The 72,089-nt window shown below is 26.2% G+C and overlaps 1 protein-coding gene across 3 annotated transcripts; it reads left to right on the top strand.

The window, feature by feature from the left end:
- The first annotated feature begins 15,328 nt into the window (after positions 1 to 15,328).
- On the top strand, positions 15,329 to 57,114 carry LOC135922372 (neuropeptide receptor npr-1-like). 3 transcript variants are annotated; one of them, XM_065456756.1, is made up of 2 exons: positions 15,329 to 15,469; positions 54,726 to 57,114. In XM_065456756.1, the coding sequence occupies exon 2, from the start codon at positions 54,845 to 54,847 to the stop codon at positions 57,014 to 57,016; it is 2,172 nt and encodes a 723-aa protein (XP_065312828.1). In that variant the 5' UTR covers positions 15,329 to 15,469; positions 54,726 to 54,844; the 3' UTR covers positions 57,017 to 57,114. The 3 variants fall into 3 exon arrangements, with proteins under 3 accessions (XP_065312828.1, XP_065312829.1, XP_065312830.1); XM_065456757.1 differs by lacking the exon at positions 15,329 to 15,469 and having other exon boundaries at positions 54,831 to 54,964; positions 55,008 to 57,114; XM_065456758.1 differs by lacking the exon at positions 15,329 to 15,469 and having other exon boundaries at positions 54,852 to 54,957; positions 55,008 to 57,114.
- The last annotated feature ends 14,975 nt before the right edge of the window (positions 57,115 to 72,089 follow it).

The following is a 72,089-nucleotide window of genomic DNA, read 5'->3' as shown; positions in this document are numbered from 1 at the left end:
AGCGCAGAGCATTTTGAACTCAAGGAAATTAGAGCTAATATTTTATATGTTATTGTTGAGTCAAAAGCAGAGCTATACGTGTTTAATATTTGTTCCCCCTCGACTTGCAGCAAGCAAGCTCATCGTCAAAACATTAATAAAAGATCAGTAGAAGAGTATTTTATAACAAATGTCCCCTCTCTTAGATGTATTTATAACCCAAATAAATGAATGGTTTTTAATTCATCATGCAACACTTACAAATCTGCATATATTACTTCCACAAAAGCCTTCCCAACCATTTTCAGATAATGATAGAAAAAAATGAATATTTGTAAGATTTTTATCATGAAGATGTTAAAGTATCTTATGATACCTGGTCTGCAAGTCTCTGAAAAACAAACATAAGAAGTGCAACTTCTGAAAGGTTTGAATCTTTTGAATATTCATAGATATTTAACGCCGCAAGGATGACATAATTGAAAAATTAGCACAATCCCAACGAAGATTGGATTTTGCATTGTATATATATAATATACAAAATACAATTATTATAAGAAACTTTTTGTATATTAATTTATATTTCCAAAATTTAAATTTTTTATACTTAATATATAAATTTTAAAGGTTCAAAAAATTCAAATTTCTATTTTGGGTCATTTAAGTGATTTATATGGTGGTTATATTCACTTTATATTTTATAATTCACGCCATTTATATCCGTTTAATATTTTTTAATTCACATTTATTTTATAGTTTTTTATATGCCGGTTTATATATATTCACATTAATTTAAAATTGTGTATCTAATAAATTTATGCTTAATATTTTTAAATAACAATAACATTTCTTAAAAAATCTTATTATCCCCCCCCAGGCCAAATTCCTGCGTACGCGCCTGCATATAATTAAGATTCTAATTTATAAAATATTATCATAAATGGATGAGTCTGATAAATTGAGAAGCGAATATCATTTAAATAATGTATAAAGGTTTTTGAATATTTATATCAAGTAATATTAACTTTAGCTCTTTATTCGGGTATTCTACTGTTACATTTCATGGTAAAAATATTAAATTGGATATTTTAATATCAACTCATTTAACTCAAAAACTATTCTAGATCATGTCTTGAATTATAATTCGTGATCAAAATTAAAAAGTTTGCCTAAATATATCTATTGAAATATATGGGAGAAAGGGGGTAAGTGCCAGTAAAAAGCCCTCCTCCCCCCCCCCTTCCAATATTGGGTCACTATTATATTTGTAAAATCATATTTTAAAATATAATTTAAAAAATTCATTTTATATTTGTAAAAATCTTTATTAATAATAATTTACTATGTTAAGCGGTGCATCTGTATATTCAAATAAACAAGAAAACAGTTTAAAAATTATAATTAGATATTATAAAAGTCAAAAGATGGCGGGATTCATTTTATTATTTGGACCCAATTAATATAGAGAATTTTAAAAAATATTTGGTCCTTAAGCAGTTCTAAGTTCTAATAAATCTATGATTTGCCTGAACAAAAGAATTGGATAGAGATGAACATATCTGGAGAATCAAGCCTAATTAACAGGCGAATCCTTTATAAATTCACATTTATTTTTCCATAATTGTTATAATTTGAAATTATAATTAAAATTAAAATTGAATGATACGATTTTATGATTTATATTTATTTTTAATTAATTCAATTATATTTTTGTTATAAAAATAATTTATAGTATTTTTTAAAACATATAGTATGTTTTTAAATTTTTTTAATAATAAATCAATATTTTAAGAAATAGGGGATTACAAATAAACATTGGGTAATAATAGAGTATAGTAAGAATATATTAATTAATATTTTTATATTAAATTTATAGATGAAGTCTATTTGTATTAATTAATAGTATTAATAATCAATAAAAGAGTTTTTGTAATTAACTTAGAATTTTTCAATAAATAATGATCCATTTATGAAAATAAATTTATTTTGGATATATTTCTATCAATATGAAAGACGCCCAGATCAGATATACCAAGACCAACTATGTTTTTAAATGTAAGAAATCACAAAGGTTATGTCAAAATAATAATAATAAAATAGCCAATTTATTTTATTGGTTTTGGTTAAGATAATAATTTTAGTAACTTTACTATCAACTAAAATATGACATGAAGTGACAAAAATGTTTGAATGATTCAGTTTAAAATTAATAGCCCTTACCAGGATCTATCCCCAGTGGAGTGTTTTACAAAGAACCCCCCACCCCCCAGGTAGGGGAGACAGGGGTTATATGTCAGGTATTTTGCTCTTTTGCGATAAAATTTTATTGTTATTTTATAAAGTTAAACTAATGAATAAAAAAACCAGGAGCTTTCTATGTTTTATACTGTTGGAGCTATTTAGGAGTAAGATAATGGAGAATTTTTTATTATTATTTATACCCTGGCTAAGGTTGCAACCTTCGGGATAACAAATGTCAAATTTAATCCATAAAACACAAATTTCAATTTTATTGTTTTAAATAATAAAAAAAAATCAAGAGTATTTACCAAAAATTAGTCAGCATAATAAAGATGCAAATAAGATAGATAATTCCTGGCACAAATAGGATATTTCCATTCAAGACGATTATCATTATATTATCTCATTACATCCCAACAAATTTTAATCCCCCACCCCCCTCTCTCAAAAAGAAGTTATTTTTTACCTACCCTTTAAATATTTTTAGAAATATATCAAAACCATCAAAATTAGCTCACTCTTATTTTATTTCACTACTTTGGACTAAGCATAATTGATAGCCTAGACATTGTAAAATATGATATATAAATTTCATAAAATAAAGATGAACTTTACCTAGCAAAAAACACTAGTAGGTGGGAAAAAGCTAAAAAAAATTGTTTTTGATAAATAACTTTTAAATATGTCACTCCCGCTACTTAAGGAAGATATGGTATATAGTATGAATAGAAATACTTTTGACTAAATTTGAAACAATTATAACTAAAGAGTTATAGCTGTTTGCCTATTCACCCCACTTGCCGTATGGCCCTGGTTTCCATTACTCTTAGTGCGCAATAAATGCAAATCCAGGGAAAGGCATTTTTAACAAAGCCTATAAATCATAACATAGATCAAAGAAGAAAGACCAAAATTAAATAATCATTATCCTTTTTCTTTTTCTTTGAAGAGGATAGATTATTTTTCATAAATTTTAAATAATATCGCTTATCTACAATAGTTTCTTTTAAGATAGGCTGGTTTATATGAAGATCAAATTTTAGGCTATTCGACCCATATATGGTGTTGGACATAATTTGTTCTCAGTTTAAAAACTTTATAGAAAAATATGAATCTAAAAAATAATAATTAAGCATTTATATAAAATATGAAATACAATTAAAAAAGTTATTATAAAATATAGATAACATTTAAAGACACTATTATTTAATAGCGAGTTTATGCCAATTCTTAGATTTCTAATATATGAATATTTCCATTTTCTTCTGTCGGTTTAAAACACTACATCACTTTCTCTATTTATAATAAACTAGCTAATAACCCGTCAAGAATGACGGGGTTGAGGGGAAATTAGTTATTTTGTGTATATGGTACTATGCTCTTTATATTAAAATTTAGGAGAAAAAGAGGTAAAATTGTTGCAATGTAACCCGTGAGCATTAAATATATTAGAAATATCAAAATTTAAATTTGTGATAGGAATGATATTGGGTAAAATTAAAATAGAGATTCTTCAAAATTTTTGAATTTTAAATATGGGCTTGACATTGGCCTCAAAATTTTTTTTTGCAGACATAGCCAGGCCTGATCAAAAAACCAAGTTCCATGCAACTTTCATAAAATTTTGCCATTTATTTCTATTGTAATTAAATAACAATGTCTTACATTTAATTTTATATTCCATTTATGTCTATTGTAATTTAATAACAATATCTTAAATTTAATTTTATATTTAGAATAAAAATTTTGGCTCTAACTTTATGGCCCCATTGAAGTTTTGGCCTTCCTCTTTTACGTTTACCCATCGCTTCCAAATTCTCAACCTTATTTCCTATGTAGTTCATAGGCCTTCTCATTGTATGCCTATACCGCCTAAGTCTGTTTACCATTATCTTAGTCTTAATGGGCACTACCTTTAAACTTCCTAGTATTCTTGTACTTCGCACCTTATCCTTTCTTGTTACCCCAGCAATCATCCTCAGCATTCTCATCTCCATAGTTTGTAGACTTCTCTCGTCTGATTCTTTGGTTGGGGATGTTTCTGATAGAATAGTTGGTTTTACTATGAAATAAATTTTTCCCTTCAATTTGTGTGGAATTCTTTTGTCAAAGAGCGCTCCAGATAAAGATCTCCCCTTTAACCACCCTTGATTAATTTTACTTTTTATCTCTTTCTCTATTGTACCGTTTGTTTGTATAGTGTATCCCAAATATTTGCAGCTTTCAATTGCCGATATCTGCTATTCATATATATCAATGCTCTCTGTTTCATCTCCTCCTATCACCATATACTCCTTTTCTCTATTTACTTTTAGTCCGTCTTTTCTATGATATTTATTCAGCTCACTAATCTTTCTCTCATTTCATCCTTGGATTCGGCAAGTATCACAATATCATCTGTAGATATCATATTCCGCGGGACTGTTTGTGGTATAGACTGTGTTAATACATCTATTACTGTTATGAAGAGAAGTGGGCTGAGAGCCGACCCTTGATGAACCCCCTCGGCTATTGTGAAGCCTGAAGTACCAGTTGTGCTAAGGACCATTGTTGTATGGTCCATATACATATTCTGTATTATTCTTATATATTTTTCGGAACCTTTTTGTGGCGTAGCGCCCACCAGATAAGTTTACTTGGAATTCTATCTAAGTCCTTTTCTAGATCGAGAAAGATCATGTGTAGCTTTTTGTTTTTTTCCCTGTATTTTTCCCTCATTTGCCTAATTGCGTGGATAGCTTCAGTTGTTGATCTTCCAGGCATAAAGCCAAACTGAGTCTCTCCTATTTCGATTATGTCTCTTAACTTTTTTCTATTATTTTTTCGTAGAGTTTAAGACAGTGTGACATTAGTTTTATTCTTTTGTAATTTTGGCAATTATCTGGATCCCCTTTATTTTTGAAGATAGGAACTAGATAGATCTACCTCCATTTTTGGATCTCTCTATTTCCCAGTATTTTATTGAGATTTGTGAGGAGATGTATTCCTTCATCTCCTAATGCTTTAAGGCTTTGTATTGGAATATCATCTGGATTTTCATATGTTTGAGGCATGTGATATTTATATAAAATCTATTAATAAAATATATTTAGTACCATACACACAAACTAAATAATTACCCTTCAACACCGTCAGCTAGTTATGGTAATAAACGGCAAAATTTTAAAAATATCAGCTATTAATTATTATATATATAATTAATATTTTAAATTTAATTATATTCAAGTTGGTGCATGCAAACATACGACTTTGAAACGGGAGGTTTGGGGTTCGACTCTCGTAGAGAGCAAAAAAAATAGCATTACACTATATAGTCTCCTTAAATTTTAAATACATAAGATACGAAAACGATCATGTTTTGATTATGGAGATTATATATATTAGATGAGTTTAGTTGGAGTAAATATTCTGTGTATATCTGTTTACTAAATAAAATTAGTATATCATATAATTTTACCTGGCGGCAATTATATTGGCGCTGAAAAATATAAATAGAATACTTTAAGAAGAAATTTTAAATTAAAGATTAAATTAAATATTATCTTTATCTCCTAATTTTAATTATATTTAATTTATAGTATTTACCAAGGCCCCATAAACATTTTTCCTTGAATAAAATGAAAAATATAATCAGGCCTATGAAAACGAGGAGAGAGTGGCGTGGACCGCTAAGAGCTGACAATTTTAGGGGCAGCTATATTTTGAAAGTGAATTGTAATTTTAAAAAGTTATCAATATTACATACAATATGTTGTTGATATGGTAATTCAGTTATTTATCACAAATTAATTTTATTTTAGAAGTTTATGCCTTCATCTAGTGACAATATTTAGTTGCAATATGTTTTCTCTGTTAAAATCATTTCCAAATTTGTAAAATCTAATTTTTCTGTGAATTTCGCACAATTTTATCATTAACTTTTAAATATAAATTAGAACTGAATCAAAAGTTTATGGCATATTTGTCTAGAATTTATAAAGTAAGTATTCTACACATGTTGGGTTGGAATCAGGGTTGCCAGGTCAACCATATATTAGTAACCGCCACAATCTTTTTTAAAAAGTTGAAATCTACCGCACTCAGCTCAGCTAAAACCTTTCCATCATATTTTTTGTAATTATGGAAATGTATACCTTAAAATGAGCCCAAAGGACTGTAAATGACATTTTTAGTATGATCTGCAAAAGAGATCTGGCTATATATATTTCCAATTTCTTGTATATATAAATGTCCTGTCCCGTTTAAAAAATATTTGCGTAATACTTCTAATTGAAGGATGATTTATCAAAAATAGTAAATCAAATGGCATTAAAGATTTTCGATTTTGCGAAACGCACTAATTTGACCACAAAATTATTTGATATAAGAATGATCTAGAAAATTGATTAAAAAAGCTAGAGCGATACCTTTTCTACGTCATCCTTATCAGACGTCTGCCAATTACGAAATTTTTAGTTAGTTGGGAATTTAGTTAATACCGGGCCCGCCCCAATCCTATTTTTATTTATTTTTTTTTACTAAAGTTTTCCACCCCAGATTTTAAATATTTTTTTTAAATACAAGGCCTATACCAAAATATATGTTGTAGAACATTAAAATTAACAACTATTTATAATCATAAGGAGTGGTTAAATTAAAAGCACTATACTTTCTGGATTTTCACTTCTATGAAATATACACAAAAATATTTTTTGCATGGGTCGGTTCGGCATGTTTATTCTTTTGAGGCCAGACTAAAAATAAATTTTTAGATATTTCTCGACCAGGCCGGGCATTGCAGATATCTTATTCTTGTACCATTTCTGTGATATAATGCTATGCCCCTAGATCCTTAAAGAAGGCTAGGGCATGAGTGTCCATTCGTGCCATTCAATCTATGTGATTTAACAAAGGAAAATTATATAATTAACTCCTTCTTACTTCTCTTCGCTAATTTTTATTTTTAGAAGTTTTGCCACTTTTATAGGTTAAGGATTATTTTTTTTATTCGAAGAAATATGAAAATGATTGGTGAGATAATCATTAGGTTAGTTTTTTTTTACATAAATTTTATTAGAGATCTTTAAGATCACTTTTTGCAAAGCTTTGGCAAATAATCGTTTTGATTTTTCATTGTTTTTAATATAAATATGCTTTTTTTCTAAAAAATTTGAATCATGGTCATCATTTTTAAAAATTAGAAACATTAGCTTATTTTTCTTTCAAATCGTTATCGTTTATGATGATATATTGTAATTGGGGGGAGGGGGGTATTGATATTTACAAAAACAGTCAAATTTCCGAAGGGGAGAGATTTTACCCTGACCCCCCCCCCCCCCACCAGCTATTCTGTGCTTTTACTTTTGCTTTTTTTGTAATTGAAATTATATAACTAATCCAAGGAAATATCACAAATGCGCAAAATATATATCTCAAAGATTTTTTTTTTAAAAAAAATATAAATTGGATGCTAATAAAATATAATCAAATTATATTTTTTAAATAATATTAAAAATATCTTAATGATTGATAATAAATAAAGGATAAAGTCCATAAAATGAATATAATGAAAAATATCATTTTTTTTGAAAATTTTCAATATTTTATTTATTAAGAATTTTGGTAACTCACACTTAGTGTTGTTAAAAAGTCGAGTTCACCCGACTCCGACTCAGAGTCTGAAGTCGTTAGTCGTGAACTCGAGTCGTGAACTCAAGTCGACTCAAGTCGTGAACTCAAGTCGACTCAGGTTGTGAACTCAAGCCGACTCAAGTCGTGAACTCCAGTCAACTCGAGTCATGCACTCAAGTCGATTTGAGTCGAGAACATGAGTTTTCCATTTGAGTCGTGAACTTAAGTCGACTAGAGGACGAATATTTCGAATAGGTATAACGTTATTTTTAAAATTTTGTGAAATTTTTTAAAGCAAATGGGTAAAATATATATTATAACATGTTAAATTAAAATTTCAATGGAGATCTACCATAGATCAGTGACAATTATCATTTTTTATTTTTTATTTAATTTTTTTGAACTTACAGGGTAAAATAATAAATTGTAAACATGTTAAATTAAAATTTCAGTGAATATGTACCATAGATAAGTGACATATCTAATTCTCAACTCCCTTTTGAAATTATTTTAATATATAGATTTTGAAATTATCACATTACTCATTTCCATTATTTTTAAATAAGGTTAATATGATCTAGTTGGGAAACACTTAAACCTCTGGGCAGATGATAATAGTATCATATATGTTAAATTTTTTGAGCCAACCGGAATGGAGTTGAACTAGGAAGATGCATCAATATAAACATGATATTTTTGGGAACAACAAATTTAAAAATATTTTTTCTTTAATCTTTTAATTTAATTTTAGATCTTAGAAACTACTATTTGGATATATCTAGTACGCCCCCCCCCTGATTATACTATTCATACAAAAAATCTATTTATATTGTTATTATCTAAATCAGTCATATATATGAATTTTTATTTATTAAAATTTCAATGTAAACAATAACTTTATAATGAAATAGGTTATAGACTCTTTGCAAAACTGCTTGAAATTTTCGCTAACAAAGGCAGGTCCTCCATCAGATACAATGGTATCCGGCAATCCGAACCTGGCCATTAATGCCCTCAATTTCCTTACAACAATTTTAGTGGAATATCCATGTACCTCCTCGTACTCTATCCATTTCGAATACGAATCTACTACTAAAAAATACGACCTTTTATCTAAATCGAAAAAATCAACATGTAAGCGTTCCCACGGTTTTCTCGACCTGGGCCATATCTGAGGGGTTTTATTATAAAACAATTATTTTATTCATTTTTTTTATTTTATATAACATTATTAATTCCTGATTTTTTATTTCAAATATAATAAACAAGTGAAATTAAAAATAAAAGGAAAAAACAAGAAAGTTAAACTTAAAATTAAAAATTACAAATTTTTTTTTTTATATATAATGTAAAATAAAAAAAATAAGATGCAGAATTATTTAAATCAAATAATTCTTGCTGCTCCTTGCACCCAGATCTCAGTTGAGAGAGCATTTAGTGCATTAGCACTAACTGTAACCTCTCTAAGGACAAGATTAGACAAAGATATACTTGATGATATTTTAATTATAAAGCTTAATCGTACATTGTTAAATAATGTGATATTTTAAATCAATATTTTCGACACATTTTGACCCCGCCCTATCATCCCAGCTCAAATGGTCAAGCTGAGAGGATGGTAGCAATTGTTAAGAATTGGATAAGAAAGGCCGGCAATCAGGGAAATGGGGTGTATTTGGTCCAGTTGTATTACCTCAATTCTAGGAATAAGGAGGGAGTGACACCTGCTGAATTGTTTTTGAAAAATATATCTGGATTAATCTCGAATAAATGAATTCTTTATGCAATATTTCGTATGATGAAACAAAATACATATGAGAACATTTTTGAGAATAATTATTTCAATACATAAAAAGTTACGAAAGAAGGGGTACTCAGAGTCCCTAGCTTTTTAACCTATGACCCTCCTACTTCAGATTTTGATGTGCAAAACAAATTTCTATTAACTAACCTGTGATTGGTTAAAAGATAAAACTTTTAGTTGAACAACCTTATAATCTAATATACAGTATATTTATATGTTATGTGACATATTATTGGGTCGAGAGAGATCCCGAAGTAAATAAAAAATTTAATATTGCAAAGAAAAAATGTTGCGAATTTCAGTTGGAATGATTATAAAACTAAACTTTTTCACATTCATTTCCCTTTTTAATTATGTTTATACTACATCTTTTACCCTTTTTTTTCTCCCCAGCATGTAAAACATCGGTATATGATTTCCACTGGTATATTAAATACGGTCACATTACGTTTTCATACCGGGCCACTTATTAATTTAAGCATAGAGGAGACTGGGGTTAGTCTAACCGATTTTTGCCAAATTGGCTATAGCTCCTGGTTTTTTTTAGATAATAAAAAAAATAATATATAATTGGATAGCAAAAACTATATTCTATAAAGATACCTTATAAAAAAATTTAAAAATATAATCTTATTTTTTAATTTTATTTTTTGTAAAAGTGAAAATTTTGTCCAACAAGCCCAATAGCGGGATGAGGCAAACTACTTCATGGGGCTTCCTAGACCATTGATTTTTAGGCCATAATAAAATGGAATGCATTTTTATTTATTAATAATGATACTTATAGAATAATTTTATTTTTATTGTTCAAAATATCATAATACTTATAAATTGAAGCTAATTTTATATAAAAATTGAAACTTAATTTGGGTTAATTTAATAAACATTTTGGACATAAATAAATAAGTATCTTAAGGAGAGATTATGATTTCTTAGCATAAATTCTAAATACCAATCATAGAACAGCCATGAAATCACCTTTTCATGGAAATTTTTTTCATTATTAACTGCCATAATTCACGTTTATGGTTTAGCAAGCCCCGATAGCTCTAAATTGACAGAAACAATATCTAGATATAATAAATACTCATAAAACTTTTCCAAATTATATAAGAGTGTTTAAACTTTGCCATAAAATTTAATTTACAATAAATGATTAAATATTTTAATAAAAATTAAAATTCTGTCATGTAAGAATCTTTTGAAAATTTCATCAAAATTTTATTTCTTGAATAAAATTTTTAATAATTAAATATTTTAAAAGATTTTTTGTTTATAGATGTAAAATAATAAAAACTATATTAAGATAAAATTTTAACCTTCTGATGTATTTAATTTTAAAATGGCATTAAATTCTTTGCCAAGCCCCGGGGTTTATCTAACCCCAGTCTCCCCTACTATCCTCGACATATTACTGATTTTAAGATATTACATTTACTATTATATTGATGGTGATATTCATATTTTTATTAAATGCAATGAAGAAAATGGAAATTAATCATTTAACTCCCTTTATCATAATAACTTAATTAAAACTGAATTTTGTGTAAATGTTTAAAAAAGGCTCGATATCGTCCCTATAAAAACTTTTATTAACAAACGGAGGATGCCATCTCCTCAGTGAGAGTCTAGTAAAAAAGCCCCCATCCTTGCACAGGTTTCATAAAACTCCTGCAATTTTAATCTTCCTTAAATCTCCCGCAATTTAAAATTTGTCCCACATTAAATTTTTTAACTGGTTGTTTTATGTATATGTTTTAGAAAATATATTATAAAATATGCTTTTACTTAAATATTTTAAAAATTTTGTATGCTACATAGTTTGAACCAGATTTAAAAAATTCCAACCGAAGCGGTGTTATTATTTTTACTAATCTAACCTGAACCAACCCGTTATTTTTATCATACCTCGTCCTAGCTTGACTAAATTAGTTACGAATTCAATGTTCGTTTGTCCAAACATACCAAATTATATTTCAATGTTAATTATGCAAGTTAAAAAGAACTACCTTTTATATCCCCCTATTGTTTTAATAACATATGATTCTTGGACATATACATTTTTTAACATAAATAATGAAATTCGTTTACTAAATTTTTAACTAATTTAGTTGAACAAGGACGAGGTGTCAGAAACCTGAAATAGATTGATATTTGATATGGTTTAGAATCAAATACTTCAATAGCATACGTTTACTTTAGAAACCTTATTTTCTGAGAAAAATTAAAACGCCTTTTTACCAATTTTGAAAAGGGTTTATTTTTAAAGTCAAATAAAAATTTTACTGAAAAAATAAATATTATATTGTGGTATTTATTTTTCAGTGCAAGTAAACATTACACAGTGACCTTTTTTGGTGCAAATAGATATTTAATTGTGATATATTCTCTTCAATGCGTTTATTTCTTTCTTAACCTATGTTATCGCTACCAATTAAAAATATGCAAAATCGTACATTTATTTTTGCAACTATAAACAATATAAACAGACGTGAGTACCATAGAAATATTAGCTATTTTTTACGCGCACTAATAAAAAATAGAATTGTTTTACAAAATGCGCGGTGAAGACATAGCCTTAAATTGCATATTCGTTAATTTTTTAAATCGTAAAAATTATTTCATAATAAAAATGATGAGTTATATAGATAATTTATAAAATAAATTGCAATGTAACTAGTTACTTCTAAAATATAACTGCGACCAGCTACTAGTTACTTTTCTAACAAGTAATAAGTATTATATATACAATATTAACCTCTTCTATATATTATAATGAATATACTAACAAAACCAACTTAATGTCTTTACTTTTTTAAAACGACGATGACTATAAATATATATAGATAATCCAATTATAATAATTGGTCAATAATAATTTAATTTTTTTGATATCTCACGTAGTATAATGTTTGTACATTTTTAAGAAAATCCATTACAAAAAATTCTTCATTTTTATAAGATAATTTATATAATTATGTAATGAATGTAATCATTACAACATTCTTATCTTTTTGACTATCTCTAAGAAGATAGTAAATTATTTTATTTTTTTTAGTTAACTAGACTTTAAGATTTTTAGAATCAAACATATAATATATATATAGAAAATAAGACGAAATGCTCAATGTTTATAGCAAGAAATGTTAATTAAATTATAGATTGGATAAAAAATGTGCCCCAATCGGACATCCTTCAAGGGTTCAAATTAGACAGGATTTATATTTATTATTATATCTATTTTAATAAGAAAGATAATGCATAATAACAAAATAATTTTTGTTTACTGACAAAACCTTAATTACTGATATTAAATATTTTTATTAATTAATTCTACCCGCCCCCTCTTCCTCCCCCTCCCCCTCCCCGAAGCTTATGTTTTGTAATATTATATTTTATCGAATTATTCCAATAATAATTTTTTTTTCAAATTATTATTTTGACTAAACACACTAGATAGATTTTCTACTTTAAGTATAATCCATTTAATAAAATAATTTTTATTGATACTCAAACTTTTCAAAAAATTTCCTTCAATATCAAAAAATAAAATTTTTTGAAAACTTAAATTAAGATAAATAATAATATTTTTTTCTTGAAAATTTATTTGAGATTCCTACAATGCTAGCTTTTTTTATGGATTAATCAAAAATCACGCTAAATTTTCTATATGCATTATAAAAGAATGGAATGTAGTGGAGTTCTTTCAAGGTAACATAATGCGATTTTTTGTTTATAAACGAATCATATTCGCGTGAATTTAAAAAAGAAAGAAAGTTTATCATATAAGTTATAACTTTTCCCTCATCATATTCATTAAAGGTTATCAATTTCCTTTTTAGCATTTTAAATATTATTAATATATTTTTTGAGGATTATCGTTTATATATACTTATATTTTACGTTATTTTTTTCAAAAAAAATGCGTGTCTAAAATGAAAATCAAGTTTTAATTGATTTATATTTTTTATACATTATTTTGTAATTTATTAATTAAATAGAATTTAATTAGCTTTAAAATAATAAATACAATTAAAATCCATGTAACAAGTATAGTCGTTAAGCAAACAAATCCTATAGAGGATCAGATCACAATAAAACACTTATCAATTTTGAAATTGAAAATTTAAATCATGTGTATTTCCTTAGATGATACAAATTATATCTAATCATAAAATACTAGACATTTAGAAAAGGCTATTTGTAGGAGTATAAGTACAAAAGGAAAGCTAAAATTTCTCGATAAATCAAAATCCAAGGAAAGAAGTTCTCTAATAATGGCTATATTCCTATTTAGAATAAAATATCCTTCTTTCTCCAATCCATTAAGAGTTTTCTTATCTATTCATTTTTTTTGCAATTACAAAAGGTAGAAAATTATTAGTTTCAAAAATAAGAATCTAAACAAATTTAAAATGTTATATCCGCTTTGATTTTTTTGAAATAATAGGACGGCTCTTATTATATTTTGAAACCAAAAATTTGAAGATTTATCAGCTTCGAAAAATAGAAGATGCCAAGTCTTCAGTATCTATTATAATCTTCACTTCCATTCGAAATAAGGGTATTACAAATTTTTCTAAAAATATTCCTGATTTAAAGCTGCCAGATAACATCTGGATACAAAATGAAACTCTAAGAACTTGAATAAACAAGGAGGATGTATAGCAATGAACGCAATGATGAACGGTTGAAGATCCAATTAATCTCTATATTTTTAAAGCATTTCGTCCTACCAAATTATAAATAATTTTAAAAATATTGATGATATAATTTGTAATAGTGAGTAGTCTAATAAACCTTGAAATATTACAAAATAATAGTAACTCCAACCAAGGAATCAATTAATATGTATCTATGAGATTCTTTGATGCTATGATATGCACACAACCAAAATTGGGCATGGTTATTTAGAATATATAACAAGTTAAAAAGTTCTTTGTTATTGATTCATTTTTCTATAAAGTCTAAAATAAAAAATAGTATAGTATAATAAAGGAACGAAAACTTTTTAAAAAAATCAAAGATTATCAATTTAAAGCATTCATCAGACAAAGACTAATTATAGGAACTAATAAAAGCATGTATAATATGAAAAACTCATTAAGGGGGTCCCCGAAGGTCCTCAAATGGCTTCACCCCCATAAAAATGAGGCCGCTAGAAAACATTTGCCCACGAGGCCGCCGCAAATCCAGTCCGCTCCTGCCTGAACATGTATGGGGACTTAAAAAAATAGTAATAGCTGCCGAATATTAGAATATATTTTTATTCGTAGGAATGGTTTGCATGGAGACCTGCTGCATCATTGTAACGTCAATGTACTAAGGACAGATTTTTAAATTCAAAATGATATTAATTCTAGATAATTTTGATTTACTTATTTTTTGGCCCAATCGAATTTATTATTATTTTATAGGTTGGAGCCCGGTCTGTTTCGAAATTTCTTTATTTATTCTTCGGTTCAGTCCTGCCTTGAGCCTATTTGTAAAATTTTACTCTATATTACAATTTAACAATATTCAATTTCTTTTAGGTGGAATCCGTGAATTATAATTTTTTTAAAAGTATAAATATTGGGCTGTAAAGGAAGATTATGAAAGTTTGCATATTCCGTCCATAGGCCAAAATCACTTCTATGAAAACTCTCAAAAATAATAATACTAGTTTATTATCATCAAATTTAGAATATGAATCAATAATCGTATTGTCATTCATGATCGTGATCAGAGTTGACTGGTGAAAATTTTCAAATTGCAGGGGAAATTTTTCAAGGGGAATAATCTCTTATGCGGACTAAAGGCCTGCAAATGTAAATTATTCAGCCGGATGAAGAAGTAATTGTTACTTTATTATACTTTATAAAACCAATATCATTTTATTCGTGCTTCCAAATTTATATGTTCTTTTGCCCTTTATTTCAATTTTTTATATAATATTGTTTTATTTTATTTTATATTTGATATGTTAATTTTAATATTAATTTTATTTCTATATACATCTTTAATTTAAAAATAAATGACATTTGTATTAAAAAAAAAAAAGAAAAAAAAAATTGGTACGTCATTTTGTAATGTTAAAAAACGTAAAATAGTTTTCTATGCTTTATTTATTATAGAAAAATAAATTCTTTGATCTGATTTTATATTATCTAAAGAAATTATATAGTGAGACCATATTTTATAAAATAAGATTAAAGAATTTTAAGCTAAAAATACAGGTATGTGAACTCAAACCAACCCCGACCATTATTAAAAGTTAAGAGTTTAAGGTATCAAAGTAAATTAAAAATTTATTGATAATAAATATAAAAAAAATTCATGAAAAATAAAAAATGAGATTTTTTCTTAGCATTTTCTTCTCTAGGTAAAATTTTATTTATATATAAATAATAATATAATAAAAATACCTTGCTTATCTGTTTTTATAAATTTTATGATTATGACAAAAACATGCAATCAGGGAAGTAAAATAAATTCCAATTTTTCTAATTAATTTAATTTTAACTAAAATATGAACAATTAATATATAGATATTTTTCAAACTTAATTTAAGTCAAGCGTAAAACGTGCCAGTTCTTGCTTGTAATAGATATTGTCAGATTTGTGTAGAAATCTCTGTAACGATTGTTAGATTGAATATTTAAAATTAATTTTTAAATTTTTTATGCTCTTCAAACCCTTACCTTAACCCGAACCTTGGAAAACTTTTTTATTTTTTTATCTCCGAACCCTTTTTTTGAAGGGTTCACATCCCTGAAAAAAATATCGCCTATTTTATAAAAAAATAAGTAAACAATGACATTAAATGGCTTTCACTATTTGAATATAGACAAAGCAATCAGATTCTTTGTCCAAATTTATGTTTGATTCCAGCATACTGGAGGAGAAAAAGTAAGGTAGTAGACATAATTAGAAATATACTATAAATTTGTCTTATTATTAGAATAAAAAATATATTCGCATGATTGGCATGGTGGAGAAGAGAAATTATAACAATCCAAACTTAAGAAAATTAGACAAAAAATTATTTTCCATACCGGTTTATTCAGAAAGTAGTGTGCTAAATTTTTGAACTGCTGGCTGCATTTCAGAACAAAGAAGAACATGTCTAATGCTAAATAAACATAATAAACTAGTTTCACTAATTGCTAAATATTTAAATATAATGCATAGAATTATACATAGAGGATAAAAAAAAACATTTTTTATTTGAAGATATATTTTCTAATTCCATTTATATTTATTTTTTCACAACCACTAATGGAGAAGTGGTTAAAACCCATAAAAACATTTTATTCATGTTTTTATATTTTATGATATCAGAAAAATTGTGAATTGATATATTTGTATATTAATTAATTTTATCAATCAATTTATCTAACTGATATTTAAAAAAAATTATTAAATTAAAATCTGTTATAATAATAGCTTCCCATTTTTATTATATGTTTTTTATTATGGGATTATATTATAAGAATATACTAAGATTTAATTTAATTTTGGAATAGTGTAAAATAACCTGTTTTCGCTTCTATTCTTCCTATGAAAAAGTGTATCATCATGTATTATAATATGGATTGTTAGATCCTGATTTTTTTTAGCTATCATTACCGTTTTTAATTATGAATATAAATCAATACGAAAATGCAAATAATAAATATATTGATTTTTATTTTGTAATTATAAACTAATTTATAAAAAAAAAAATCTCTGTGAAAAAGATATATTCATTACAGTATTGTTGTTGAAAAGCCCGATTCGAGTCGACGGCATGATTAAAACCAAAATAACATTATGTAAGCCTATAGATTTTACTCATAGCTGGCAGAAATGCTTGGTCCATTTGCCAAATCTCGATGCTTACATTATATTATTTTAGCTAAAATCTTAAAGTTTTGAAAAATGGACCCAAATCGGGCTTTTTAACAACACTACATTACATGTGCATTCAGGGGCGGACTGGCGATACTACGGCCTCGTGGGCATTTTTTATAGCGGCCTCATTTATACGAGACTTCGCCCCCATACCCCCATTTTGCGGGCCTTCGTTGCGCTTTTGCCCGGTCTTCGACCGGGTTTCCTTAAATGGCTTCTTTGATTAACATGATTTTTATTACTTCTTATTTTTTGAAAATAAGTTCAAACGATTTACATTTTTAGTAAAAAAAAGAATAGGATAATCATATATTTTATTTTTAAAAAATGCACATCTAAATTCATATTCATTACCTATATCTAATATATATAATCTTCATAATCAAAACACGATCGTTTTCGTATCTCCCTTATGTATTTAAAATTTAAGGAGACTACATAATGTAATGTTAATTTTTTGCTATCTACGAGAGTCGAATTACAAGCCTCCCGTTCAAAGGCGTCAAAATGCTTTACGCATGCACCAACTTGAATATAATTATATTTTAATAGCTGATATTTTTAAAATTTTGCCGTTTATTACCATAACTAGCTGACGGTGTTGAAGGGTAATTATTTAGTTTGTGTGAATGGTACTAAATTAATTTTATTAATATATTTTATAAAAATATTAAAATTTAGCAGAAAAAGAGGTAAAATTGTTGCAATACAGTGAGCATTAAGAGTATTAGAAATATCAAAATTTAAATTTGTGATGGAAATCAGATTGGATAAAATTTAAAATAGAGATGCTTGAAGATTTTTGAATTTTAAATATGGGTTAGACATAATTTTTTTTTGCAGACATAGCTAAACCTGATCAAAAAACCAAGGCGTATTTTTAAATGAATTATGACTTTTACATATTTTATTTCAGTTCTTAACTACCAAAATTATTATGGTCTTTGGCGGGCTTGATGAAATTTTCTCAACATGATTATGAGCATGAACCTGCTGGGAATTTTTTTATATTAGATATTAGGCATCAGTGGCGTATCCAGGATTTTCTTATGGGGGGGGGGGATTTTTTGAACATAATTCGTTATGAAATTTAACACTCAATATACATTACAATTGTGCCAGTTTTTCCAGGCCTTTTCAGAAATACCATTACTATTTTCATCAAGGATGCAAATATTGCACATTCAAGATAAGCTCTCAACTCGCAGAAAGCCGTTCCGACAAGCTGTTTCAAGCGACGTTATTGATATATTATGCAATAAAATATAGTAAACGACATTACAATTCTCAAGGAATATGATATTCAAATCATAGAGATATCATTAAAAATAAATAAATGATAAGAGAAAATAATGTGAACATAATAATATTTTTTTTCTAATCGGCTTCTATTTTGATATTTTCCTCTGATCGGCCTCAAAAATCCACATTTTCTCGAGGCCTCGTGGGCAAAATGCCCACCTGGTCTTATAACCAGTCCGCCCCTATGCGCATTAATTAACAGTTATAGTAATTTATTTAGTTATTGAGATTTTGGTCCTCTTTATCTAGCCCATTCAATTTTGAGTGAATAATATCGATATCGAACTACTTTTTAACTAGAAATTATTTTTTCTAACCATCTAAAGGTTTAGGTTCGATAAAGTTAGGATAAGTTCTTCCTTTTTTTAAAATTTTTTGGTAAATATAAAGAAATTTATAAAACCAACAAACCTAATGACACAATTGCAATAATATGTATAAAAAACATGGCTGTGAACCCTCCTTCTAAAACAGGGGCTCGGGTTCGGGTTCAGTTGAAGATATCTGAACCAACTTCGGTTTAGGTGGTTCAGGGAGAAAAGTTCAGAATTTTTTAAAAATTTACATAGAATAGATACACTAATATTTAAAAGCACCTAATGAAGGAATATTTTATTATCGTAATTATAATATTAAATCATAGGCGGGTCCAGGATTTTGCTGGGGGGGGGGGCACTATTAGGTAGGTTTTTCCCCCATAAGTTTTATTGAAGATCTTTAGATTTACTTATTGCAGGCCTTGGTTTATAAAAATAATTTCCGGTTTTCACTTTTATAAAAATGTTTTTTTTTCTAAAAATTTTGAACTCTAGTCGTTATTTTAAAAAGTTATTAACTTTTACTAATTTTTCTTTCCTTTATAGTGATATATTGTTTATTGGGAAGGAATGGGAGGGGAGGGGGTGTGAGGGAGATTTTTTTATTAGCTTAAGACGATATTTACGAGAAAAGGCATATTTGTATATTTATATATATGATCTCCATAATCAAAACATGATCGTTTTCGTATCTTCCTAATTTATTTAAAATTTAAGGAGATTATATAGTGTAATGTTATTTTTTTGCTCTCTGCGAGATTCGATCCACAAACCTCCCGTTTCAAAGGCGTATGTCTTAAGCATGCACCAACTGAACATAATTAAATTTAAAATATTAAATTTATATATACTAGTTGATGACCCATCAAGAATGACGAGAATAATAAAATCTTGAATAATTATATGAATTTTTTTTAAATACATTTTTTTATATAAAATAAATGACAAATTTTAGTGATTATTTTATTCATTTTATTAAATTTAGCGTAATATATATGAAATTGTAATAAAAAATGTAGTGTGGATATTGATAAATTGGTATTGTATGTCATTTCCAGAGTTCAAATATTGTTGTTGAGATAAAATTTTTATACTGGCATATTTTGGGGTGGTAATATGAGATAAATGTATTGGCTAAATATAATTTTAATTTATTTGTTAAATCTAAATTATATTAAGTATTTAGGAATAGTGAGGGAGGTTAATTTTCTGGCATGAGAAGATATTGATAAATAGGTATTTTATACTTTTTCAGAGCTCCCATTTGAGATAAAAAAAAATTTACTACCATATTTTGGGGTGGTAAATAATTTGAATTTATTTGTTAAATCTAAATTGTAATATAAAAATTAATAAATTTTAATTTGATTGAATATAAATACTTACGCTTAATTTTCAATTGGCTGCTATTTTAAATTTAATAATATTCATTCTTATCATAATTTGAAGTGAGGTTAGTATTCTTTTTAAACACAATAAGATCTAAATTATATAAATTAATCGAAAAATATGTTAATAGCAAATTAATAACATATACAAGAAAGATTATTTTACAAAATTTAATATAGAAGATGGCTGAGTGGGAAGAACGTTTGCCTTTAAAACGTTAAGTCATGGGTCCCGTGATGTACAAAAAATTTTCTTAAAATTTAACATTATGCGAAAACGTTCATTTCTTGATTACGGTGATTATATATATAGATTATATTACAAAATTTAATATAGAAGGTGGCTGAGTGGGGACAACGTTTGCCTAAACGTTATGTCATGGGTTCGATTCCCGTGATTTACAAAAAATTTTCTTAAAATTTAACATTAGAGATATAGTCTCCATCGATTTATTTAACCATAAGAAGATAGGAAAGTTGATAGAAAAAATATAAATTAACATTAAGATGATTGGAAAAATAAAAATTAACATTAAGATGATTGGAAAAATAAAAATTAACATTAAGATTATACGAAAACGTTCATTTCTTGATTACGGTGAATATATATATAGATTAATTAATAGCTGATATTTTTAAAATTTTGCCGTTTATTACCATACTAGCTGACGGGGTTGAAGGGTAATTATTTAGTTTGTGTGTATTGTACTAAATATACTTTATTAATATTAATATAAATATTAAAATTTAGGAGAAAATGAGGTAAAATTGTTGCAATGTATACCGTGAGCATGTATTAGAAATATCAAAATTTGAATTTGTGATGGAAATCATATTGGATAAAATTTAAAATAGAGATGCCTTAAGATTTTTGAATTTTAAATATGGGTTATACATTGGCCTGAAAATTTTTTTTTACAGACATAGCCAGGCCTGATCAAAAAACCAAGTCCCATTCAACTGTCATAAAATTTTGCCATTTATTTTTATTGTAATTTAATAAAAATGTCTTAAATTTAATTTTATATTTAGAATAAAATTTAGATTTGTGATAGAAATCATATTGGGTAAAATATAAAATAGAAATGCTTGAAAATTTTTTAATTTTAAATATGGGCTTGACATTGGCCTCAAAATTTGTTTTTGCAGAAATCGCCAGGCCTGATTAAAAAACCCATGCAACTTTCATATTCTGATTTTATTTTTAAATGAATTATGACTTTTATATATTTTATTTCAGTTCTCAACAAACAAAATTATTATGATCTTTGACGGGCTTGAGAAAATTTTCCCATATGGTTTTCAGAGATTTACCTTCCAGGCTTTGGAAAAAATTAAAAAATTATTATGGGTCGGTAAGGTTGAGAAAAAAATTTCAGGCCAATGTCTGGTCCATATTTAAAATTAAAATATTTTCAAACATATCTATTTTAAATTTTACCCAATATGATTTCAATCACAAATTTAAATTTTATTATAAATATAAAATTAAATTTAAGATATTGTTATTAAATTACAATAGAAATAAATGGAATATAAAATTAAATTTAAGACATTGTTATTAAATTACAATAAAAATAAATGACAAAATTTTATGAAAGTTGCATGGGACTTCGTTTTTTGATCAGGCCTGGCTATGTCTGCAAAAAAAATTTTCAGGCCAATGTCTACCCCATATTTAAAATTAAAAAATTTCCAAGAATCTCAATTTTAAATTTTATTCAATTTGATTTGACATTATTATTAAATTACAATAGAAATAAATGGCAAAATTTTGGGAAAGTTGCATGGGACGTGGTTTTTTGATCAGGCCTAACTGTGTCTGCAAGACAAAATTTTGAGGCCAATGTCAAGCCCATATTTAAAATTCAAAAATTTTGATGAATCTCTATTTTTAATTTTACCCAATATGATTCCTATCACAAATTTAAATTTTGATATTTCTAATACCCTTAATGCTCACGAATAGTTTTAATTTATCAGGATGGAATGCTTCATTTACCTAGTGACCACTTTATTGTGAAAACTTTCAAATTCCAATATAAACTTAAATCCATGGTCTAAAACAATTTTTGACCATTCTTTAAAGGTTCAATCTTTATATTTCTTTGCGAAATAATATCGTTTCTTCTTTTGGTTAGCAATTAATAGAGATTTTTTTAGCCTATCATTAAACTAAAAGGTATACAGTTACGGTATAAAAATTAATATCCCTTCATAAAATTTATAGCTTAACGAATAAATCATTCTGTTGCAGGTAGAGATAGACAAAGTCTTTTTTGTAGTTTCTCTCAATTTTTGAGTTAAATGAACAAGATTCGATCCGCGATTCTCTAGTATTTCGTTGCAAACTGTGTTTATCCCTTAATGTTGTCACCTTTGGACGCCCTCAGTTAATTTACTAATATTGTCTCTTATTGTTTCACTGCTTAGATAAAGTTTCGGCTATGCCTGAATTATTCATTCCTTCTTCATGTAAATCAAGAATTTTTTCTTGGGTAATTGGTTAATTGGAATTCCATCGTATTTAAAATTAATTTAAAATCAAAAAGAAATGTGGAAAACTAAAATTAACCTTGTTTTTGCAGTTGTTCGAAAGCAGACGATCCTAACTTCATTAACATTAGTTATGACCATTTGAAACAGTGACTAAAATACGAGATTCAAAAACAGCTTTATTTTTAAATTAAAAAAATTTTCTATGAATTGTCATAATTACGAAATTATTAAACCAAAATAAATTATTAAATCATCATTGAAATCTTGAGACTACCCTTTATGAAATTATTTGGGTCAAAATATAACTACATACACAATTTTTCTTGCAAAGATTGGTAAAAGAGACAAAATTTAAAACCGGCGTTATTTTTGGTTTTGGGTAATAGATCATTTTATAGATCTTCTTATGTCTTTTTGAAGATTTTGCTATATTTATTACTTCTATCTTTTTTTAACTTTAAAATTAAGATAACCAAGGAAATTGAGAATACTCAACCCGAGATTTGTCCGAATTTGAAACATTAACTTAAGAGACAAATTAAATTGATTTTTTTTCGAAGAAAAATAAACTTTAAATTATAAGGTTAAAAAAAAATTTTTTATTTATATTTTTAGAATCTCTCTTTTTCAAATCGATATCTTTTTCTTATAAAAGTTATATATTCCTATTTTTTTTAATTTATGAAATTTGATAATTTTATTTGTTACCATCGAAGCAGTTTTAGTTTTAGTAAAAAGTTTAATTAACACAGATGATGCCCTCTTAACAATTCAGATCCTAATTGTGCTATCAAATTACTTTAAGTTGATTTTTTTACTCTCAGCAACACTTAAAATATTTACTACAATAGAACTTTATTATTAAATTTACTTTTTTCTCGTCTATGACTTGTATTAAGCTTGCCTAATTTAAAAATTTTATTATTATAACTCATTTTTCTTTAAAATTGATTTCATATGGATTCAATTACTAACTAATTAAGCACCAAATATTGCCATTTTAATCGTCTGGATTATTTTAGAGCTATAGATATAGATAGATTATTTCTGAAAAAATTAATATTAAGAAATATATAATCAGATATTTTAAAACTCTTTTAAGTAAATTGCCCGGGTTTCCATATTAGTAAAATAATTTCTTTATTTATAATTAGATATTGAGATAAAAGATACGTTATAAATTCTATGAGCAAAACATCGACTAAATTAGTATTACACATAAGTTCTTGAGAATCGATAGTTGAACTAATTTTTTGTAATGAGTATTAGAGCCTAGGCTCGGGCCTAGACAATTTAAAATATATCGAGCGTGGCGGGCTAAAATTTTTATAAATAAATCTAGCCAGGCCAGCTCGGGCTTGAAGTATAACATAGGAAATAATGTTTTCTCTTGTTTTATAGTAATAAAATGAAAATTAAGATTTCCTATATAATAAGGACATCTTAGAGATTTTTAATTCATTTAATTTCATAAAAATGCTTTTATTTTATATTATTTTATTAGATATTTAGAGCCCGGGCGTTAAAATTAAAAATTCGGCTAGGGATCGGGAAAATAGATAAAAATAATGGGCTGGGATAGGCATTAAAAATTAATAGAATTTCGATTCGGGTTAGGGCAGAAATTTTTTTAATTTATATGCCTCTAACGAGTATACTATTTTTTAACGTTATATTACCTCAATCTTTATCAGAGACCTGCAATTAAAAAAAAATTTAAGAATTATGAAAAACATTCGAGGTATCTTTTAGTCTTTCGCGGTACGCGTTATAACATTCTTTTTTTACATTTTTAATTAAAATATTAATGTTGCCAAATTTGTACCTTTAGTGTTGTTAAACCGCTCGATTTGAACCGATTTTTAAAATCGGCTAACTCAATATTTTGTCCTGGAAAATATAGTTCAGGCATCATGATTTTGCTAATAGATGTTCAAACCTTTGTGTCATCTATGAGAAAAATCATCAGGCTACCGTAATCATTTTTTGGCTAAAATATTGAGTTAGCCGTTTTTAAAAATCGGCTTAAATCGCATTTAACAATACTATATACCTTCATCCATATTATATATCACCCGAGGACTTGTTATCACTTAAAACTGCCATATAATTTACTAGTCAACCCATATAATAATTCGTAATCTTAGACACTAGTGGCTTCAGGTGTTCTAATAAATATAGTTTAAAAAAATATAAAAATTTTCCAGGTTAAAAATGGCTAAAACACGACATAACCTGCCATAAGCATTCACATTTAATTAAAACTTAATTTTAAGATACTAAATTACCATAAATATAAAATTAAGATTACTTTATCATTATTGAATGATATTTATTGTGAGTACCTTTTATCAAAAAATTATAAATAAAATTGTAAAAAATTAAAAAACTACTTTTGAGGTGTTAAAATTCAAATTTGCATTTAAAACTTTACGTGAGCATATTTTGCGAAACATTTTTAGAACCATTGAAGCATCTTATTAAACTATATTTATGGTTTAAATTTCAAAAAATCATTTGATAAGGAAATATCTGCCTCGGGTCAACATTATTCTTGGTCTTTTATATTAAATTAAGCCAATCCGAAAACGAATTGAAAAATAAATTATTCATATCTGATTCTTTTGAACGAACTGAAGAATTTAATATTCGTAATTATATTAATTGAATAATAATTATATATATTATTATTAGTATGATTACTAATATTAAATGCTCGATTCGTTCAAAATACGAATAATTCCGCATTCGATTCATTTTCGTTTTTGAATAGGCATACTTTGAATATATATTTCAATTAAAAATTTCAACTAAAAGCATATAAAAAAATTGGAAAAAATAAATAAGAAATTAGGAAATAATTTTATTTTTATTTGTTCTTTACTTCTTATTGATAAATTAAATCAAATTTAAAATTCATATATAAAATATATTATATACAAAGATTATAGTTTTTTTTACAAACTGTAACATATTATTTTTATTTGTGACAATTTTTACATTTAATTTGGATAGTATCAAATGAAAGATTTTTTAGTCGGTTCTTCTATCATATTAAATATATTACATATTAAATATTTTTAGTGCGTCTCTGTATTGCAAAATAACGGCTTTGTAAAAAGGATTCTTCATCTTCTAATAATTAAATCTAACCATTTTTTCCCCTTTCATTATTATCAAAATATTTTTTAAAGCATTTTTAAATTCTCAACAAATTTATGATAAAATAAAATTAATATTCACAATTTTTTAAGGTTTACATGTGGATAAAAATATTGGTTTTTGCTTCAATTTCGGTTCTTAAAAATAATAATATGCGTTCGGTTTGAATCTTTAAACCCGGGTTTGAACTTTTTCGCATTAAAACTTATATATTTTTTTAAAATTTTATCACTATTCCCTAAAAAATAATATATATACGATTGAAATATTTTTAAGATTCTCTTCTGTCAAATTATATCTTATCTTAAAGAGAAAGTATAAATTCTATTGTTGAGAAATCTTCTGTACGTTTGGGTACCTGCTACTATAAATTATCAATATACAAAAATATCCAAGAATACTGATAAACATATCAATCAATTTTGAGCGATAATAATTTTTAAATGAGTTATAGTATCAAAAAATATAAACTAGATCATACACCTTTAAAAGTGTGGTTTAAGTTAGGTGACAAACCTTTTGACGTTTCAAGTTCGGGTACAAGTTCTGTAAATAATATCGAATAGTTTAGGTTTAACGATTCGGTGTAGGCTCGACTTGGAATTTCCTGCATATTTTTCACAGCAATAAGAAATATTTAGATCCCAAGATATTAAAAAAAACTAAAAATCTTAAAACAAATTCATAAATTTTTAAAGATTTACAAGAATTATCACATATCAAATAATTTTTTAAAAAAATAATAAACTTAAAATAAGGTTTTACCAACCATGGCTAATCTATTATTCATATCATTAGTTGTGTTGTGTGAAATGTAAAAACCGCTCGATTTCTGAAAAGTAGTTATTTCTAGATAAATATTTGTGTATAAAATTGAAACGATATCTTCTCGAGATCAATCACTATTATTCTGTTGAGCATCTAATTCTGTTTTACATATCAAAAGGTTGAAACATAAGAATATCATAAAATAAGCGAAATAATGGAATAGGATAGATCTCGATTAAAATCTTTAGGGTATCTGACTGAACGTTCGCATGGTATAGTAAAATGAAAATTCAAATTTTAACGCATTTGATATTTTTTTCTTTTTGCTGATAAAATTTTATCTTGGGCGTAGACCTCAATTCCTATTTCTACTACATCTACTATATTTCCTGATCTCAAACGTCATCCCCTTTACCTCTTTTGTCCATTTTTTTAAAAAATAGTCTCTTTTTTTTATAAATATCGCAATGCTTAAACCAAAATTTTTTTTATTCAAAATCCTCTAAATATGTCTTAGACTTCTATTTTATTCAAATGAAAAAGATACCCAATCCCAAAAATGGTCCATTATTTTTGGAATATTGGGATCTGGGTTAAAACATTAATTAACTTAAAAATGCTCTATTTTATTATTTCAATTTTTCTAAAATTATTCTTAGGAGTTTTTTAAGAATATCTTAATTTTCTGAAATATATTAGCACCAAATTCAAAATGATAAAATATTAAATGTATATAATCGGCTTATGAATCACTATAAAATAAATGTCTCGAAATAGAACTTTATGAAAAATATAAAATTTTTTAAGCATTTAATGTGATATATAAATTTTAATTATATTTTAAAGAATTAAATGTTGGGAATTTAGAGGTTTGGACATCTATTAGCGAAATCTCGAGGTTTATGCATTATTTTTCTGGCAAAAATATTGAGTTAACCGTCTTTAAAGTTCAAATCGAGCTATCTAATAACACTAATTCTCAGGTTTGTTTTAGAAAATATTTTCATTGGTATAAGTAATAATGAGAGTTACCAAAATATTTAATAATTTTTATATATATTAGGAAAATAGTCTTTAATATGTTTGAAATTATACGTGACATCTATAGCATTTTTTTGGAACATTATCAACGATATTAGCCTTTCATAAAGCATCATGAGATACTTTAACATCCTCGCAATAAAAACTACCAAATATTTTTTTTTCTCTATCAAGATTTTAAAAGATTCAGAAGGATTCTGCGGTAATATATATATTTGCAGGTTTGTAAGTGAAAGTATCCAAGAGGGAGATAAATAGATTTATTTTATATTATTCTTCGACTGATTCTAAATTAATATTGGAACGATGGGCTAGCCTTGCTGAGAGTTGAGGTAGACCATATATTAAATTCAAAGGAGCTCTGCTTCGACTCAACAATGACATATAATTTATTAAATTCGTCATCTACATTTGCCCTAATTTCATTAAGTTCTGATATTATACTTTCAGCTAATCTCATGGTCATCGATGTCATTTTTTGAAATATTTTACTTTAGTTTTGAAAAAGTTACAAATGATTTAGTGGGAAATTATAAAAATAACGCTAAGGAAAACTTGAAATCTATATTAATTCATAGAATAAATTAGTAACCTATTTATTTTTGCTGTGTATATAATAAATAGAAGTGAATTGGATGGTATATATAATAAGAGGTAGGAATCAGTAATTTCTTTTAAAAATATTTTACCCAGCAACTTATTTTTTTGCCTTTTGAAGGGGGATTTGTCATCCTGCCCTCCTCCGGGAATAGGCACCTTTCATAAAATAATTACTTATCTATGATGTCGATGTTTTTCTTAATTTAATTTTTGATTAGGGAAAGATCGGGGTTGTAGTCAGCCCTAATATACATCTCAATAAAAGAACGTTCTATATCTTATTTAGCTCCTTATTATTGCTTCTATAATAGGATTAAAACAAAAAATATGTAACTTTTAACAATTTCATTTTTTCTGAAATTATTTTTGAAAGAGGACGAACCATACACGGAGCTGTTGCGAGAACTAAAAATTTGATTATTTTTGCTATAAAAATTCTATGATTTTTGCATATAAAAATTATATCTTATTTATGAAATAGATATTTTATGAATAATATCAAAATATTTTAAATCATAATTCTGGTGATATAATAAATCTTAAAATGGTATGTTAATGGATCGTATCAACCTTTGAAGGCCCAAGCCCTGATTTTTATTGAAATAATATAAGCCTTTCCAACAACTATTTTAACTCAAATTAATTGATTTTTTTTAAAAGGAGTTTCTTTCATGTAAGAATAACGAAGTTATTGGAGGGTATAAAATCTTTATTATATTAATTAAAATTTTTGAAAAATTTTACTGTTCTAAAAGTTAGCATTGCAAAGTTAAATTATATTATGCATTAAAACAAAATTCGTGTTGTACAATATTTTTTTTAAAAGGATAGCCACATGCAAAAATAAATAATTGTACGCTTTTTATTTAATACCTTCCGAATTAATACTAGAAAAAAGAGTTCAAAGCTCCCTATGACACTGGACTAATTATATCCTGCTCCTAAAAAAAATTTGATTTATTTTCTAATATATTTGTTTCTAAATTAGTATTTAATTTCCTATTTTTAATAAAAAATTAATTATATAAAAGATAAGTCTCTCCCATGTTTAAACATAAACTAGTCCTATCCAACACACAGTAACAAGTAACTTAATTAGGTTAATAACTACAAATTGTCACATAATTTAAAACTTATCTGTAAAAAGTATGGTATTGATTCTGCATTTTTTTTTGATTAATTCGTGGTCCTTTTTAAAAAAAATTAAAATATCGCTGTAGTAATCTCTAATTAGAAATTATTTTATAATGAAAGATTGATTATAATTTTTTTTATACCAGAGAGGAATATGAAACTAAATTGGGATAACAAAAATTTAATATGTCTCATTCTTTCATATCTAGTTCACATGATTTTCTCTTCTCATTAAGTTATTAAGCAAAATTCTGATTAGGTTTGGGTTTAAACCATCCACATTTCTTTTAAATTACATGTTTTCTATAGGTGAATAGTTTAAATAGAAAGAACCAAGTTCCGTAGAGACACCAGTAAAGGGAGAGGGAAGATGATTTTTATTTTGTCAAATTTTATCCTTCGATTTCAATGACGATCTTGCATTATCCCCCCCCCCCGGTGTAAAAGTGTTTGTTCTAGACTTCATATCCGAACCCTAGATAAAAATGGTATAATCTCCAAAACGAAAATATTATCAACCATAATATATGAATAAACATGAATAATTAACTTTATAATAATATAATGAGCTTAGGGTATATTATATGCCCAAATATTATATATTTAAATATATTTTCTATTGTTTAGATATTTTAAACAATTTTTTAATTGCTCAAATTTAATTAACGGAAATAATTTTAATCCAATAATCCAATTTTGTGTGCGAGATGCCAGATAGCTATTACGAGAATAAACAATTGTCATTTATTATAAAATATAATTAATGACATGCGCGTACGCAGGAATTTGGTGTGGGGGGAGGGGGAGATAATTAAAATTTTTTAAAACAAAATTAATGTTATTTAAAAATATCAAGCATAAATTTATTAGGACTAATAACTATTTCTAATATACAAATTTAAATTAATATGAATTATAAAAAATTAAATATATAAACCGGTATATAAAAATAAATTTTAATTAAAAAAATATTAAACGGATATAACCGGCGGCATATAAATACTTTAAATAAATCTGAATTATAAAATATTAAGTGGATATAACCAGGATATGAATGACTATATAATAAATAACCCATAATTGAAATTTAAATTTTTTTGAGCCTTTAAAATATATATATAAAGTATAAAAAATTTAAATGTTGGAAATATGAATAATTATATTTTTTATGTAAAAGAAAAATATATAAGACATTAAAAAAGGATTGCACAAAAATATTATAGAAACATATTTTTATAATGTAAAATCCAATCTTCGTTGGGGTTGAGCTAATTTTTCAATTATCTCATCCGTGCTTGGCGTCAAATGCCTAGGAATATTCAAAAGGGCCAGACCATTCAATCTACTTTCAAAAGTTGTACTTCTTAGGTACGTTTTTAATCTTCTTAAAGAAGAGAATGTTCTCTTATTAGTTGCAGTATTAATGGGAAGAGTTGCTAATATATATAATAATTTCAATATATTGGGAAAATAATCTAAAAGATGTTTGAAATGATGCAAAGCATCCATAGCATTTTTTGGGGATATATCAGCCATATTTAATCTTTTATACCATAGTTGGCATTCAGCTAATAAAGCATCATGAGATACATTAACGTCTTCGTGATAAAAATCTGCCAAATATTTTATTTTTTTTCTATCACTATCTGAAAAAGGTTCAGAGGGCTTTTACGGAAGTAATATCTGCAGATTGGTAAGCTTAACTAGATTTCTGCCAGCATATCGTGGTCCAAACAGGACACATATCTTGCAATAAGCTCCACTGTCTCGGATTTAGTATGCTAGCCATAACCATCTAGTAAAATAGCTATTTTGAAATTTTAACTTTCGATTAGCACATAAAGTTTGGGGATATTGAAAATTGAGGGGTGGAATATAAATCTATTATTAAATAAAATATTTGTCATAGGTATCTTTAATATATACCTTTTTAAGAAGTATATGTCTTTCTTCGAGGCTAATATTATCTTTATCTAAAAAATTGGCTATATCATATAGATGATCATTGTACTCTAGTTTTGTATAAAGATTTTAGTTTTAAGTTTATGTCTAAATATTGAGATGTAAATTAAAATTATTTTTAAAAATTATTGCTGCACATTGTTGCAATCTCATTCTTTTACTAAATTAAATACTAAATTTATTATTTATTAAATATTACCAGCTAAGTTATTATAAAACTGCCCAAATGTATTTTTAGAATAACTAACCTTTAGGTGGCTCTATATCCTGACTCTCAATTATTCTTTCAAAAATTCTTTCATTATTTGCTATTATGGGAGGGGTTTTAATTGCTAAAAATATTTTAAAATTAAAATTTTATTAAATTATTATACTATACTTTTTTGCTTTTTGGTATGATTTTCATTATCTTCAGAGTTTTTTAAAAAAAGTCTAATATCCATGACTAGAAATTTGAAAATGGTGAAAAAATATAATACCGGGAAATTTAAAAATAAAAGATAAATATTACGCCAAGTAAAACTTGAAAATGAAATTAATTGATAAAATAAATTAGTAAATGAAAAAGGTAATAATATAAAAATTTAAAAAGAACGAGATATGAATAAATATAATAAAATATAAATTAATATAAACAATAATATTTTTGAATAATATATCCGGCATCTGCATTTTTTGGCTTGAGGCCCCCCGCTACGTACGCTAATGTCTCATGATTTTTAACATTTTTACATATATTTCAAATTTGATGAGGCATGGATTTCTATATTTTTAACACAGCTTAAATTATCATCGCTCTAACAAATTATAGAAATATATTATATCGTGAGCCTTGAGTTTATTTGTATCCCTTGTCCCCCTAAATAAAGACATTATATAAATATTATATTAAGTCCATTTATAGTGCAATTAAAGTAAATATTTTAATAATAATTTAAAAATTTACTTCTGTGTCATTTTTATTATATGTTAGAGGACATTATCTACCCTTATTATATTAAACAGTACAAAAGTGAGCTTTTAAAAACTAAATATTAACATGAGTTACTTATAGGTCACCTAATGATAAGCCACAACCATGTAATTTGTGACAAAAAATAATCACCTATTTTTCTTAAATTTACAGAGGCTTTGCACGACATTTTTTCGAACAAATGAATATATTCATCAGATGAGTTCTTACTTTGTAATTAAATTTATATTTTAAAAAATAAGGGTCCAATAGCTCATTCAGAATTGATTAATTTATAAATATTAAAATTATAGGAGTGATAAATTTTTCTTTATACGAACTTATAGGATATTGAAAATTAAGTTTTATATTTCATTTCATTTCAATATTAAGGAATAAAGAAAATATGCTTGTTAACCTACTTTTCATCTTTGAGTTACATTATAATAATCCACTCTTTCAAACTAAGCAAAATATAAACAAAATAGGTGAATGTAATTTTTAGGTTGAGCATATGTTTTATATAAAAAAACAGTTTTAGTTGATAGTAGAAATTAGTTATTTCGCTTTTAATTTCTGAACTGTCTTAGCCCATAAAATATTATCTTCGCATTTTAAGATTTTAGCTAATATTTTAGCATTATATTTTAATGTTTTATACAAAAATATTAATGTTGCCTTAACCTTCTTTTTTTAAACAATGAACATGTATGGGTTTAATTTACCTGGTGGCTACTCCATAATTTTCCTGATATTTTTTTTCTCAATGTATTTTTCCCCTGGGTTTTTTAAGAATATCCGGTCTGAGGTTTATCTTCCTATTATATTACCTAACAAAGGTTTTTTAACTAAGAGGACCACTAAACTTTTTTTATTTTTTTATCATTCACTCCTTTAAAGAAATGTATAAATTTAATTAAATTGTTTGCTTAAGAAAATTATATTTATTATGGTCATATTTTTACTTTTCAAATAATATATATATATCATTTATCAATAATAATAATTAAAAAAATTGGTAAATTTTAATATAACCGAAATACAAATAAAATAACTATTTACATTTTATATAGTGTTGTTAAACGGTTTGTTTTGAGCTGATTTTTAAGAACGACTAACTCAATATTTTATCCAGAAAAATATTATGCAACCGATAATATATAAGAAATAGCTGTAAAAAATATTTATAGAATAGAAATCAAAGATATTAAAACTTTCACAAGAAAAGGGTCAGTTTTTAAATGTGCATACATTGTTTTCATTTTGATCTACTCAATATTATTTATCGATGATGATTTTTTTAATAATAAATTTAAGAGATTTTTGATAAAGTGGGACTGAGAGAAGTGGGTTAGGTTTTATATCTGACACTATTTTAAGCTTAAATTCAAGATCCAACGACCCGAAAGAACGAGACAAGGTCTCATCTTTTTATCTATAAAAAAAATTTATTATGGATTTTTTAATTTTTTAAGTCCTAAATAATTGTGAGCACATTAATTATCTAATTTTTAAAACTTTGTCTTTTATAAGTTTCTTATTAAAATAAAATATTTATAACTATTTTAATTAAAGGCTCCATTTTATGACCGTATTATAAATTTTGAATAATACTATGTTAAATTAAATCTAAATTTTTTTGTAACATTTTTAATATTACCTAAATTTTTTATATTTTTTTAGTATAATATTATAAACCTATTATTTTTTATATATTTTTTTTTGGCTTTATAAATATAAAAAATATTATATTCCTTCATTTAGTGAAGAAAAAAAAATATATTGAATAGAAGCATTATTGCTTTTCAATTTTAATGATTTTAAGTATATATCTTTGAAATTTCATTGAATTTTATGACTATTTGAACAATAAAAATAAATTGTTCTGTGATAATTAATAGCTATTATTTACGATCCTAAGATAATAAATAAGGATATAGTTTATCTAAGCTAAGTGCAATGGCATAGTATTGCAATATTGAAATAGGAATAATTTTAATCTTTTTTAATAATAAAACAAACCATCTATTCCCTTATCTTTTTCATAAGTGAGTTTTTTTCGCGAATTGTTTAAGGAAAAAACTTTAAGAACTAGACGATTTAGTTGGTTAACTGCTCTATATTTAACTGATAACTGATAACTGTTATCTTAGATCGGCGTTTTTTTGAAGATATAACTCAAATTTTAAGAAAGCAGTCAATGCTTAACTTATTTCTGTAGTTTAAGACGTTGCCGATTTTTATCCTTTACCCAATAACGGTTACCTTAAATATTAATGAAATTTGTTATTTTTTTAAAATAAATAATCTCTTGCTATTCATCGGGACAATGTATACTATCCAATACATCAATAAATATAATTTAAAGAATTACATTTATACCAGTTATTTCTTATTTACGAAATTAGAGTATCATTAAAATAAATTTAGATGCTCATAAAGTTCTCATCCTAAGGAACAATATTTATTAAAAAATATAAGTTTAAAAATAATTACCGTAATGGAATTTACAAAATAACATGAGATAGCTCGAACCTTACCTATAATTATATACTAACAAGTTTATTTAATATCTAATAATTGTAAGTTTTAGTCTCGGCAAGCCTTAAACTCGGGGATTGTAGAAAGTGATTCATTAAAGAAAATTATATTTTGTCCCTTTATTTTTGATGTACAATGTTCTATTAATACAATATTAGAACTTAGGTATAAAAAATAACTAATGAAAATATTTTTATTATTTAAAATATTTTTTATACTGCAATCCTTATGGAAAATATATCTAGCAACATTTTATAGAAATTATATTTTACTAGCTGATGTCAAGAATGACGGCGAATCAAAATTTTCTCCTTATGGATAAATAATAAAGTTTGTCTTTATTTGACGATGGATGAATCAGAATAGTCAAATGAGAGTAATAGATTATCCGTATTCATTCTTCCATTTCATAAATTTTTAGAGATAAGGCAAATATATTATGGAAAATATGGAATAAAAAAAATAATATTTGTGAGTTATGATATTTATCAATTCTTTTAGCAAATTTTCCACATCCAGAAGCAATGGATTTTGCTCTCTCACTTCGTATAAAATCTACATTCATCTCAAAGAATCATTTAAATGCTTTTAAAACCTTCCTAAATACTCTTTTAAAAAAAGACCTGCCATCATAATAGATTCGAATCAATTATGGGGGCAAACATGATTATCTCATAAACACTGTGTTGGTATCCAACCCATTGCAATGGGCCATTTATAAGATTATTAGCAAAAATAATTGCCACAGGCCAAAACAAGGGTCTTAACTTATTAAATATGCGTATCAATTAGGATTTGATGTTAAGGGAGAAGGCAAAATAGCTTAACATGTCATTTGTTTTATATCCAAAATCCTCCTCCTAACGTGGCTATTATTAAAGTAGACTAAAAATGCTTTCAATACCAAATTTCTTGAACATTAAATAAATTGTTTTTATCCCAAATTTCCTGTTTATTCAAAATTCATAGAGACACACTGTAACATTAAAACTCCTTTATTCAGCCCACATGTCATAGATTCTGACGAAAGGATCCAAGAGGGGGCACACGTCCTCGTTTATTTTACCTTGGTATTCATTATCTAATCCATTATCTTAAATATAAATTTGATTTGGATACAAATATTTGGTATCTTGATGATGAAACAATCTGTGAACTTCATTAACATATAAGAATAATGATAATTTTGGAATTAACTTTCATCAAAATATGGTAAATTTATTTCTGATTTATCCATCATCAAATTAAGGAGAATACTAATTACTTGTTATTCTTGTAGGACATAAACTAAAAATCATATAAAATGCAAAAATTTATTAGACTGTGGGATTGGATTCTTCCTTAAGGGTTATTTTATTAACAATGGAAGCCACAAAGCACTCTTTGGTAAATTGCTATCCGCAGAATTTGAAATAAGTTAGTATCTTCTCATGATATAGATCTATTCTTCAAGGTGAGCTTTATTATAAGAAAATATATTTTGATATAGGTACAGGGGTTAGGCCATATTTTAATCTTTTTAAATATAACCGGGCTGGGCCTAAAAATTTTAAAGATACCCAGGTCGGACTGTATATTTTAAATAGCCATTATTATCTATAAAAATTGAAAATAAATCTAATATATTTTTAAAAAATCCAGGGCAGGCAGTGAAAATGGTACCTAGTCTCTGATATATTTATTACCTTCAATATAAATATATAATCGGAATATATGAATTTTCATTATATTAATTTCCTAAAATCTGTAAAAATTATATTTATGTGCTCAATAAAAAAATATTCCTAAATAATACATTCATTTCCAATTTAAAACCTAAAAAATTTATTCTTGCTAAATGAAGGTTTTCCCTAACTTAAACCCGCCTATTCTGTGTATAGTCTGAAAGATATTGGGTTGGTGAGTGGGAGGGTTAAAAAAATATTTTTAAACAATGAGTAAATGAATTTGATATATTTCAGGCAAAACGAGCAACTGACTTCTATTTATCATTAGATATTATTTTTTTATTTCATAATTTATAAGTTTAAGTAAATAATATTAAAATAATACATAAAGAGTTAAATAATTTTTTTAAAGATTGTAACAAAGATATATAATTGTATAAAATGCAAATATTTATTAGATTGTGGGAATATTTATAATGGAAGGCACAAAGCACTCCTTGTACAATGTTCTCCAGAGTTTTGAGATATTATTTAAAATAAAATTAGTTAAAAATTATACTTTCAAAAAATGAATATTTCACCTGTAAGAATTCGCTTAATGATAGATACTACCACAAATCAACGTATAGCAATTTTTTAAATACCAACCTAAATTGAAAAATACCGACCAAAATTTATTAAAATGTAATAAGACCCTTATCATTTAACATATATTATAACGGAATCACCTGGTCGAGTCCAGCCTCCCTATATATCATCCCACCAAGGACGGAGCCACCAAGTTGGAATAAGTAAAAATAGTGATCATTGCTGAGATTCGAACCCAAAACCATTGAATTGGTAAGCGACGCTCTTGCCGATTAGGCCACAAACGCTATGCAAAATTCACGATTTTTTAAATATATATTATAAATTGTGAGACTGCAACTGTGACACGTCTTTTATATATATTATATATTATAGATTTTTAATCTTTTATATAATCTGCCAATATTTTTTTTCAAATTTTTCATTATCTCAATCAGAATCACAATATGCTCATTTTGTTAAATAGCCTTTTAATAAAAAAAACTAACTTTTATTTTTTTAGGTGATATTTTTAAAAAATTTTATTTTTATAATGATTAAAGGTTGCATTTTTTTTTCGCTGTTTTTCCCCTGTTTTTTATGTTTTAAAAAACAAAATTTTTGTTTTCATTATATTGTTATTTTCATTTTTTACATCCATAAAACCAGAATTTCAAAAATGTTTGTCCAAAACATCAAAATAAAATTTTTAAAAAATATTATATCATAAAAGATATTCATAAATGTTACAAAAGATTTATAAATAAAAGTAAAGCCTTTTACGAAAGATTTATAAATAAAAGCCTTTCGAAAGATTTGGAGTTTGAGGTAAAATTTGATTAAAAATATTGTCTGGGCATTCTCAAAAAAATCTTTATTTAAAAAAATCTTCATTTTAAATCTTCAGAGATGAAAAAATATTGAAGATTATTTATTTTGAGGAGTATTTCAAACTCTGCCTAATACTTATAAAAATTTATTTGAAAATCATAAATAAGAACTCGTTTTTGCGTATGCCAGCAGTTAATTATAATTATATTATTTATTTTTTCTAATATTAATATAGAATTGGTTTCAATATTTATAATATTATATATAATGCATACGCTTTGCGCTTATTCAAGATTTTTGTAGGGAAGGGGGGGGGGATTTGGTGCTTTTTTATCATAAATATTAAAACCAGTATTATTTATCATTTTCATACGATTTTATAAGTTCTTGATAAAAAAATTAAAAAACAAGATTGCTTGGCTCACATTTTCATCCTACAATATGGAGAATTAAGACTCTCTTTGTCAGAAGGAATTCAATAGAGTGATCCCCTGGGTTCGATTTTATTCTGTCTTGGAATCCATCATTGCCTCCAATGCATTTTTAATTGGACGCTCAACCCGATATATTAGATGCAAGCTCTCGTCAAACGGTCTTTACAGATGCAATTTTAGAACCCCCGGGTCTCTTCACTGATGGGAGATGGGCAGAAGGAATTACACAAATTCCGAGAGAATGGTTTATTTTTAGCATGGACAATTCCTACGTTGACCCCCTCTCACCCTTCACCATCAATAAAAACATCTTAAAATACACAGAAGAATTTAAAACTAACAAATATGTTGGCATACAACACTAACATTCGTTGGGAGCCAGGCGCTTAGACAATTAAAAGGCTTGACAGAACCTTAAGAATTAGATCAGGAGCTCCGAATAAAGGCATTTACTTACGTCAGCGTATTTGAATCTAGATTATAAAATCTAATTTCAAGTGCTTCATGGGTTACTTCCGTGAATAGCCGGAGTGACTTAGCCATTCTTAAACCACACAATACCTAGATGGATTTTTATTTACAATTTGTAATTATTTATATTCTATTCTAGAATTATCTTTCTATATTTTTTGAGTTTAAATATTATAAACACGATATAGTTTTACAAATTTAGATTAAATATTTGTAATTATAATTTTTCAAATGCTAATCATTTAAAATGAGTGTATATAAAACTATATTAAATTTGATGTATGATATAAGTAAATATCAGAGACTTGCATTTTTACTTTTTTAAATATACCCGGGCCGGACCGCATATTTGAAAACCAAATATTTTATAGCGCCATTATTATCAATATAAATTAGAAATAAATATAATATATTTTTTTTAAATCCGGGCCAGGCCCGGCCTTGCAAATGGGGCCTCTGCAGGTCTGGTAAATATAAAATAACGAAAGCAAAAACAGGGAAAAAACAGCGAATATATTTTTAAAAAACCATAACACAATCAGTTTAAAGGAATACAATCCGTTTCAAAGAATAAAATTTTCTGAAATTCTTTTTGAGAATAAATAATTTATTTTTATTCTTGTTTTATCACATTTAAGAAAATCTAATTAATGAATGTAATCCAAAATATATATCTTATATAATAATCATTTTTTCTTTTGAATTCCTAATAATAATAATTTAAACCAATCAACAACATCAAATCCTCCCAAAGATTCTCATCAATCAGTCTTTGTCAGCGGTTTCGGCTCCGATACCATTGGTTATCTCTGACATGCATGCTGGCCGCCCTATGCTGCTCCATGACCGTCCTGACGTTGATCGCATCTTGTCCGTCGATTTATTCGTCAGTGGCATAGGTTGCACATTCGTCTTTTTGGACACTCCTAGGGTATTATTTACAAATTCCCTAGCCAATCGTTTCGTCATTCCTTTCTATGTTGTATGGGCATTATAATCGTGCTCAACGGTACCAAGTTCCTTTTGTTTAGAGTCGGACATTGATTCCTTAAATGAGTCTCCGACTAACAATTAAAACATCTTTTTTTCCTAATAAGAGAATTGCATGAAGTCGAGGGAGCCTCCGGTTGGTGAATGTCCACATTACCGTTGAAGTCCATGATCTTGGGAATAAGGGTGATATGCAAGTAATGATCTTGCAGATGAAGTAACTTGGACTGCGAGTGCATTTTTTTTCAAACGATTTTATTGTTTAACCCAACACACTTTATTTTAATTTACTTGTTCAAAATAAAAAAACTTCTTTTTTTTTTAATAAAAATTTTTTTAAACAAAACAGTATTTTTTTTCTTGTTTCACAATAATAAAATCACGATTTTTCACAATAATTAAATCTTTATTGATTAAAAATTCACAACCAGACTCATGTGATCAGGACAACACAAACATTCCCCCTTTCAACACTTATCATTCCCAACTTAACTCCTTCTTTTACAACAACAAAATATAACCATATATTTATTTATTTTTTTTTAATCCACAGAAATGATACCATTACTACCATTTTATCTATTAATTAAAACCATATCAACATCATAGTGAACCGTATGTAATAACAGAAAAAAAACATAACTTTCTTTTTCTTCTTCCGATGGCCACTCATCACAATAAAGATTTACATCTTCTTTTACTTTTTCTTTTTCTTTACTTTCCTTGAAAAAAACAAACAACTGCCCGGTGTATAACATCATCATAAACGATTCCCTCGTTATACCATTTTATTTATTACTATACTCCTATCGCTCTACAATGAAGTTACTCGAGTATATAAAACAATCAATAAACTAATAAAATACTTTCCTCCGACGGAATTTATTACCATCTTTCCCTAAAACATAAATTACCAAAACACACCCAGTTGTTTTGTACTAAACTATTTTATTAATTTACGTAATCTTGTATTGTACTACACTAATTTTATCTATTTACGTAATTAATTACATAACCAAAGGAATCTCTTCCTTCAAAGGAGGAACACAAAAAAAACATCGTTTTTCCAATTCAATAACCTCGAGACTCCATTACAATTCCGTATAATTATAGGATATTGAGCTCTCCATCAAAATCCCTTTTACTTACCAGATTTTTCAATGTATCAATTAGGCACACTCTAATGATAATATTTCATTAAATTTAAATGTATCCCGTTAACAATTAATCATAAATAAGCATACCTCTATCTTAATAAACAGTATCTTTATTTAACAATAATATTAAGCGAGTATAGCTATCAGAGTATCCCAAACCTAAGAATTTATTTTCGTTAATCATATTTAACATAATATTCTATATATTTATCACCATAACCTCTTTGTAAGGTATATTACCGATCTAAGATTCTGAAAAATAAGAATAAAGACTATTGTTTAAGCATATTTCTATATTATCTTTTCCCTTTCTTACTTTCTCCTAACCTTACGTGGTCATTATGTCTGATCACTGTAACTTCATTTATTAGCGAAATTTCATTTAATTTTGAACCAAGGTTTTCTACTATACAACCTTTTTCCCATTTCTTCCCTTTGTTATCAAAACGGGCCCATATGGATACTTTATTCCAATTTTATCACTTGAAGTTACACTAGCCCTGTCTTTGGATCTTAAGAAATCCAACGGCACTCTAGTCCTTCTTCCCAAAAATAACTCCACAGGCGTAATTCCCTCCCGGTTTCTGGAATTATTATAATATAAATGGGTCATCCAAACATCATTATTTTCTTGTTTGGCCTTTTTAATCCAATATTTTTCACTATAGCTACCATCCTCTCCGCTTGTTCACTGGAACTGGGATGATATGGTGGAGCTAATACATGTTTAATTTCCAACGAATTACAAAAATATTTGAAATTTTCACTTATAAAGGCCGGACCTCCATCAGACACAATTGTTCTGGGAATCCCAAATCTGGCCCATAACATTTGTAACAATTTGATAACAATCCTAGTGGTTAATCCATGAACTTCTTCATACTCAATCCACTTAGAATATGCATCAACAACTAAGAAATACTATTTCTTGTTCAAATCAAAAAAATCGACATGAATACGCTCCCAAGGCTTTTCAGATTTTGGTCAATAATTGCCTATCTCCTTCCGGGGCATAGCGACACAAGAATTACATGGAATACAACTCCTTGTAATCTTTTCAATATCATTGTCTATTCCAGGCCACAATACATACTCACGAGCCCAAAATTTTATTTTATCCCGATCCTGATGCCCTGGATGCAATAAACGTATAATTTTGCCCCTTAATTTCAACGGAATTACGGCTTTATTACCCCGCATCAAACAATCATCCACCACGGACAATTCCCTTTCAATTTTCTATAAACTTTACCATTATTTTTCCACGGTTCTTTTCCCGTTATTTCACTCGGCTCAATTCCTTATCCTTTAGGGTATTGACTTTAAGATCCTCCCAATTCGTAGGAACACCCTTTAACATTGAAAAAGGGAACAAATCAATCTTTCCTCACCATTCATTACTTTATCATTAACCAAATCGAGATTTTCCTCACTCGATCCCAATCTGGATAAAATATCCGGCAATCAATTTTCTTTACCCAGCCGATATCTTAATTCGACATTAAAACTTCCCACTAATAATAACCATCGCTGTAATCTGGGAGACAACATTAATTCTCTATTATCTTTCCTAAATAGATGAATTAATGGCTTAAGATCCGTGTAAATTATAAATTTTTACCGATCAAATACTTACGACATTTGGTTAATCCAAAAATAACCGCCAGGGCTTCTTGTTCAATAACCGAATATCTAGTTTTCACTTCTCGGAAAACTCTCGAAAAAAATATGATGGGTCTTTCCACACCATCAAGTAAATGTAATAATGCACTCCCAACACCTTTGTTAGATGCATCCACAGCTAATATTATTTCTAAATCGTTATTAAAACATACTGAAATTCGCTCTTCCCCAATTTTCTGTTTTAAAACTTCAAATGCAAATTGCTGTTCATTCGTCCATTCAAAATGAATCCTTTTTGCAATAATTTATACAAGGGCACTGCCATCCTTGCAAAATCAACCAAAAATCTATGATAATAATTCATCATACCAAAAAAAGACTGAACTTCAGCCTTATTCGTTGACGGTTTCATATTGGCTATATTTTTCAAATTTTTATCAAGAGGCTTCACTTCCATTCCATTAATTTGATGTCCCAAATATACCAGTTCAATAACCCCAATTCTTTACTGGCCATCAGACCTTTGTTCCTTATTCGTTTGAATACTTCTTCCAACCGCTGATTATGTTGTTCCGGCGTAACACCCGTAATTAACACATCATCCATATAATAAAAAACTCCTTCTAGGCCCTGGAAAACTGATGCCATACACTGGCACATTTAATCCAAATGGTAACCTACAAAAAGCAAATAAACCTTTAGGAGTTGTTATAGTAAACAATTTTTGAATTTCTTTTTTTCAAAATTAATTGTAAATAGGCAGAAGAAGAATCAACCTTGTAAAAATATTTGGCACCTTTTAAATTGGCCAAAATTTCTTCAATCCTAGGCAATGGATATTTCACTTCAACCACCCATCGGTTTAGTGTTACACGAAAATCTGCACAGAGTTTCAATTTTCCATTCGATTTTTTAACAGGCATTAAGGTGTGACCCACTCACTATATTCCACTGGAATAATGATACCATCTTTAACCCATTGATCTAATTCTTCATCGATTTCCTTTTTCCACTCAAAAGGAACTCTTCGGCAAGCCAAAAAAATGAGTATAAAACCATTAAGTTTAACGTCTACTTGATAATCATTTAAACGTTCTAATTTTTCTTCAAAAATTATACCATATTTTTTAACCAAAATAGGTGTAGCATGATTAATTTTATTTAATTCCATGGTTTCACAATTTATCAATTGATTTTTATCAAGTTCACCATTTATTTTAGAGTTATTTGATACTGCCCTTACTCTTTCGGGAGATTTAATAAAATTATTATTAACGACAGACCTGTTTCCTTCGTTCAATAAATTAGACATTTCTTTTTTTTGAAGATCGTTTCTGATGCTATCTGCAATTAATTTTCTTTCAGTATTAACATTAGCCAATTCGCTCTCAATAATGAAAAAATCATAATAATTATTATAAGGTCCGATTGTTGTAATCCAATCCCAACCCATAATATTCTCTATATTTTTTTCCCATTATCCATAAATCCAAACTTATGGTAGTATCATTGAAAACAGCATCCCATTGAGTTTTACTCAAAACTTCAATATCAGAACCATCAAACTGTTTTAAGCATATATTTTCATTTATAATAATGCCATTAGGCCAATATTTATAAAAATTTTCTCTAGACATTATTGAAATGCTCGCTCCAGTGCCGAAAAGCATATCAATGTACCTATGGCCAATTCTTAATTTAACCCTAGGACATTGACAGGGTCGACCTATTCTTTCATTCATTAAAATTTCACAGTTTTTAATAGGCTGATTACTATTTATTCTATCTGAAATATCAATTTCATTATAATATAAATTTTTGCCCATATTCAACCCAGAATTTAGAGGCTTTTTACTATTCTTGATATATTTTTTAACTTAAAATTATTAATATCCATTTTATTTGTATATTTCACAATAGCCCTAGGATATTTTTCCCATTTAAAATCATTTTAATCTTTTTTATTCAGATTATAACTATAACCAAACGTTTTAATTTTTTCTTTATGATAAACAAAATTCCTATTAAAATCATTCAATTTATGAGTATTATATCTCATTTTACCATTATTATATAAACTTTCTTAAAATTTTTGTTTCTCTGTATTTTAATTGCTATATGATTACATTTGCCATCATATAGTCAGTGTAAATCACAATTTATAGCTATATGTCACGTTTTTTACACTTAAAACATAAACGAGACTTATCCCGATCTGATTGCAATGCATCAAATTTATTTATATTGAGGCCTGAAATTTTCCTCACGTTGGAATTTTCTAAACTAGATTTTTGTAATGGGAAACCCATTTGAAAATCCTGTTCTTTTACAATACATGTTTTAGAATAATGGTCTTTTTAACCACACCTATTACAAACCTTTTCACCAACAGTTTTTGACAAAAACTTTTTCCATTGGAAATGATTTTATCACCAAGTTTCTTATCACTTTGATTACTCAAACTAATCAATTTAGATATATCACTATATATACCTTTGATTGATTCTTTTATTTCTTTTAATTCCTGGAGGACCACAACTGATCTCTCTACACATTCTTGAATATTACGAAAATTATCTGACAACACAGTGTTTTTTTTCAAATCAATATATACCTTTGTCACTACCAAGGTATATTTCTTTAGTAAAAATTTTATTATAATCAATAACCCATATATTATGACCAATAATATTGTCACTAACGAATTATTTACATCAAATTTCTCAACTATTTTATACAAAGGAAATCTTATTAAATAGGCTAGGCTCAATATCAAAATTAAGCATAAAGCCCCTCGCATTATATGAAAATTTATATTATCTTAAAATTGCCGTGTTAAAAAAAATTTTAAAATATTTTTAAAAAATTTCCTTTTATTTTATACAACCGCATTAATCTAAAACTTTATCCTACAAAATTTTAAAACTGATTAAATCAAAAATATTTATGAACAAAAATTGCGTTGTGTCTAAAAATTCTTTTACTTTACATCCAAATTGGAATATATTTGTCAATGTGAACTGTGTCACTTTAAATTGTCTTCAAAATTTTATCCAATATGAACTGTGTCACTTTAAATTGTCTTCCAAAAAATTTTCTTTTTATAATACTCTATAACCCTGAATGCGAAAATTACTGGCCACGGTCACCAATTTTAAAAAAAAAACCATAGCTTTAAAGGAATACAATCCGTTTCAAAGAATAAAATTTTCCGAAATTCTTTTTGAGAATAATGTATTTTATTTTTTTTTCTTGTTTTATCACATTCAAGAAAATCACAAAATTTAAAGTTTTTTATAATTAATTAATTAATAAATGAATAATCATATATCTCAAAATATTTACCTTATATAATAATCATCTTTTCTTTTGAATTACATAATAATAATAATTTAAACCAATCGATGTATCCAATACATCTGATTGACATTTAACAAAATTATATGGGAAAACATGCTTTTAATACATACCATACTAGGACATATATAATTGACTGTGCCCGTGATATCACTGCTTTTATTTTAAGCAAATTAAAATTATTACTGTATGGTTACTTTCCGACCGCGTTGCGATTAGATTTAGTTTTTGAATATCCTGTTCGCCTTTTTACATAGTGTCCCATAAATATGTGAGCCACTCCCCTCTTCCTCCATTTGAAAATTCTGTCTACATTAATTTATCAGAATTTCTTCTATACTCCAATTCTCTCTCCGTTATCTTCTATCTTGTGTCATTTCTTGTTATACTCTTATATCGCCATATCCTTCTTGGCCATATCCCTCTCTACCCTTATGTCCGAATCATTAAAATCAAAATCTTCCAACAGTTTGTCAACTCCTATACTTTTACGAATTTTATCTTTTCTAAATATATCTTTATTTGAATCAACCATCTTATTTCCATTTCTGTAATCCCCATTGCATTCCCCTTACTTTACATAATAGCCAATATTCCGATCCATAAAATGCACCTGACTTTAAAAGGGCATTCGTTTTCCAAATAACCCACACGCTCCTCCATTTTATCTTGGTTTTATCTTCATCTTTTTCTTGTTATATTTATACTGGCACACCTTTACCTCCACCTTCCATCCCTTTATCTGTAAATTTTTCTCTTTTTCAGTATTTCATGCACTTATTCCTGTTATCAGTGGTCATATCCTTCCTATGGATTTTTTTGTCTTCAACGTAATTAATTACTTGCGAAGACGTCTAATAGCGAATTTCAAAAAAATTTAACAGATATTTATTTTTAAGAATATTACATCCAAATTTAAAAATGTCTTTTAAAAGAAAAAATTTTTAATCTATTATCATCTTTGAAATTGCTTAATTTAAATAGTGAAACTAAAAATAAATTGAAAAAAAAATAAAATAAATTTGTTTTGAAAATAAAATATACCATAAATAAATTTGCTACAAGGCCAATTAGCTTCATTTATGTGAAAAGAAATAGTTACCATTTGAATATAAAAAAATTTATAAACTTATAAAAAGGTTAATTAGCTAACTATTCAAATTATAAACTTGTAAAATGGTTAATTAACTGATTCACAAAAATCTTTTATCCAATTTTGTCACAACGACTAATAACGATTATACTCAGTATCTCAGTGAATATAATAATAAGAGACAATTTTCTTTCGTGTATCTCTATTCTGTTTATCTCTCAATAAGGTTTTCAATCTTAAAAACTTCTTTATTTACATTCCCATATAAAATAATATCCACCTGCAAATAAGTATATATCAGGACATTTCCAAATAAGTATTCAAATTTTGGGAAAGGGTTTACCGTGCTTTCTATTTCTTACAATATTTTTGAAAAGGGCATTCTGATTTTTTTCATTAACCTTATTAACGAATTGGTTGAAACTTAAAATTTCACATATGTTTATTTGTGGTCAACAAGGGTTGCATTATACTACACTAATTTTCTAGCTTCCCCCTTCAGTTTTCCCTTCAATCTTCTTTTCAAAATTTAAAATCGATTCTAAATGTACTAATTTAGGCCATTACCAACCATAGAGATAGTCTTACTCTTCATCTTCAAATTTCTACTTCCTGAAATTTTTACCTAAAATAAAGGAAAATAGGGGAGAAGTACCTTGTACTGTAAAACTGATAACCATTTTTAACTTTTTATTTAATAGTCTAATTTTTCTTAAAATATATATATTTATGACATGTACCTAACCTAAGTTCATTTATTTAATTATCTAATAAATATATATTTTTAAAAATTAATTTTAGTACCTCTTCTAGAAAAGTCGTTAAAATTTTTTCTGTTTTATTAAAACTCTGTACCTTATATATTTTATAATACATCTTTGAGTAAGGGCTATATAGAGATTCAAAATATAAATTAAAATAGCAAAAATAATCAACCAACACTTTTAGAAACGCAAAGGTATTAATACATATGAAAAGGAATTAAAGAAGTCGAAATGGATGAACTTGTAATATTTCTTTTAGGTGAACTTCAACCTTTTACATTTGTAGAAAATTCACCCTTCGCATCATAGTTTTTTCAGTGCGATTATTTCTTTATTTGAATTTTGTGACTTATGTAATAAATATATATATATATCGATTGATAAAATAAAAGCTCATCCTCAGCACCATATTTTTTCCATTGCGATTATTTCTTTATTTGAATTTTAAACGTTACTTCAAAAAATAAACGCGTTACTCGTTGCATCAAAAAAAAAGGAACGCGTTACCGTTACTCGCTACTGCGTTAGTGGCTATTCAGAAAGTATTGAAAAATATAATATTATATACAAAAATTTCCTGTATATAATATAAATAAAATTATACGAAAATAATATATTATAAGAAGAGATCTTTTTATAATATTTTTTTTTTATTTTTAACAATTGATTTTCAAAATTTTGATCAGATAAACAAGAGAGTGCTCAACACATCTTTTGCCATGCTAATCACAGGTTCAACTGGCGCAGGGAATGAGAAGGTTGTATTATGTTTAATAAATAAAAATCTTGGGGGAATTTATTAAAAATTAAGAATACTCCATATTTTGAAAAAAGCTTAATAGATCATCTTCAAAAGAATTTTCAGATATTTTCTCAAACTGGAAATAAGTTCAAGCTTTCTACCTTCGTTGACTTATAATTTTTATCCAATTTAAATAGCGGGTGAATTATTACTGATTGTATATTTTCATCTTTATAGATGTGTTCGATCTATTGAAAATAAATAAATCAAAATATAAATTGTAAAAGTTCGTTAAATTGGTCATTCTCCTTAATAAGAGTATAATTTCACAGAGTTATAAAAAGTTCCATCTTGTGTTATAACAGGTTTGATCAGATATCTTCCCATTTTTCCAGGTAATACAGTTTCGAGACTATCCATGTTTATCCCACAATTAAGGAAATAATTGAGTTAGGATACATTTCAAAGTGTAGACTTTTTAGTGTAAAAAATGTTTCTGGGCCAGGGCAGGTTAAATCATCTTCATCTGAAGAAATATGTACAATTGACATAATATTCTTTATAAAATAAATTATAATTAGAGAATAAGAATATAAATTAACAATCTTGATTGATTCAATATTAATTAGATTATAAATCTTAACTGAAAATTTAACAACCAAAATTTAGAATAAAAATAAGCATTTCGTGGTTATACTGACTTAAACTCGACTTAAATTATTTATAAAATTTAAAAAAGAAATAATAATATTTTAATAAAATAGATTAACCCAAATTGTAACTCCGTTAGATAAAAAAAATCTACAAATAAGAAAGACTATCTTCTGTAGCTTCCATATCTAATCGAATATGTTTACTAATCGATTATGATCATGAATGTATTAAAATTTTGAAATATATTCTTTAAAAACTCTCAATTATTTACTTAATTTTTTGAGGAAGATAATGCCGGGGTGAGGGGTTAAAAAGTCTCTCCTCATCAACCAACTTTTTCTATAGTTTTTCTTATCAAATTTATAGTATATTTGTATTCATAAATTAAATTTTTAAATATATTTCAAGGACGTACTATGACCTACTCCACTCCATCCATATTCTTTCCGAATCTATCTAATGAAACATTTAAACTTTTTACATAAATAATGTAATTTTAAAATTTGATTGATCTTGATTTTATAATTTAATTTTGCAGCTAAAAATCGAAATACCAATAATAAAATTAATGTAAATTTATGATTGTTTTAATGGGGTTATATTTGAAATTATATTTATAACCATATGATAATCATTTATTTACGGGATGAAATAGTAATTTAGTTTTTATAGGAATTGTTAATTTATTATTTATTGTATAACCTTGTAAATTTCGCGGGAAATCTGAGGATGTTTATCCTTAAATATTAATAAAAGGAGATTGATTTTACATATCCTATAATAATTTTGGCCTGTGCTATACAATATTTTCCTTGATATATAGGTAAATTAAATTCATCGGGAAATCTGAGGATGTTTATCCTTAAATATTAATAAAAGGAGATTGATTTTACATATCCTATAATAATTTTGGCCTGTGCTATACAATATTTTCCTTGATATATAGGTAAATTAAATTCATGAGCTGCACATCCAATGTATTCGATAGTCGGATATTTATTTCTTACAAGTATCCATGCTTTCTTCAAATTACTTGCATTTTGAGTTATTATGGTGTTAGATTTGGTGTTTCCTATTTCTTCAATTGCTTTATAAAATATATTAGATATATATTCTTCCATATGCATATTGGTCCCTTTATAAAATATGGAGCTTGGGATTTCTATAAAATTCATAATGCATTCTCTTCTAATATTTGTCCAACCATTACTAAGGAGAGTCAAATTTTTATTATGAACTAATCTTTAGTTACTATATATATTTTTTATACTTACAATTCACTGATTAACAAATTTCTACTGAGTAAATCCCTATCCCATTTTTCTCTAATTTTTTTTACCCTACTTCTTATCCTAACCTCAGTTATTACATGTTTTAGCTTTAAATATTTTTCTGCTAAATTTCCTTCAGGTGAACATTACTTGAGTTGAGCTATTATTATATTATCGAGAATGAAGAATGAACGTATACATGTAAAGCAAAACAAAATTATTATTTATCACGAGGAAAAAATATTTTAGTAAAATATGATAAAAATCGTGATTATTTGATCAATAAACACATTAAAAATTTGGGAAACTATAAGGGATTTTGAATTCCCTTGGAAATTTCCCTTGTTATAACATCCCTAACCTTGACTGGTATAATGGTCTATCACCATTAATGACAAGGATAAATTTATAATATTATAATTTTTCCAACACCAAAATCTTTAGTTAATTTATTTAGAAATTACAAACTATTTAATTACAATTAATGTTAAGCTGGCTATAAATTCGATATTTTTTTTTCCTAAAATGTTTTTATTAAAATAAAATTCACTAATTTCAACTAAGAATTCGTATTATCTCCTTTTTCATCATTTCAAAAATGTTGAGAAAAAAATATTATTGGGATGTTTTGGCTATCCAATGGTTACTAATTTTGTCTCTTTAAGTTCGAATTCACTTTAAATTCCGGCCCAACTATTCAGATTAATTTTATCCAGGTTTAAAGTTTAAATTGTATAAGATAAGGTAATACAATAATACTCTGATTTTCTAATATGAATTTGGTCAAATATTTTAATATTATATAAATACTATTTATCGATTTATATTTGATATAACGTATTCCTCTCTTCAAGTAATCAAAATCATGTATAATCCCTAATCAGTTATTAAATCGTTAGAGTTTAAAATGTTTTTTTTTAACTGTAATAAGTCAATCCAATTTTCAAGTTTATGAAAATGTGAGACCCTATAATATTACCGAGTTAAAAAAAATTGTCATTAATTATATGGCCGCTTTCTGCTAAATTAATTGTCGGGACTTGGGAAGGTGTTACTTTTTTAAAAAATATTACTAGCTGGACATAGTCGAAGGTTTTATATACAAAAAACATACCTATTATCTCATGTATGAATAATTGTTTGGAATTATAAAATAAAATTATTTAAATATTATAATTGCTAAAACACGGGAATTGCAAAAAAATATTTGATTAGTCAACTTTTCCTTCCTCAATATAACTTTAAAAAAATGCATAACGAAAATGAATATTGCGCGATCGTTTCTTATCTTAAATAAAATTTTATAATTTAATATCTAAGTTTTTTTTACTGACATGGCAAGTTTAAATTCCCTTGATATAATTTAATTATAAATTTATAGCACTTTTCAAAAAAAATTTATTATAATAAAACGGTTTTAAATTTTTTATATTTTAAATTTTCGAATATCAATTAGGAGGGGCAGATTTTGGGTTCAAAGGGGGTAGTCATTGTTATAATTGTCATTATTTTAAAAAATTATTAATTTGCATTTATTTTTTAAAAACAATTATATATAGTACTGACTTATTGTATTCATTTTTTTGAAAAGAGCAGAGAGTGAAGGAAATATGGAAGACCGATGCGAGTTGAACTCTAAAACCATTTGGTCTCATTTTTATAAGACAGATATTTAAATTTTGTCAATATAGATTTTATTAAAAAATTTTTTGAAATAATTAACTATTAGAAATTTTATATAAGTTATAAAATTCTGATTACAAATTTGGAAAATTTTTGCAATTAATATGTATGTTAAATTTAAAAAATATTAATATATAATTTAACTTTTATTGCAAATTTTGAACCGTCTTTTATAATGAGAAAGTTTTACTAACATTTGTGGCTTGGCTACTATATATTATTTTAATCATGATTAGTTAAGTTAGTATTGGTGTGACTCTTTGAACCATTAATATATTATAAAATATTTCTAAATTTATATATTATCTTAGTTATTTTATTGATTATTTATATTAGATTTCATAAAATATTAAAGAAAATGTAAAGAACAAGTATCAAGTATGTCATTAATATTTTGGCTAACTTTTATTGTATAGTTATAATCTTAACAATAAAATATTAAAATTAAATTATTCTATATATAACAATATTAAGAAATAAAAATGGAATTTTTGTCCATTATAAGGCAAATTCAGCTATGGAAGCCGCATAAGTTGATTTAAATATAAATTTTAAAAAAATGATATATTATTAATAAATTATGATAGTACCCATAATATATAGTTGCAGGTATTTATTGAATATAATACTTCCTAATATAAGATATGAAAGTTATAGACAATTTTTTTAAAGTGGTCTCCTAGACTCGGTCCCCCTTATATTTGTCTGGTGGTATTTCCCTGTCAACCCTCCTCCCTGCCCATGCCTATCTACCAAAATATTTTGTATTAAAATAAAGATACCATAATATTTTTGATAGGTAAAACGGATTTATCAATATTGAACATTGAAGTAAGATAGGAAGGAGAAAGAATGATGACCCTGACACACACCTATCAAAAAGATCGTTTAATATTTGTAATTTCATTTACAAAACAGTTTCTTCTTTTTCTTTTAGTGTTTTACTTTTAATATAAAATATCATTAAAATTTAAGAACATATTGTTATTATTTTTATAGACATTTTTTATAATATCAAAAGAGTAAAAAACGAGAAATTTAATCAAATTCCTAATATCAAATACTAATTTATTACTATATAAATACATTACTAGTTTTACATTAAATGATAATTATTCTTTATCGTGAAACTAAATGTTTACCTCATCTCATTCGAAAATAAATTAAGGGAAAAAAAATGTAATAAATAATTTATAATATTAATTTTTTTAGCGAACAGTCCACGAATCCTCTCTATCTATACTAACAAAATTCAATAAATTATGATTTCTCTGTATTTTTTTTATTTTTTTGGTATAAAAATTTAATATATAATAGCATTTCTATTTAATTGATGTTATTTTTTGCGTTATTGGAATAAATTATAACTTTTAATATATATTAATATAAAAATATATTGTCCAGTATATATCGCATCCATTTTTATATTTATGAACGATCATGATAAATGTCATTTTTAGATTTTAAAAAAGCACATTGTCTATTCTATATAAATACTTCGATTTTACCTTATATTAGCTATTAAATAAATTGTTATAATTATAAACTATGCGAATCATGTTGGGATTTTTTCCCTCGTTGATTGGTGTTTTGTTTAGCCTGGTAATAATGATAAATCATATTATTATTTATTAATAAATATAAATAATTATGATAAAGACCACAATTATTTATTTTTATAATAATAAATTGAATAGGATTTAGCACCTTTTTAACAATGATAAAATCTGCTAATGAAATTTCTGCTCTTTCGCATTTATATATTAATTATACAAGATTTATGTGGCGTTGAATGTGCAATAAAAATTATTATATTCATAAATTTTATTTTTAAATAATAACACTAGAGCTTAGTGTTTATTTTAACAATAGGCTAATACAATGCAATCTAATTATCTATTATATAGCTTAACAGAAAAAGATTTGGCACACCATAACATTGGAATATATACTTTAAAATCAGCTGATTCATCAAAATTTTGTGTTTAATTATAAATAATAATAATAAACCGTAGTTGAGCTAAAATTCTTACCTTAAAATATAATCAACTCCATTATCAATTTTTTTGTGTTTAACTTATCTCTTTATGTATATTATGCCAAATAGAGCCCATGTTAAAAGCAGGGTTTCTATAAACATAATTAGGGAAAATCGACAAATTATATTTTCTAATTTTATTATTTTTTCACTTTATTTTAATATAATTTTAATTTATCTTTTTTCTAATTTTTTTTATATCTAACAGATCATGATCGCTTTTCTGCCAAAACCATTATTTAAAAATTAAAATTTGGACTATGAAATGACAAATGAGTGTAACAAAAATATACCGAATTTAATCATGGCAATAATAACACCAGAAATATGTCAACTGAATCGGTCATAAATAATTCTAGCCAGGGGTTAGATAACGAAAGAAAAAATTTCACTGAATATTCGGACCTAAATTTAACTATTTTCACAGACATAATCGGAAGGTTAGAAGTAAAATACATATTTTCTACCCTTTACATCATAATTTTCATAGTTGGTTCATTCGGTAACACATTGATAATATATGTGGTGTGCAAAAATAGGGGCCTAAGACAGGTGGTGACTAACATATTTATTACCAATTTGGCTGTTTCGGATATCATGATGTCAGTGTTGTGTGTACCATTCACTCCATTATACAGTTTTATTGGTTCTTGGGTGTTTGGTAGTTTTTTGTGTCGAGTCTTAAGCATGGCTCAGTGCATGTCTGTGTACCTTTCAGCATTAACTCTCACTGTAATTGCTTACGACAGATACCGTGTTATACTATACCCATTTATTCCTAGGATGACTATGCGTGGCTGCCTTTACAGAATAATGTTTATGTGGATTATATCGACTATCATATCGTGTCCCCTAGCATTTTTTCAAAAAGTGGTTAAATATCCCAATAATCCATCTCGCTATTGTGAAGAGTTTTGGCCTTCTTCGACTATACGTATCAGTTATTCTGTTGTTAACATTATGGCTCAATTTATACTTCCATTGATTTTCATCTCCTATTTCTATCAACGAGTATCGAAAGAAATGTCAAAAAATTCGAAAAAGCAAATCCATGGGCTAAAAAAGAAGGCCGAGAGGAGAGACATCAAGAGAAAAAAGAAAATTAATATAATGTTGATCACCATGATAATACTTTTTTCGCTATGTTGGCTTCCTTTGAACTTTGTAATAATATTTTTTGATGTTAATAGTCATTTAGTATGGTGGAAATATTACACTCTAGTTTTTTTCTTGTCGCATATGCTTGCTATGAGCTCTATTTGTCATAATCCATTGTTATACGCATGGTTTAATCCAAATTTTCGAAATGAATTTCAGAACATATTACCATGCATCCGCAAAAAAGGTACGAGATATTCTATTATAGACAACCCTTCAAAAATAATTAATCAATCTAAAACCTATGAAAATGATGATTCCATTATCAGTCCCAAATTTAATGGGAAAAAGAGGGGCGTCAAAGACTCCGGAATATCATCTACTGATGAGTCTAACCTAAAATTCTATTTAAAACCAGTATCTCGGTTATTTTTGAAGCGATTTATTCCACCTAAACCAAATGCTCATCAAAATTATGTGAAAAAGGTTATATACGAGTCTATAAAAATTGAGAGCTCTCAAAAACCATCGATCGCGCCGATTAATATTAAAAAATCTCAACATTTTCAAAATGATATTAATCGCGAAATAATTATACCCAGAATTAATATTGTACGCGGCTCATTAGACAATCAAGTTTTAATATACGAAACTGATCCAACCCACAAATCAACAGTATTACATTGTGAGAAAAGTGATATCGATAAGGATTGGAAAAATATTTTAACAACATCTAAATCTAAAAGCGGACATTTCAAATATTCGTTGGCAAATTATATATTAAAATTATTCCGTAATAAATCACAAGTAGATTCATCTAATTTTCCAAAATCCTCTAGAAACCCCAAATACAAAATTGGCATTAATTTGCCAACATGTCTCGTTTATAATTCATTTGATGATATCGATATCCATCCTTCCATCAAGAACCCTAATTTTAAAAACTTTAAGATTAATATAAACTCCGATCAATCTATCTCGGAGAAAAACTCTGTTAAAGAATTGATAGAGGATAATACTCACAAATATTGTCCCCTCAACATTATTGTAGATAGCCATCCATCAAATCAATTGCTTGATGAAATTCAAGTAGGAGAAAGTGATTTCGAATCGCTAAAAGGGACAAATACTATATATAATACGATTATGATATGCCCGACCTCTAGTGATGAACAGCAGCTTAATTCAAACTTAATTTTTGGAAAATTATCAAATGGGAAAATGGACTCAGTCGAAAGGCTCTCTTCCAATGATTTAAAATCTATCGATGATGATGATAATGAGCGAGCATTTAGAAAACCGATCCTTTTACAGAACTTTAGTGAATATGAGAATGCACTCAATTATCAAAATTTAGATATGATAAATCAAAACTTGCATTTCGATATATATCAAATTTGAAACGATTGCCCAGATATTATTTCTACCTAATTTTTCAAAAAAATGTGCAATAACCTTTGGCTAAATGTGGGCAAAAATTAACAATTAAAAATGCTGAGTTTGGGATGATAATAAAATCAAACGTTTATTTTTTTGTCTATATTTTAATTTATAATATTAGTACAATATTATATCATTTGGATAAATTGAAAAATAAAATTTTGAATTTGCCTTATTTATGGCTTTTTCCATTCAATTAATTTCTAAGTTAACAAAATCTTAATAATTCTTTTTGAGAAAACATTTTGATCAAATTAGGTAAGATTAATTGCTAAGAATGGATTGTTATTATAGATCAATGGCCTAGCAACTAGGACAGCAAAGGCAACGACGCAGTCGAGCCAGAGACCTTATAAAGATTTATGGATTTAAAATGTTATTATTGATTCGGAAGAAGAATATAAGGTAACAGAGTCTCTTTTGTTAATCACATATAAATAATCATTTATATATGAAGAATAAAAATGATTCTCAATATGAAATTAATGATTTGGTGATTATCATTATTTATAAAATGTGATTTTTAGAATAAGCATGAATAATATATTTTCATAATTCCTGTTGAGATGGTTGAATTTTCTTAAATTTAAATATTGTTATTTTCATGTACTTAAATTGTTTTGTTATATATCCAAAGGATATGTTATTATTATTTTACCGCTTTTGATTTTGTTAATACTGACGCGTTAAGATGATTGTACCCTTAAAATAATTTTACATATTGATTATATTAACGACTTATATATATACTTGAGAGAAGAAAAAAGACATGGATTTTAAAAATGTAACTCAAAGAAAAGATAAAAAATATTCATCATTAAACACATGCAATATTCCTATGATTAAATAAAATTAAAAGATATCATATTTGTATACCATTACTTGATAAATGCATAAAAGTATTAAGACAAATTATTACATTCTCATGGTGGGCAAGACGAGTCACTAATTCGCGACCTTCGCGTTGTCATGAGTTTCAAACTATCACATTTTCTCGGAGGCGATGTTTAAATATTTTATTTTCGCGTAATTTCTAATTAACATTGTAATCCTCTTCATTAATATTAAATAGTATTCTAGAAACTATGATGGCCGTGAAAGATATCGCCAATAACATTCCGGATTCATTCTTATTCCAGTTTTCAAAATTTGGCCGAAGTATGCCAGCATACTTTAACAGGGTTGAACATTTTTTTAAAAACAACAAGTGTTTACAAAGCCATGAATTCGCTGCTCCCCTAGCTAACCTACTTGACGAGGTACATGTAAATCACGATTCTAGTGAAAAAAAAATTTTTTAACTGCCTTATATTAACGTACACAACACTTGAAATAAACAAGTAAAAAAATAAAATATAAAAAAACATAATATAAAAATTGAAATATTAAAAAGTGATATATAGAAACTGAATATAAAAAATGCAACATAAAAAATGAAATATAAAAAAATATATATATAATTTTTTTTAAAAGCAAAATATAAGAAAATTAATTTTTAATTAATTCTTCAATTTACCTAAATAAGTCAGTATGGAATATTCGACTTGAAATGATAAGAAGATTAATAAGTCCATTGAGAACATAAAATTCTTTATCTCAAATCACAAAATTAAAAATGCATCCATATTAATAAATACAGAAATAATATGATTTGTTGTAATACATTTTCATAATGTGAAAAAACATTCTTATGTAAATAACTTTCCATAATTATTGTAAAAAACATTTTGATATAAATTTTTTTAAAAATTTTTAAAAGTTTTTAAACTTTAATGAAGACTAACATCAAAGTTATGAATCAAATAGTTTTTTTTGGGCACAAGTTTAAGTGGAAAAATGAGAATTCAAAAATTTTTTTTTATAAAGTTCTTAAACTTTAATGAAGACTAAGGTCAAAGTTATGAATCGAATATAGTTTTTTTTATTTTTTGGACATAAGTTTAAGTGGAAAAATTAGAATTTAAAAAGATATTATATAAAAAATATTTTCTAAGATTTTTACAATACCTTTTTTAAATTTAAAACATTATTCCAATATTTTAATTTTACTTTTAGTTATCCAAAGAATGGAAATCAGGATAAGAAATTTGAATAATTTCTTAAATAAACATGAGTGAAAACTCGAATTTAGGGTTTTCAGATAATTCTTATTTGTTTAGAATTTTTTATGATCAATTCGCCATAATAAAAAAAATCATTTATTATTTATTTATTCTTTGTAAATAAAATATTACACAATATAAATCAATTACAAATTCAATCATTTAAAGGAATACATCGAATTCTCTCTTCAATAAACTTTATGGTGTGAGAATAAAAATTTGAAAAATTATATGTAAAATAATTGCCTAAAATGCTCGTAACAATTGAAATAACTTCATTTCGGTTATTGGGTTTAGGAGAATTTGATCTATATTGATTTTTAATTACTCCGAAAAAAATTTCAATAGGATTTAATTGCGGCGAATAGGGTGGCAAAAATATGAACTAATTATCCTCGCTCGATGTATAGGAGCATTATCCATTATAAGTAATGAATTTGAAGGTAAAAGTGCGAAAAATTCATCTAGGTATGCGTTGAATTTTATCGCAGTAAAAGCCCCATCTATTATTGTGAATTTTTTCAATCCACTTATTCCTATTGTGCATAGGTTACTGGAAATTTTTAAAAATATAATGTTTTTTTCAAATCTTTCTTTCAAGTTTTTAAAAGTTTTTTAAAAAAAGGATGTATTTTTCTCAACAAGTTTTTACAATAATTACGGAAAGTTAAATTGAAGTGTCGGGGCTTATGGGTATAATGGTTGGTGGCACATCTCGATGATTTTTGGTATGCGTCATTTTAGGTTAATAAAAGCAACTACAACAATTAAATTTTATTTAATTTTAAATCCAAAAAAAATATAAAAAATAAGAATTATCTGAAAACCCTAAATTTTATTAAGAAATTATCAAATTTCTTATCCTGATTTCAATTCTTTAGATAACCAAAAGTAACATTAATATTATATTTACTTATTACACACATTTAAAAAAAAATATATATATTATTAAAATATAAATTATGGGAATATCGATGGCTCTAAAAAGAGCTTATAGTAAAAATGTACCTAAAAAACATGTATAATTATGTTTAAAAATTTCTAATTGTATTTTTTGTTTTAGGAAGATTGACTCTCGTTTTTCGTTTGTTATGTTAAAAATTTTACATGCTAAAATTTTTAAAAATGAATATGTTGATTGGGAGAAATTACCATTAGTTGAGATGACTATGGGTTGAAAAATAAAATTATTTAATATTGAGTATTTATTGATTTTTTTATTTTCGCCATTAGTAAGAGGATTTGAATTAATTGATGAGGGAAAGGAAGAGACACAGGTAGCGTCCCAAAATTGTAATAATACTTTAAATTTAAAAATATTTACAATGCATTTAAAAAAAAAATTATTCTAAAAATCTTAGAAAATTATTATTCTCATTTTCCCACTTAAACTTGGGTCCAAAACATAAAAAAATTATATTCGATTCATAAGACGTTAATCTTCATTAAAGTTTGAAAACTCTTATTTATTAAAAAAAATTTAAAAAAATTATATCAAAAATTTTTAAAAATTTTATCAAAATGTTTTTACAATAATTATGGAAAGTTATTTAACTATATAAGAATATTTTTTCACATTATGAAAATGTGTTACAATAAATCATATTATTACTGTAATATCTCAGATAATCTGTACACTTTAATAAATGTTTTGACAAATGATAATACATACAATATGACATACGACGAATTATTAGATAAAATAAAATTTATCTACAACTACAAATCATTAAAATATAAGACAATTGATAATATACTATATTAGCCTAATAAACCAATGACCAGTTAAAAAAAACACCTTATCATTTAGAAATAGTTATAAAGAAAATTATTACAACAAATATATAATATAAAAATAAAGATACAAATAAGAAAATATAAATAAAATAATTAGTTTACATAAATTTGATGACAGTATATTATATAATGATATAGTAACTAAAGAAAACAACGATAATTATATAATTATACCTATAATATCACATGATGAAATCTTAAAAAATGTATTAACAATTAAAAACCTTAATTCTTAGATAAGGTCATATATCTAAGAAAATGGATATGAAATCTAAAATTTATGTAAACAAAATTTCGACGTCATTAAATTCAAATCCTACTTAAAAAATGATAAAAATATGATTAATGAATGCCAATATTCATATAAAATTAAAACTTAGAAAAAATAACATTAACACTTGGAAAACGCTTACGTTTATAAAGTTGTTTAACATAAATAATGCCGAAGACGCTAAGATCTATAAAGATTCTAAAATACAACATATTTAAAGAACAAAAGAGTCAAGTTCAAACAATTTCTTGTGATTTAGGGAGGGAGAACCTCAAAGATTATGATAAACAATTCGATTTTAATAAATATTAAATTATTATTGAAAAAGTATTATAAATTCATTCTAATTTCAATATTATTAATTCTGGGAATATTATTACATAGACTGGATACATTTATTATTAATGATAATCAAAAGGACAATGACAAACACCAACGACAACTGCGAGTAAACAATCAATTCGCCAAGAATCACAGTATCAATTGGCTATCGATAAAAGACATTTAGATTGAGTAATTAAAGCTCAAACTAAGATCGCAGCCAGACTTGAACAAAGCAATGAAAACGATTTCAACGACAATCTACTCAGCGACATCACGAGGAACAGTATGAAGGGTCTCTGCACAAGGGGGAATGTTGAGATGGTTAACTTTTGTTAAATTTAATATTGTTATTTTCATATACTTAAATTGTTTTGTAATATATCCAAAGTATATGTTATTATTTTACCACTTTTGATTTTGTTAATACTAACGCGTTAAGATGATTGTATCGTTAAGATGCAATTTTACATATTGATTATATTAACGACTATATATACTTGAGAGGAAAAAAAAGACATCGATTTCAAAAATGTAACTCAAAGAAAAGATAAAAATGTAATTTATTATTTTAAAATATATATGTTATTCGTCATTAAACACTTGCAATTTTCCTATGATTAAATAAAATTAAAAAAATAATATTTAGTATTATGACAAATTATTGCAATCTCATTCTTTCTTCAATTCCTTTCCTAAACTATCACAAATTAATTAACATTATGCTTCAATTTCGGAAGCCGAAATCGTATGTTATTCATAGAAACAATTATTATGAAAACTTATCTTAAATTTTCTAGTTTAAAGTCATTCTTATTCATAATATGTAGTCTTTCAAGGCCCCAACAAATTAACCCTACTCTTTCTACCTTAACTAGGATTGGTGATAATAGTTTTCAGTCGTAACCAGAACGCCGGTGTGGGAACACCTATATGACCTCATTTATAGTAACAGTAAAAATATCACCAGTAACCGCTAAAATAGTGTCAGTAAACGCGATGCCTGGTTTAATAATTTGGGGCAGGAGGGGGGTGGGTCAAATAAATGAACAATGTGATGCATTTTAAACCCACTACTTTCTAAAAAATTTCTTCCAAATATTTTTAGCCCAAAATTTATATGATGAATCAGGATATCTTTGATATCCACAAGGGGAAAATATTTATTTATATCTATTGAACTTTAGTGAAACATTTTATAAAAATAAAAATTAATAGAAAGTTTTGACAACCTGAAAGCCTTGAGAAAATTTAGATCGCTTTCGGTAATGATTTATTTTTGTATAACTATATTCTGAATTTCAAAACTTCTATGAATCATTAGACTATAGTAATTTGAATAGAATATTGCCTTATTTACGCATAAAAGGCATTTAGTACTACTCATTTTTATGACTGGGTAGGGGAACAACTTTTTACTGGCCCAATATATGAATCAACGGACATGTATAATATTTTAATGGCCATGCAAGTTGTAGTGACATTTAAAGTTATTTCGGTTTTTATATTTTATTTTAAACGATAGTTTTTAATGCCTCAAGTGATTATATAACTTATTTCGCATACAAATAACTTGAATAGCAAATTTTCTTTTACTACAAGAAAAAGACCCCATATTGCTCATCCATTCGCATATATCCTATTTGGATCATTGATTTTATCTAATGCTTATAGTCATGAAATCTTTAATTTTAAATAATCTTTTTCTTGATTATATTTTTGTAAAAATTATCAATTTATTAAAAAATACAGAGCCCTGAAAACTCGTTCAACCCGGTTAGAGATTAAAAAATAAATTGTGATCTTTATTTCTGCATTTAGATTCTGTTGTTTGATCAAATACTATAAGTAAGTATGTAATATTTTCCTCCCTAGAAGGTAGGTTGTGCATTCAGGGCAGCCACAAAGGGGGGGCCGGCCACCCCAAAAAATTTTTTGGCCCCCAAACCTGGCCCCCAGAAAAAATCTTAGGCCCTCAAAAGTGGCCCCCAAAAATTTTTCTGCCCCCCTTCCCACCTAATTTGAAATTTTTTTTTAGAATTGATTATTTTTATATTTTTAATATAAATTTTGAATATTTATTCAAAAATATTCAAAAAGCATGTCTATTTAGAATTGATTATTTTTATATTTTTAAAATAAATTTTGAATATTTATTCTACAAACATGTTTAGTTTGTAAATTTTTTTCTATCCTGTTTTATTTTTATTTTTACCCAATATTAAATTATCATTCATTCATTTTTTTTTCATTTGTTTTTGTTGCGTATAACATTCTCTATAAGTATCACATTTATATTACAATATATAACCAGTTATTTTATTTTACAGCGTTTATTTTGAAATTATAAAGAAACAATCAGTTATTAACTCTTATTTTAAGTTAAAGTTAAACAAATGTCAAGCAAAATCACCTCTACAAACTACTAGTAATACTACATCAGAAATTTCAGAAACTGATTCTTCTCATAGTTAGTATAAATTTATATTATTATTTCATGACTTATATGATATTGATATAGAGCAATACCTATAAATTTATATTATTATTTCATGACTTATAAGATATTGATATAGGGCAATACCTATATATTATTATTTCATATATATTTATTTTATATAAGATAAGAGACAGACATTTATTATTAATATTATCATTTTTGTATAATAAATTTAATTATTAAAATAAATATATTCACTCATATTTCAAGATATGAATGAAGCTAATAATCTAGAAAATGATCCTCACTACACTCAGGAGGAGGAAGATGGTAAATAGTTTAAAATTTAACCCAAATTTTATATTTATATATTTTTGACAATATCAATAGGAGTAGGAGATTATGGTGTTTCATTATTACATTTTGATTTTAAAACAAATAAAAACGAAGAAGAGACTCAGTCATCTTCAACTAGCAGCTCAGTCTCTCATTGTCAAGAGGCAACTAGTAATTGATTTATAAATATAAAAATATTATATTTTTTTGTTAATCTTTAAAGATATAATGTTTATGACCTTTTTCTAGTTTTTAATACTGAATATCTATAATTTTACTGATCAACTTTACTGATAATCTTCATCAAGGTTGGGCACTACAGTATAGCAAATACTTGTATCTTAAATACAAGATAAATTTTGTGTTTGTTCATTTTCAGCATGCCCTTCCTTCGCCCATCCTGATGACCATTATTATTTATGATCCTTTCCCTCATTACAATTTATTAATCATAATATTTTTAGTGTCAAAAAAGTCCTCTAATGGTTCAATTCAAATCCCAGGTGACCTTGGCCAGAATAAACCAAATCAAATTAAACAATTACGTGAAAAAAGATATCCATGGAAGGCAAAGATCATTTCGAAAATCATGGTATAGAGGCCGAGACTGGTTGGAGTATAGTGTAGAGCTGACTCTGCCTTTTGTTTTCCATGTAGGAAATACTTGTGTATTCCAAGTGATGAATTTGGACAAACGGGATTCAGAAATTGGAAAAATGCGTTAGCTGCCAAGAAGGGACTGCTAAAACACGAGAGCTCGAAAGCTCGTTTAAATTCAATTACAATATAGCATGATAAAAATCAAAATATAAACAAAGGTACAGAAATAACTAAAATGTTGGGAGGGGATCAAATTAATCGTAATCAATATTATATTAAATCAATATTTAATTTGATGCTATTTTTTAGCATACAAGAGCTACCTTTCCGTGGGACTGGTTCAACAAATATTACGGATGCTGCAAAAGATGAAAACATAATTTATTCTTCTGGGCTATTTATAGCAATGTTTTCCTACACCATCCAAAAAGACCCTGAATTAAATAAAATTATGAAATTTATACCCCAAAATGCCCAGTATACATCACCACAGTTCAAAACGAAATAATATCCATTATGGCAGATATAGTGCTTGAACATATTTCAGACAAATATAATAAAAGCGAGATGCCTTTTTTTTGTCTTAAGGCTGATGAGACAAAAGATGCCAGGTTGTGAAAACCTGAGCATAATAATTCGCTATATTTTTTCTGGAGAAATCCAAGAAAAATTGCCCCCCCCCCTTGACCCTGATTATTTTTTATCAGATAAAATGGCCCCATTAAAATCCTGTTAAACTTAAATATGGAAACACTGCATCATGAAATGAAGATAGCAAAAGGATTGCTAGCTTCGGAAGCTAAATAAAATCATAATTTTGAAAATATATTACATATTATATATAAAAAAATATATAATCATGCATTTAAAGAATTATATAAATGCTACTCAGCAGCGATAATCATTGGGTATCAACGGCTTCTTGTGAGGCCTCGTTCTCTACATTAAAGAGAGTTTTATCGAGCAGTAGAGAGTCTATGAAGGATAAACGTAAACAAAATTTAGTATTAATGGCGTATGAAAAAAGAATAACGCAGAATTTATCTTTTAGTTCATTTATATTAAAATTTAAAAATAAAAATCGCCGTATTCTGTTATATTAATATTTTGTTTTGTATACGCATATTATAGTATTATTATGTTTTGTATATTCATATTATAGTATTATTTTGTTATTAAATTTTTAATAAAAATAGGAAAAAATTTCTATGAATGCGTAATTATTTGTTTGATTTTTAAAAAATAGTGCCCCCCCCCCAAGTAAGCACTTGCCCCCCCCCCCCTAAGTGAAAATTCCTGGCTACGGCCCTGTGTGCATTACAACGACCTCTCTTTTTAGGCTTATTCTCGCCATCACTTTCAAAAGCTTAAGGACTCACCCAAAACAAACAGTATCAAAATTAACTCAGCCAATTCAATTTCGTCCTGAGGATAATCCATTATATGTTTGTCAATATTGTAAAAACTCTTACTTATCAACACTTTATTCTTAATCTGCAATACACAAACTTTTATCGAAGAGAGATCTTTTTTATTTCTAACAAAAAATTACAATCTATTTTTCAAGAAAATCATTCAAAATTTATATATATAAAAATGATTTTACAATTCATAAAAAAATTCATAATTCCTAAAGAATTTAATAATGACTTTCTTTTCAATTTTATTCAAAAGATAAATCCAATCCGATCACGTGTTATATAAATTTAATTATTATCCAATCAACCTTGTTTAAATCGGTTGATTGTCATTACATAATAATAATATATTAATATATATAAAAATACGACAAATATATTTTGCATCGGTTCTATATCTTCTTTATTTCAACCAAGCCTATCGACATTTGATTGAGTAATTATATTTCGAAATTATTCCATCTAAGTTCTTAATTTAGCCCGTATTTTGATTATATTCTATATTATGGGCACTTGATCATAATATAACTTTTTTTCCTCCTTTTATCATCGGCGTTGTATAAAAGTTGGTTCAAACAATTTTAGAATTCATGTAGAATTCATGATAATGGTTAAAAAATCTCTTTATTCGAATACGTCCATTTTTATTAAACACCACAAATCTGGGGTTCAAATTCCTGTGAATTGTCCATTAAACAAGAAATAATAAACAATTCTATCTTTATTACTAAAACCTAGCTCAACATTTGTCAATGGTAAGAAAAAATGAATATAATCAAAATCGAATTATAAAATGGGAATTAAAAATGATTATTTCTCAGCATGGAGAGTAATTTATTATTATTTTTTTCAATTAATCTCTTTATTTATCAAAAAAGTTTCTTTATCACTTTCCCATAATTCTTAATCTTAAATAATTTTATACATAACAATGACATTAAATATAGTATACTTCGTAGGAATTTAAAAAGAGAAATTAAATCCTACTAAAAAGAAATAATTTTTAACGATTTCTAAAACTTTCTTCTATTGACATTGTGCTGCAGCGTGAAGAATAGAAGGAAAGGGAACGATAAACTATCTGCCAAACAAGTTAAAGCACTGAAATGTACTAAACACGCACTATATGTCCTTTATCCCTTGGATAAATTCCATAAGCCGCAATTGTAATAATTATATAATATTAATTACAAAAAAATAAACACTATATAATTGTTTATTGTTTTATTTTACATCAGGAATAAAAATTTCTTCGGGATTTTATAAAATAAGTAATCCATATTAGAGATCTGCATCGGGTTTTTAGCCCCCCTAGCCCGCTCATTTAAGTGGGCGGGCGGGCAAGCGGGTTAATTTTTTAAAGAACAGGCGGGTAAGCGGGTTAAGAAAAATATTTAAATTCTAGATAGGTGAACAGGCAGGTTAAAAAATTTACAAAATATATTTATTATTTAAAATCATTTAAACAAACATTTAAAAAAATTTGCATCCTAAAATTTCAACATTTTTAATACCAAAGTAACGATAACTAAAGATGTTCGTTGGGAGAAATTAATTAGGTAAAAAATATATCGAAAACATGTTGGTTTGATTTGCATGGAATATAACATCAATGTGGATGAAAATCTGATTTTACCCATTTCCCCAAAAGCAACGATAATTCAATTAAAGATTTAAATTATAATTTAGAAAGATTTTAGGCTACTTAGTTTAGTTAAAATTTAAAATTTACATACAATTAATTTAAAATACTTTCTTAAATTTATTATCAATGGTTTCACTTTTTATTTAAATATCTCACTTGAGTAGAGGATATACTTCAAACGGATGCCCTACTTTGATGGAAATGACAAGTAAAAGATTTATCAAAAATTTATCAAGATTAGCTAGAAAAATATTGGCAATTCCAGCAACCAGTGATTCTTCTTCTAAACGAAGAATTAGCAATGCTGGAAGATTTTTAATATTAATAAATATTAGTGCTGTAAAGTTTCAAAAATGTAAGTTCGTTACTAACGACGTTAACTTTTTTGAAGAAAAGGAACGCCATTCGTTATTCTTCTAGAGGTAACGAGTAACGGTAACGCGTTTCTTTTTTTTGAGTAACAGTAACCCAAAACGCTACTCTTTACTTCAAATTCTTAAAAAAAATATGGAAAAAATCTATTATAAAATTACTTTTTTTATTTTTTTTAGAATTTTATAAATAATTTAAGCCGAGTTTTTAATTCAAATCAACTACCCAATTCCTTCATTTTTATAAATTATCGTTGTTAAATTTTCAGTCAAGATTGTTAATCTAATTAATATTGAATCAATCTGTTTAAATTTATATTCTTAGTAATATTATAATTTGTTTTAAAAAGAATATTATATAATTGTACATTTTATTCAGATGAAGATAAGTAAACCTTGCCTTGATTGGCTCCAATATTAAACATTTTCTACACCAATAAAGAAAACTAAGGGTACAAAGTTTACACTTTGTAAGTATAAATTGTCCCAACTCAAATATTTGTGGAATAAACATGAGCTTCCTCCAAACTGTACAGCTATTTTTAAGGAAAAAATGAGTTATCTGGTTAAATTGGTTATAATAATATGGAACTCTTTCTATAACTCGGTGAAATTAATATAGTCTAATTAGGGAGAATGGCCACAAATTTGACAAATCTTGTGATAAATCTAAATTACAGAGTTTTTCAGGTAATGACAAGTCGTTCATAGATGAATATTGTATGGCTATATATATGATTTTATGGTTATGAATGTTCCTACTGCACTTTCGGAAGAAAAAATGCATTTGGGAAATCTCACTCCCACGATAAGTATAATATTTAAAAAATAACTTTAAATAATTTCATTTTGTAAGCCACTTATTAATGAAATTCTGCAGGACAAAGATAAAAGGTATACGGTGGAAGTATTGTTCGCAATTTATATTTTGTTAATATTTTATTTCAATTGATTTATATATTATCAGCAATTTCACCCGCTATTTAAATCAGATTGCCCCTTGTAAAACTAGATGTGAGCGAAGGAAGAAAGCCTGAACTTATTTCCTGTTCTGAAAAGATATTGAAAAGAAAAGACAGACTTGATTCCTTTAATAAACAATATACGTGCAGATTATTTTCTAATAAAGATTTTAAAAAATTGGACGAGGATCTGAATGAAGATGCTTTTGACGATGAACTAAGCTTTTTTCAAAATAAAGATTATTCTTTAATTTTTAATAAATTCTCCCAATTTAAATTTTTATTTATCCAATATAATGCAACCCTCCGTCCTCTGCGCCAGTTGAACGTGTGTTTATCATAGCGAAAGCTGTGTTGAGTGCACTCTTGTTTATCTGATCAAAATTTTAAAAATCAATTGTTGTTAAAAATAAATAGAAAATCATTACAAAAATATCTTATCTTATAATATATTATTTATGTATTATTAGATTTATAAATTATATATATCATTATTAAAGATATCTTATAAATTATTTTTTGCATAATTTTATTTATATTATATATAGGGAAATTTTTTTTTGTATTAAATATTTTTTAAGTAAAGAGTAAGAGTAACCCGATAATTTTTTGAATATCTAGTAACGCCCGTTCCTTTTTCAGAAGTAACGAGTAACTAGTAACGCGTTTCTTTTTAAAAGTAAAGTTTATAGCACTAAATTATTAATTTTATATTGTTACATAAATTATTAGATCATAAATTTAATATTTTTTTATGGGAACATGTGAACCCTAAAGAGCAAACTTCAATAAAATTAAAATAAGTAATGGTTATGATTTTTTGGGCAGTAAATTAATCAATTTAAGGCAGTATTATTATTATCAACAAAATAATCTTTTGTGCAGTATTTCTAATTTTAGGTATTTTTTTTATCAAAAAATTAATAATTTGGGCAGTATTTATATATTATTGAGCAGTAAAAAATAATGTTGAATTGTAACAAAAATTGTATTATACAGTATTTATTTGAAAGTTATTTAGTATTTATACAAATATTTTTATATTATGAGTTATTATGTAATATAAAAATGTTAGTAAATTTAATAAAATATAAAAAAGGTTATAAGATTGCAGTTTTTATTGAATAATTTTTATATCTAAATATTTAATTAAAACTTACATGTTATTCTACAACAAGAGCCTTTTAAGTATTTATACAAATATCTCTTTTATTGTTATCTAGAATATTTTATGAAAATTAAAATATAAATATATAATAATTAGTAAATTGAAAATATATCAAATATTAGATTATTGCACATTGTAACATTTGAGAAAATCTAAAAAATGGAAAATAATTTATAAATGTTTATATATATCTAAATAATAATTAAAACTTACCTTATTGTACAAGAGTAGTGTTGCGTAATCGGCTAAAAACTAGCCTAAGCCTAATAAGGCTAAGCCTAAAAATTGGCTAAGCCTAAAAAATTTAGTGAAGATGTACTATAGAAAAGTGACAATTGTCATAATCGTTATTTTATAAGTTTTTTGAATTTTTTTGAAGAAAATATGTTAAAAAAAGTATTGATAACATGTTTAAATAAAATTTAGTGAAGATGTACCATAGAAAATTGACATTATCATAATCGATATTCTTAAAGTTTTTTGAATTTTTTTGAAGAAAATATTTTAAAATAAGTATATATAACATGTTTAAATAAAAATTTAGTGAAGATGTACTCTAGATAAGTGACAATTGTCATAATCATTATTTTTTAAGTTTTTTGATTTTTGTTGACGAAAATATGTTAAAATGAGTAATAATAACATGTTTAAATAAAAATTTAGTGAAGATGTACTATAGAAAAGTGACAATTGTCATAATCGTTATTTTAAAAATTTCTTTAATGTAAATGGGTAAAAATATAGATTGTAAAATTAAAATTGCCTGAGTATATGCCATAGAAAAACATATGGTAATAATAGATTCTTCCCCAAAAACAGGAGCAAATTGGCATTTATTACATTTGTTCATCGGGTCAGAAATTAATATGCAAAATTTATATCATAATATCTAATCCTAAGTTAGAAATTATTATTTTTTTACCAATTTTCACCAGGCAATCTTGTTTAAAATTTGGGTAAACTTTTTTTTCTATTTTAAAATCAATATCGATGCAAGTTAACTATTTTTGTCAAAAAAAATCAAAAAACTTTAAAAATAGCGATTATGACAATTGTCGCTTATCTAGAATACATCTTCACTAAATTTTTATTTAAACATGTTATCAATACTTATTTTAAAATATCTTTGTCAATAAAATTCAGAAAACTTTAAAAATAACGATTATGACAATTGTCACTTTTCATTGGTACATCTTCACTAAATTTATATTTACACATGTTATTAATACTTATTTTAACATATTTTCGTCAAAAAAATTCAAAAAAACTTTAAAATTAACGATTATGACAAATGTCACTTTTCATTGGTACATCTTCACTAAATTTTTATTTACACATGTTATTAATACTTATTTTAACACATTTTCGTCAAAAAAATTCAAAAAACTTTAAAAATAGCGATTATGACAATTGTCAGTTTTCATTGGTACATCTTCATTAAATTTATATTTACACATGTTGTTAATACTTATTTTAACATATTTTCGTCAAAAAAATTCAAAAAACTTTAAAAATAACGATTATGACAATTGTCACTTTTCTATGTACATCTTCACTAAATTTATATTTACACATGTTATTAATACTTATTTTAACATATTTT

This window comes from Gordionus sp. m RMFG-2023, chromosome 1 (assembly GCF_954871325.1).
Source record: "Gordionus sp. m RMFG-2023 chromosome 1, tfGorSpeb1-WG-v2, whole genome shotgun sequence".
NCBI classification, from domain to species: domain Eukaryota; kingdom Metazoa; phylum Nematomorpha; class Gordioida; order Chordodea; family Parachordodidae; genus Gordionus; species Gordionus sp. m RMFG-2023.
Note: the sequence above shows the minus strand (reverse complement) of the source record. Positions and strands in the feature narration are given on the sequence as shown.

What these genes read in the sequence shown, in the direction of transcription:
- LOC135922372 (XM_065456756.1), top strand. Translation starts at nt 54,845, where the DNA reads ATGTCAACTGAATCGGTCATAAATAATTCTAGCCAGGGGTTAGATAAC.